The sequence below is a fragment of the Dipodomys spectabilis genome, unplaced genomic scaffold, assembly GCF_019054845.1.
Source record: "Dipodomys spectabilis isolate Male_0828 unplaced genomic scaffold, ASM1905484v1 ptg000136l, whole genome shotgun sequence".
NCBI classification, from domain to species: Eukaryota; Metazoa; Chordata; class Mammalia; order Rodentia; family Heteromyidae; genus Dipodomys; species Dipodomys spectabilis.
The window spans coordinates 6,550,470-6,622,558 of NW_024870813.1; the positions used below are offsets into that span (position 1 = coordinate 6,550,470).

At 43.5% G+C, this 72,089-nt stretch overlaps 2 protein-coding genes across 2 annotated transcripts; both read right to left on the reverse strand.

Moving 5' to 3' along the window:
• Positions 1–23,706: 23,706 nt before the first annotated feature.
• LOC122116507 (golgin subfamily A member 2-like) lies at positions 23,707–26,118 on the reverse strand. Its single transcript, XM_042690176.1, has 2 exons — positions 24,808–26,118; positions 23,707–24,747 (listed from the first exon to the last, which is right to left on the reverse strand). The coding sequence occupies exons 1-2, from the start codon at positions 26,116–26,118 to the stop codon at positions 23,707–23,709; spliced, it is 2,352 nt and encodes a 783-aa protein (XP_042546110.1).
• Positions 26,119–62,483: 36,365 nt separating this feature from the next.
• LOC122116591 (40S ribosomal protein S4-like) lies at positions 62,484–63,265 on the reverse strand. The gene has a single exon (XM_042690350.1). The coding sequence runs from the start codon at positions 63,219–63,221 to the stop codon at positions 62,484–62,486; it is 738 nt and encodes a 245-aa protein (XP_042546284.1). The 5' UTR covers positions 63,222–63,265.
• Between the last annotated feature and the right edge of the window lie 8,824 nt (positions 63,266–72,089).

Sequence of the window (72,089 nt, forward strand, 5' to 3'; positions counted from 1 at the left end):
GAAGAGAAAAGAGCTCATGTCTGATCCAGGGCCTTTCTGAGCTTTGAAGAGAACTCCAATCCCTACCCAGGGATTATATAGGACACCAAATGAATCCCACCTTAGACCCACCTTGGGGAGCTCTGCCCACTGACACACCCATAGCCCAATCCCATCTTCAGTTGATCTGCTGGCTTCACCTAAACAGAACTTTACAAATCCTATCATCCATGGGCTCACACTGACACTAACTTTCTCCAGAATCTTCTCATCCTGTCAGTATCTCTTAGAGTTTAACCTCTTAGAGATTAATTAAGGTTAATCTCTTAGAGGTTAATTGTCAAGGCTGAACTTGAACTCCATGCTTGTTGCTGTCAATACAATATGCCAGCATGGCATATTTCTCTCTGTGAGGACGGAAGCCTTGCCTGGTTTATAGGTGATTCTGAACACTGGAAAACTCATAAATAATCACGCAATTAAGGAATAACTGAGCTCAGAGGTAGCAGGGCCCAGAAGGGCATGTAATAAAAACAATGTAAGGCAATCTTTCATTTACATGATGTCATTTTGTCTAATTCATATTTAACACACTCCTAGCCAGCACAACTGCAGGCCTAGAATTCCAGCTCCCTGGGAGACTGAGGAAGGAGAATTGAGTTCAAAGCCAGCCTAGTCAAAGTAGAGATACCCTGTCAAAAAACAACAAGAAAAACAAGCAATCTTGTAAAATAGGTAAAACCTCCATTGTACAGCTAAGGAAATTGAAGGCCCTGGACTATTCTTCATAACTGGGGAACTTTGTACTTTTCCAACCATACAAGGAAACCTTAACAATTCTTGCAAGTATTTTGTGTGTGTGTATGTGTGTGTGTGTGTGTGTGTGTGTGTGTGTGCCAGTACTAGGGCTTAAATTCATGGCCTAGGAACTGTCTCTTATCTTTTTGCTGAAGGCTGGCAATCTACCACTTGAGCCACATCTCCACTACTGGCTTTTTGTGGTTCATTGAAGGGACTTTCCTGGCTCAGCTGGCTTCAAACCACTATTCTGTTCTCAACCTTCTGAGCTGCTAGGATTAAGGGCATGAGCCACAACTTCTCCCACTTGCCTTTAATGCTGCTGTGTCCACTCCCAACTGTCAGCAGTGGCCAACTGCAAGGTCAGCACCAGGGACTTTAATGAAAAGAAGTTGTTCGAGGGAAAGGGAATGGAAGAGACACCGGTGCCAGTGGGCACCAAGGAAGAAAAGAGAGTAGGCTGACCATGAGGGACATGAAGAAGAAAACCCATCAGGATAGCTACACAAAGAGAAAAAGGAAACTTGCAAAATGAAAAGGATAAAAGGAAGTCTACCACGATCTATGCATCCTCTACTTAAGGACTTAGATCTTCATCAGTCACCCCAGAGTAGAAAAATGGATATAGCCACAGATCACTGAAATCTCAAAAATGTTCCTGACCGCCTTGGTTCTACATGCCTATAATCCCAGCACTTAGGAGGCTTATGCAGTGAAAATTATTCTGAGCTAGTTTGAGGTTTTACTTAGGTAATATGAGACCTTGCCTCAAAAACAGAGAGAGAGAGAGAGACAAACAGACAGACTGCCCGTATACAGAGATAGAGAGACAGAGAGAAACAAAGGAAGGGAGCTAGCTAGGGAGCTAGGGGAGGGAAAGAGGTAGTAAGGAAAGAAGAATTGGAAGAAGTAAGGGAGAAAGAGAGGAAAGAAGAGAAAAAGGAAAGAAGAGAAAGAGATATTACCTGAGCTGTCTATTAACACAGTTTATTTTTGCAAATATTGTTAGAAGTCAGCTGTTTTTAAGTGATCTTGTATAATCACTTTAGTTTTCAGAGTGTTTTCTGTCTTCTGACTTTATTGGTATTGTTCACTATAATCTCAAAGGACAATTTGGGAGAAGCACCCCCCCCCAACACCAGCATTCAGAAGCCTGAAGCAGGAAGATCATGAGTTCAAGGCCAGCCAGGACCACATATCAATTGTAAGGCCTGTATGAGCTACAAAAGGAATCCAGGCTCAAAAACATTTTTTTTCAAAGAATTTCACTAATCCACAGTACTAAACTATTGATTGGTATAAGACAGTTTAAATGGCTAAAGATTAATTCGATATTTATTTCCTTAGGCCTGTTAGATACATGTGCTGAACAGTATAGTCCACCAATTGCATAGAAATTTATGTGGCTGAATTATTCTAACAAAACAACAACAATAACCACAAAAAGAACTACACTGTACCTAGATTGATTTCTCTGGCTTGTATTTCCTGTTGCTTGAGCCACACATCTAGCCTACCCTTTGCTGATAAATTGTCTCTCACCTCTCAGCCTCCTGAGTGGCTTGGATTAAAGGCATGAGCTATAAGATGGGACCTCACTTGAGGAGATAAGTTTATGGCCATTTCCCATTCATAGACTTTATGTTCCCTCCAGGAAAGTTTTACCTGTTGGTTTTCTTTTTCTCCCACAATTTGGCATTTAATTTCCCCTACTGTTACAATGAAAAAAATATGTAGCCAACAATTATTGAATTTTTACATCTGCTATCACTGATCATTTTGTAAGCAAGTCTGAAAACCTCCAGGTATTAATGACTGCCTCTAGGCTAATATCCTCCACAAAACCCAATTCTTGTCATCACTGGTCATAATTTCAATTTGAAGAGTTTTGTTTTTTTAAAGGCTATGCAAACAGAGTCCATCTTCCCACTATCACACCCTAGAGCCCCTTCTGGGTGTTACTGCCTCTCCCTTCATTCCATGCCCTAAGGCAATTTATAATCTTTCAGTCCAAAAATCTCAGGTCATAAAGGCAAGACAAGCATTTGTGGGACATCACAGAATCCTGATTTATGAATAGGACCTCTCTAGGCCTTCACTAAAGATGTGTCCAGTTTGACAGCTAACACACTTTCCTTTTGTTTTGTTTTGTTATTGTTCTGCTGTGTTTTGTTTGTGCCAGGAGAAGAGGCTTGAACTCAGAGGTTTGTGTTTGACTCCACTGGCACTCTTTCCCTTGGGCCACAAGTTCACATCCAGCTTTTGTCTGGTTAATTCCAGATAAAAATTAAAAGTTTTGTCTTCCCAGAGTAACATCAAACCTGGATCATCTGACCTCAGCCTCCTAATTAGCTAGGATGACAGGCATGGACTAAAATTGTAGGCTTGTTGTGTTATTCTGACTTTCTGTCTAGAAGTTTCTGGGAATATTGACATTTTAAAATTACTTCAGGACTCATTTGTATCCCAAGTATCTCAACAAGATGCAAAGGTATTGCGGGTGTGTTGAGTGTATGGATTGCGGGGAGGGGAGAGGAGGGACTAGTATGGTGGATTGAGTTCAGGGCCTGAGAGCTGTCTCTAAGTTTTATTCACTCAAAGCTGGCCCTCTTCTACTTGAGCCACAGCTCTACTTCTGACCTTTTGCTGAGTCTCATGGATTTTCTTGGCTGGACAAGCTTCCAAATTCCTGCTAACTGGGATTACAAGGGTGAACCACAAGACTTCTCTGACTCTGCATTCAGACTTGGAGTCATCTTGTCCTTCTGGAACTCTCGATGTGAAGACAGAAACTGCCCATTCTCTTGACATTACTTTGGCCAGTGGAGCTGCTCTCACACTGGTGGTGATACCTCCCACCTTGCCCAGCTATGTGAACTGCCTCTCTATTGCCCCAACCGTTCTAACTGAACGTATGTTTACAGATTTGCTCCTCTCTCATCAGATTAAAAAGAAAATTGCTTCTTCACAAGTGTGTGTGTGTGTGTGTGTGTGTGTGTGTGTGTGTGTGTGTTAAACTTAGGACCTGGGCATTCTCCTTTAGCTTCAATGTATCAAGGAGATCACACTACCACTTGAACCACAGCTTCACTTCTGCCTTTTGTGGGCTTAATTGAAGATAAGGATCTCACGGACTTTCCTGCCCAGGATGTCTATGATCCTCAGATCTCAGCCTCCTGAGTAGCTATGATTACAGGCCTGAGCCACAGCACCCAGCTCTCTCTGGAATGTTATGGTGGACACTGAACACCCTCCACAGAAAGCTCTTGTCACTCCATGGACAGCCACCACCTGACATCACAGCTTTTGTCACCTGCAGCCCAGGTGTGACCATTTTCTTCACTAGATCAGGAGCTTCCTGGCCGAAGACACTGGCTCTTAGCACTGCCATGACCCACCACTGAGAAGTGCACATTGTATGTGGTTTCTCCCACTAAGACTCAAAGCTCCCCACTCCTAGGGAAGGCAAGAAGCTCACCAGGGAACTCATCTGGCAGCTTGGCCTGCCTAGAAAAGACCGTAGAATTTTCTATCTCTAATTCCAGGTCTATGCTGTCCCATACAGCAACCATAATCATGTGACAAGCAAGCACTCAAAATACAGCCTTTGTGGCCCCAAAATTTGATAGTTATTCAAAAGTAGATTCATTTACATTTATAAATGAATACCCAACAACTTGGGTACTTTCTCCAACCTCCAATTTAAGGAAATGTCCACAGTGGCTCATGTTTGCCAGGTAAAAACCTGGTGTTCAAATTCAGATGAGCTATTTTTATAAAATAACATATTAGTATTGTAATATAGAGAATGAATTTTAAAAACAGCATTAAAAAAATCACATCTCAATTTTCTATCAGTCATCTGTTGAAATACCCCATCAGATATATTATAAGGCAGGAAATTACAAGACATTTCATGTGTTAAAAACTAGTCATATGTCACTTGAACTAATAGGCACAGGAAGGAACTTCCTGAACAGAGTCCCAGGGTCACAACAAATTGGAGAGAGACTCGACAAATGGGACTACCTTAAAATAAAAAGCTTCTGCACAGCTAAATCTATCGCAACCAAGCTAGACAGACAACCAACTAATTGGGAAAAAATATTTACCAGCAATATATCAGACAAGGAGTTAACATCCTGTATATACAGGGAACTCAAGAAACTAATCCCTCCCAAACCTAACAAACCAATTACTAAATGGTCAAGGGAACTAAAGAGGGACTTCTCAGATGCAGAAATAAAAACGGCAATGAAACACATGAGGAAATGTTCATCATCCCTGGTGGTGAAGGAAATGCAAATAAAGACAACCCTGAGATACCACCTTACCCCAGTCAGAATGTCCCACATCCACAAATCAGCTAACGACAAATGCTGAAGGGGATGTGGAGAAAGAGGAACCCTATTACACTGCTGGTGGGAATGTACACTTATACAACCACTTTGGAAAGTAGACTGGAGGGTCCTTAGAAAGCTAAAGATTGACCTCCCTTATGACCCAGTCATACCACTTCTAGGCATCTACCCTGAATAACAGGAACTAATATACAAGAACACATGCACCTCCATGTTTATTGCAGCACTGTTCACAATAGCTAGGATATGGAAACAACCCAGATGCCCCACCACAGATGAATGGATCCAAAAATTGTGGTATCTATACACAATGGAATATTAAGCAGCCATTAGAAATGACAAAATAATGGCATTTGCAGGGAAATGGATGGAGCTAGAAGGAATCATGTTGAGCGAGGTAAGCCAAGAGCAAAGAGACAAACGGTACATGGTCTCCCTGATAAATGGATGTTAAATCCAAAAACTAACAGGACTTAAGAAACAAAGAACTTCCACTCATCTGGTCGAACCACTACTAAATATCCCCATGCTGCTGATCACATGTATGGTGTATAACGTGTGAACACCGTTATATGTTACAGACTGTGATAGACAATTTGCTCCAGGAAAGTTAGAATGAACTTGTGACTTTAAATGAGCATCATTATTCCACAATACTGTGAAATTTGGGAAATTATGTAATCATTAATCACAATTTAAAAAAAGAACCTCGGGGAAGGTAGGGAGGGAAGGGATGGTGGGGGAAAACAATGGAGGGGGTAACAATGCTCAATAGGAAATGTACTCATTACCTTACTCATGAAACTGTAACCCTCTGTATAGTATCTTTACAATAAAAAGAACTTGTCATATGTCAAAAAGAAGTCACGCTAAGAGTCCTTCCTTCATAACTTGGGTTAGGGTTTATGTAATCAAGTCCAGGAGTACTGACTGCTTTCAGGAGTGGGCTGCTGTTGGAGCAGGCTTTCACCTCTGGGCTCCATGGGGAGGGCTGTACAGGATGCACAGATGCTGTCCTAGCAGGCTTAGATGCTTCTCCATATGATGCTCTCCTAGTCCCCAGAAGAGAGCTTTGCAGTATCCAGGGTGGGACACACACACACACACACACACACACACACACACACACACACTCTCTCTCTCTCTCTCTGCTGGGCTGAGCTGGGTCCTGCCTGATCTTGGAGTTCTTTGGGCTCTTGAGAGGCAGAGCCTGTGTCTTTCCGAAACACATGTTGTTTCTCATTGGCCTTTGCCAGTTTTGTGCTCCATATTCAAGCCCTGCTTTCTCAAGGCCAACTATAAAATTAATGGGTTGCCAGGCAGGGATGGCTCACATCTATAATCCCAGCTACTCAGGAGGCTGAGATCAGAACCTCTCAGTTCAAAGCCAGTGGGGGTGGGGGGGAAGAGGGAAGAAGTCTCCCAGACTCTTATCAACAATTAATCACCTAAAAGCTGGCAGTGGAGCTGTGGCTTTAATAGTGGAACAATAGCCTCAAGCTCCAGGACCAGCAAATAGAAAAGACTGAAAATAAAAACTGGTTACATCTCTTCAAATTGAGGGCCACTGAGCTGAGTCTCCTAGAACTCCTGGTAAGTGATATCAAGTGTGCAGGGTGGCTTCACAACCCCCACTGGTAGGATGGCATGAGCCAGTGTGTGCTATCATCCAACAGCAGAGTCCAGCTGCAGAGGTTACCATCTGAACCATTGTATCTGGCTGCCAGGTGTCCCAGCCAGTGAGCCATCTGCAAACCATGGGGTGTCTGCTGTTCTAGGCACAGGTCTCCTCTGAGGGACCCTACTGGCTTAGAGGCCCAGCCAGGGAATGGCTTCAGATCCAACTCAGCATCCTGAGAGTCAGTTCAAGTCAAGAAATGGAAGCTCCTTGTTATTCATTGAATCACCCCTGCCTCTCCTCCATAGACTGGATGTAGATATGGGGCCCATAGCTGGTAGTGTTGTTTCCTGGGTTGCTGGGCAGCAGCTGGCTATAGATGTTCTTCAGGGGACACTGGTGGGGAACTGACTGCCATGTGTAGGGGGACAGGCTGCATCTGAGAACAAAGGGCAAGTTGGTGACCTTGATCCCACTGAACCTGCTGCCCTAAGTCTCAAGGATTCCGGTGCATCAGAAACTGATTCAGAGATGGCTATTGCTGTGGTTCAAATGGAGGCTGGGTCAGGCACTGGCCATATTCCCAACCATTCTGTTGCTGTTCTTGAAATGTTAACAATTATGGGCCTCTGCTACTTCTGCTGCCGTGCTACCTGGCTCCTTGTACACTCTAAAGAAAATGCTCAAGGAAGGGTGGGGTGCACTGGCTTTCTCCCAGCCCAGCACAGCCCCTCTGAAGATACAGCTCTGGTGTGGAAGGATGAACACAAAAGGATGAACTGAAGTTGGACGAAGGGTCACTTCCGGTCTCTCCTTGATGGTCCAAAGTGCATCTTGGGATATTTTTCTGCCCTGGACCACAGAGTCACACTGGTTGGCCTTCGGCTTATCAGAAATGCTTGGTGTCTCCAAAGGTCAGCAGCTCAGTATGCCTAGTAGAAGTGGTGCTGGGCATCCAAGCAGCCCAAATCCTCATGATCTTGTGTAGGTTTCTTACACAGCTTCTGCTTGGCTAATATCCTCAGTCTCTCTCTATGTGGCAGCCTGGCTCTTTTATTTTGGAATCAGTTCTTAAAAGGTAAAAAAAATACATTTTTAATCACTGGTAGTAATATCCCATTAACATTTCCACCTCCACCATGTCAGAAAATATAGTTTAGCATGATCTCTGCAGTATCACTGACTTCCTTCCTGACCTTAAGAAGACATGAAAACTGAAGCTATTCTTCCTTGATTTATAAACATATTGCTATGAATACAGAATACATTGTTATGCAAATGATAAACTCTTCACCATTCCAAACTCTTAACTCAACCCCAGTTCACAGGAGCCATCTGGACATTCCAGGCAGACCTTTCAGAATCTTCTGCAAGTAAACAGAACACACTCCTTCCTAGCTGTTCCCTAGATGTCTTCCCATCATGGTTTTCTTTTACCAGTCAGTTTTCAGCCCCTAAGCCGAATGCATGTGTTTGTTTTTAATATATTACTTTGTTTTGGTGCCAGTCCTAGGACTTTGAACTTCAGGGTCTGGGTGCTGTCCCTGGGCTTTTGTGCATAGGGCTAGCACACTACCACTTGAGCCAGATCTCTGCTTTTGGATCAAACACGTCCCTTCCATGGTGGCTACTTGGAGCTAAGAGTCTCATCTGCCCAAGGTAGCTTTGAATCACAATCCTTAGATCTCAGCCACAGGAGTAGCTAGGATTACAGGTGTGTGTCACCAGTGCCTGGCACATTTTATATATTATAACATCAATCTCTTCGTGGAGTCTCTGTTAAAGTTATTGTATTGACTATGTTTTTAAAAAAAACCCTAAACTGGCATCTACTTACTGAATAAGAAAAATAAGTGTCCTAATATTTGAGCACCTGTTGTATAAAAGTATTACCCTTTTAAATTCTTTATCTCATTTAATCTTCACAATTACTCTGTGTAATAGATCTTACAGCCCCTAATTATAGATTAAGAAACTAAGTCTCAAAGATAGGAAGGATTTGCTTGCAATACCTAGTAACTAACTTGCAAAAGTATGATTTGAACTAAAGTTAATCGGATTCTAAAGCCTAGTGTTCTCCCTACGGCAGTGTACATCAAAAACAATTTGAACACTCTTTGGCTGAGTTGCTCTCAACTAAGCATGTCTTTTCTGAAATAGCTAGCATCTTGTTTCAGCCACCAGGATGCCCAATGGAGGACCACTGACCTTCCATTTGGATGTGTAGCCCAAACAGACTTTTAAAAGATTAGCCACTTTCACAGAAGAATTTATGCTTTTCTCTTTACACTCTGAGATACCACCCATGTTCATTACTTTTATCATCTGTATGACCAAAATAACTAAGGACAGTTTGGAAAGAAAGATGTATTTTCACTCACAGCTTCAGAAGACTCAGCGCAGGGTCACTTGGCTCTGCTGCTCCTGGTCTCATGGTGAGGTGGAACCTCATGGTGGGGGAAGCAGTGTGGAAGGAAGCTGCTCACCTCATGCCCACAGGCTAGCACTCAGGACCCCGCTCGCCAAGGATCCACCCCAGCGACCTCTGCCCTCCAGCCAGGCCTTAGCACTCAATGGTCCTGAACCTCCTGCAGTCACTACAAGCTGGAGACCAAGAATTCATCACATGGACTCTTGGGGAACACTTCATGTTCAAACCATAAAACCATCTTTGACAAACAAATCCCACTTCTCTGTATTTGCCATCCTTGAGCAATACGTCATTTTTACCTTGGTCCCAAAATCATACAATTTCCTAGGAATAAAAGATAAGAATAATTCAGTTGTTGAGGTCTGCAACTATTATCCGATTTAATGAGAAAAACAAAACATAGAAGTCTGGTATTCACCATCAGTGTGGAGCCACAACACCAAGAAGGTCAGAGTAGAGCAAAATCCAAATGCTCATCCCCTTATGCAATTCAGTGGTAAGTGATTGTTCCCGAATATGACACATGCCAAGGGTACTCAAGCCGCTACAAGCACTACAAACAGACATTGTCCCACAGACCCCTATTTCAGAATACACTATCTCAAATCATTGTTGCTCAGTAGTACTAAAAGCTGACATTCTGTGGACACTCAGCAAAGGCTTGAAACATGCTCATCACTTTCCTTCATCTAGCCGCCCTTCATCCTCAAATCCAGCCCTACTGGTTAAGTTTACTCATTAAATCGGTTCTCCATGTAGGATAACCAAGGCATATGTAGGTGCCTTCAGCTTCCTTCACCAATTATTTTGCAACATTCTAGAGAATAGCATTTCTCAAATTCTCTGTGTGGCGGACCCAGTTTTCCCTCAGTTTGTTATGGACAAATTATAAAAATAAAAAGTACTCAAAAAATAAAAGTCAAAAAGAAAAGACATAAAATTTGTCCTTGAGATTCAGTAGAATTATTGTGTCATATTAAGATAAATGCTTAGCCTCAATTTCCCAATGTCTATACATGTCACAAATGTTTGAAGATCTTGCAGGTTTGAGGACCATATTTTGAGTAGTACTGTACCTTAAAAAGTTATTATTATAAACTGGGTATATTCACAGGCAGATGGCTAATGCCAAAGCCTAAGACATCACTCTTTTGATGTACTCTTACATAGAAATATCAACCAGTTCCTTGCAGATTTCTAAGTATCAGCCATCACTAGTATTACCATTATTCTATTTTACGTAGTTCTCAAGTAATGTGTCCATTATTAAGGTCAGCAGTGCAGATCCTTACAACAATTTGTACCATATGAAATTAATACCATGTGTTTTTATGCATGAAACATAAGTCTCCTTTACATGCTAAATCTATTGATCAGAGCATATATTCCTCTTTGGAACTATCTGATCAAGGCTAATAATTATAATAATAATGCTAATAATTGGCATTTACACATTATCACCACATTTGACAAGGATAAGGAATAAAAGCTGTATTTTCACAGGGACAATTTCTCCAGGGTGTTTATAAGATACATCAGAGGTATGTTTGTTGAATAAAGACTGAAACCTCTTAAATTTTCTCCTCATCAGGGACTTGTGGATAATTTGCAAGCAATTTGTATCCCCTTTGCCACAGGACTAAACCTGTGCAGTTGTCCATCACTTTTCTTGTCCCAAAGATCATTCTGCAAGAATCATGTTCTGAGGGTTTTCTCATGTGTTTAAATTCAGGAATTGAAAGCAATGCTGGAGGAATATAGGGTTTCTGTTAGGAGTGGGAGAGAGGATGAAAGGCAGGGAATTAAGTCTGTCTATAATAAGCACTTCTTTCAGTATAAACTAGAATTGGAAGTCCATGTCAGGTAGAGATTAGTTCTAAGACTCTTCATTTTTAAAATTACCCTTTTTGCGATCCCATTTGTTTAGACTTACAGAAGAGCAAGATGGCAGTCAAGATTCATAACTCTCCTTCCCCATGATTGATGGAAAGGTAAAGAAAAGAGTTATCTCCAAGGCAAGTGTAGCAGTTAGAATATTCTTTTAAGAAAATGAAAGTATATTACGTTGTTATCTAATGTATCCTCATTGTAGACTTGTAACTGGCATTATTGTATCTACTTGAAATATGGGGAAACTGAGGTGAAATTCACTTGTGACTTCAGGCAGTTTCTCTATACCTTTTATTTTAGAGGTGAGTCTATATAAGCACGCCTCTTCCTTTTTACTTAAATTCTTTCTAATGCTCACTAATATGCATTTCTTATAGTCAATAATGAAAGCTCAGATACTCTAACTCATCCACAGTCCCTCACTCGAAAGCCCCCTCGGTAATTACATTGACATTCCTGCCATTCAACTTTTTATACAATTTTACTCACATAAGGCCTGGATTATATACCTAACTTGAGTCCGGTTTCCCTTCATTTCTATTACACTATGAGCAAGATATCCTTGTCGATGCCTGCTCATTTTGACCTTGGTTTATAAGAACAGAGTAATAGGTTTCTGAGGTTAGGAAATGGATGCTCACAAGCCAGCCCTTAAACGAGATATTGGCATGCCTTCCAGCAACGCAGGCTCTTCCTGGGCTCCGTTAACCAGCTGCCCTGCAGTGTGGGAAGGAGGTAACCAGCCCTCTGGAACAAGCTGGGGCTTTCCCTGGCTGTGGAACAGCCTGCCTGGGCATCCTGTTCATAGAGCCAGGACTGAAGTTGCATCATGATGCAAGACTCCCACCACAAGGACAGCCTGGCAGTCAGCATGTTGACAGACCAGCCAGCAGACACCTTTTGTTATTGTTGTTTTTTAGCCTGTTGTCTGGTTATACCTAGACTTCCAAGATTCATGACAGCCCTGACATAGGGGGTAAATGTTTAGCGTTGGCCAGAGGAAAGTCACACGGAAGGCCAGTCCTCATGCCAGAGAACTTGGATCTCCATTTCACATCCAGGCACTCTGAAAGGCTTAAGTTGATGGAGGGATGAGAAGGGATTTACTATAAGGGCACAGGGCTGAGAGCAACCGAAACTAGAGCTTCCAGAACACTTAAGCCCCGCACATATTTGCACATAGGCACGGGCACTCACAGATCTAGACTTACAAAAAACACTCAGATTGGTTCCGGACCAAGATGGCAACGGGGCAGTAGGGAAACGCCACAGCTCTCTCCAACCAAAAAGAGAGTTCGAGTTCCAACGCTTAATCTCCCCAAGAGACCGACAACAACAAAAAGACGAACACTCAGAGAAAAACCAGAGGTGGAAAATAACAAAAAAAGAAAGAGAGGAAAAGAAGAAATTCACAACAGAGAAGAGCGAAGACCCCTCCCCCAACCTTTACTGGCCGCGCAGCAGTGCGCCAAGCCGCCGGCCAGCCGGCCCCGCGGGGGCTGCCGGAGCCACAGAGACACAGGGGGCTGCTTGCAGATCACCAGGTACCGGATTGCAGAACAGCGGATCGCCAGGAACAGAGAAACCTACCAGCCGGGAGTCTCCACGAGGATCCCACCCCCACCCCTCACTCTCCACCGGAGCGGAGAGGCTCCATACCGCCAAAGCCGCCCGGCACCAGCAGCGCGACAAAGGGACCTGTCCGCAGAACACCTGCCCAATCGCGATCGCAACGACCCGGCGGGGGCCACCCAACCCAGCCCGCAACCACCCCAACTGAACTCGGATTGCAACAACAACTGACGACCTACAGGGTGAGTACCCCACAGGGGACAGTGAATCCATCAAGGGAGACCAGAGCTGGAGGGAATCCCCAGACCCTGACCTAGACTCCCTACCCCAACACCTGGACCACAGGACCCACTAAAACTGGGAACTGTTCGAGAGCTCCACCAGCCGGTGGAGCACACTCTGCTGGCCAGGCCAGAGCAAGAGCGCCCCTGGAAGGGAGCTTAAATGCCCAAGCCAGGAACAGCGCCCCTGGGTCAAGACTACCAACAGTAGAAGAAATTTGAACTGTGTCCTCCAGGCTACATAACCTAGGTGGTATACACATTAGCACAGGCCTAACGAGCGCGCTCCAGGCTGGGGCCGGAACCAGGCCAGGGGACCGCCGCCTGAACAAAGCAAAAAGGGTCAGAAGTGGGGCTGTGGCTCAAATGGTAGGGTGCCAGCCTTGAGCTGAAGAGCTGAGGGACAGCACCCAAACCTAGAGTTCAAGCCCACAACCAGCCCAAAACAAACAAACAAAAACAAATCAGGAGCCCATAGCAGACTCCAGTATTTGGGAGAGTGCATCCAGAGCATCTGATCTTCCCAAGAGCACCCGCAGGAGCAAACACAAGCAGTCTAGGCTGCTCAACCCTTCCAAAGGCGGGAATTGCCAGCAATCTACAGCAGAGAGCTGAGAATCCTAAGTAAGTCAGAATAGCAGCTGGAAATAGGCTCCCAACAAAATCCAGATCAGGCACAGACTCTCTCTACCAATACAGAACCAGCAACCAAACAAAGACAGACACACCAAAACAAGATTGAAGAGCAGTCTCCTGAACCCCCATGCGAAAATCACAGAGAAAAATCACAAGGTTTACCACTACCCAGGACAGCAAGCTCACCTCAAAAGCCAGCAGCCACGCAGGGGAGAGCCCCAGTGGGAGCAAAGCAGGAATGGAAGACAAAAGCTACATGCAAGGGTTGCTGGAGGCAATGACTCAAGAAATAAAGCGAGAAATGGATCAGAAATTGAAAGAGCACAAGGATGAACTATCAAAAGATATACAGGATATCAAACAAAAGTTGGATGCAAAAATAGAAGCTGCACAAACCTCAGTAAGAAGTGAGATAAACGCCAAATTAGAGGTAATGCATAATGATCTCATCTCATTGAGAGGTGAGATCAGTACTCTGAGAACCAACATTGAATCCATAAAGGGATCCATTTCCACCATGCAAACCACAATAGAAGCCACTGTCAACAGAGTGAATGAAATGGAAGGTAGAGTGTCAGATACAGAAGACAGAATACACCAACTGGACCAAAAAGTGACAGATATGGAAAAATCACTCAAATTAAACTAAAGGGAAATTCAAGAGCAAGCAGATAATGCTAAAAAATTTAACCTTCGCATAATCGGAGTGGACGAAGGTGAGGAATTCCAGAGCAAGGGAATGCAACACCTATTTAACAAGATAGTCAATGAAAATTTTCCCCACCTCAAAAACGACCATCTTAACTACATCACAAAAGCTTATCGAACACCCAACAAGCAAGATCCCAGGAGAAACACTTCTAGACACATTATAGTAAAAATGATGGATCTGAATAATAAGGAAACAATCCTGCATGCAGCAAAAATGAAGAAGGAGCTATACTACAATGGGAAAAAAATTAGAATCACTGCAGATCTCTCCACACAAACAATGAATGCAAGAAAAGCCTGGGAAAGCACCATACGAGCCCTGAAAGCCAATAACTGCCAACCCAGACTGATATACCCGGCAAAGCTAGCATTCACATTCGATGGAGAACTGAAAACTTTTAATAGCAAAGAAAAACTAAATGAATACATAAACATTAAGCCGGCATTACAAAGAATTCTAAGAGGGGGGACACAACCTGAAGAAAGCAACCAGGAACTGGGACCTGCCCCAAACAGGCATTACTCAAAGTCTAACTGAGCAAGCACAGGAGGAAAGGAAAGAAGAAAAACTTAGGAAAACGGAATGGCAGGGACAACAATGCATCTCTCTATACTTTCTCTTAATATAAATGGGCTGAATTCGCCAATTAAAAGAAAACGAACTGAGGACTGGATCAGAAAACAAGACCCATCCATCTGTTGCCTTCAGGAGACCCACCTCTCAGCCAAACATACAAACAAACTCAGAGTGAAGGGGTGGAAAAGGATCTACCAATCAAATTCCCCCAATAAGAAAGCAGGTGTAGCTATCCTGATATCTGACAAAATAAACTTTTCATTAAAATCAGTACAGAAAGACAAGGACGGACACTACATATTAATAAAGGGAACAATCCAAGAGGAGGATATAACCATCATCAACTTATATGCCCCAAATATTGGTGCACCCAGATATGTCAAACAAATGCTCTCAAACTTACAGAATAAAATAGATCCCAATACGATAATACTAGGAGACTTTAACACGCCACTCTCACCAAAGGACAGGTCTACCAACCAGAGGACTGGCAAAGAAGCTACCGAATTAAGTGAGGCCATACTTCAAGCGGAATTAACTGACATCTACCGAGTATTTCACCCTAAAACAACACAGTACACATTCTTCTCAGCAGCTCATGGAACTTTCTCCAAAATAGACCATATCATAGTTCATGCAAGGAACTTAAGCAAATACAAAGGGATCGACATAATCCCCTGTATCCTATCTGACCACAGTGAAATCAAGCTAGCTTTCAATAACAAAGCATACCGCAGAAATTTCTCTAATACATGGAAATTGAACAGCACACTCCTTAACAAGGCCTGGGTAACAGAAGAGATCAGAGAAGAAATAAAGCATTTCCTACAACTCAATGAAAATGAAAACACCTCACAAAGAAACTTGTGGGACACAGCAAAAGCAGTCCTGAGGGGCAAATTTATTGCCCTCAGTGCCCACATCAAGAGAATGGAGACAGACCAAGTAAATAATCTCATGTTGCAACTAAAACAGCTAGAAAAACAACAAAAAATGGGACCTAAAGCTACTAGACGAAGCCAGATAACCAAATTGAGAGCAGAGATTAACCAATTAGAAAATCAGAAAACCATAACCAAAATAAACCAAACAAAAAGCTGGTTCTTTGAAAAAATAAACAAAATTGATGGCCCGTTGGCAAGATTAATTAAAAAAAGAAGAGAGGAAACCCATATTAATAGGATTAGGGATGCCACCGGAAACATCACAACATGTACCCAAGATATCCAAACAATTCTAACAGACTACTTTCAAAAGCTATACTCTCTAAAGGAAGAAAATCTGGCAGAAATGGATGCATTTTTAGAGAAATACAAGTTACCCACACTGAGCAAAGAAGAAGTTAACCAATTAAATAAGCCAATATCCTATAATGAGATACAGGAAGCTATCAAAAGTCTTCCAACAAAAAAAAGCCCAGGACCAGATGGATTCACAGCAGAATTCTATAAGACCTTTAAAGAAGAACTAATACCCATACTCCTCAAGCTCTTCAGAGAAACAGAGAAGGAGGGAGCTATCCCAAACTCATTCTACGAAGCCAATATCACACTCATCCCCAAACCAGGCAAAGACCCAACCAAAAAGGAGAATTACAGGCCAATTTCCTTGATGAACACAGATGCAAAGATCCTTAACAAGATTCTAGCTAACAGAATCCAGAAACACATAAAAAAAATAATACACTATGATCAGGTAGGCTTCATCCCAGAGACACAGGGATGGTTTAACATACGTAAGTCAATAAATATAATCCAGCATATCAACAGAGCCAAGGTCAAGAATCACATGATTATCGCCACAGATGCAGAAAAGGCCTTTGATAAAATTCAACATTCATTCATGCTAAAAGCTCTGGAGAAAATAGGAATAGAAGGAACATTTCTAAAAACAATAAAAGCCATTTATGACAGAACAATAGCCAATATTATACTTAATGGGGAAAAGCTACAACCAATCCTCCTAAAAACAGGAACAAGGCAAGGATGCCCACTGTCTCCACTCCTCTTCAACATAGTCCTAGAACCCTTAGCCAGGGCAATAAGGCAAGAAAAAGACATTAAAGGGATCCGCATAGGGAAAGAAGAAGTTAAACTATCCCTTTTTGCAGATGACATGATACTATACCTCCACGATCCCAAAAACTCCATCCCCAAACTTTTAGAAATCATAAGTCACTTCGGAAAAATAGCAGGATACAAAATAAACCCACAAAAATCAGTTGCCTTCCTATACACTGATAACGTACAGGAAGAGAGGGAAATAAAGGGAGCAACCCCATTCACAATAACCTCCCAAAAAATAAAATATTTAGGAATTAACCTAACCAAAGATGTAAAAGAACTATTTAATGAGAACTATAAAAAGTTAAAGAAAGAAATTGCAGAAGACAATAGGAAATGGAAAGACCTCCCATGCTCCTGGATAGGCCGACTTAATATAGTAAAGATGGTGATACTTCCAAAACTAATATACAAATTCAATGCAATTCCTATTAAAATCCCAATGACGTACATCACTGAAATACAGAAAACAGTCCAAAAATTTATATGGAACAACAAAAGACCTAGAATAGCCAAAACAATTCTAGGGGATAAAGACAATATGGGAGGGCTATCCATGCCGAACTTCAAACTCTACTACAGAGCTATAATCACAAAGACAGCATGGTACTGGCACAAAAACAGACCCGAAGACCAATGGAACAGAATAGAAGATCCAGATATAAATCCACAGGCCTACAGCCAGCTGATATTCAACAAAGGAGCCAAAGACATACAATGGAAGAAACACAGCCTCTTCAACCGCTGGTGCTGGGAAAACTGGGCAGCCACATGCAGAAAACTAAAAGTGGACCCCAGCCTATCACCATGCACCAACATCAACTCAAAATGGATTAAAGACCTTAACATTAAACCTGAATCTCTGAAACTACTACAGGACAGAGTAGGAGAGACACTTGAACTAATAGGCACAGGAAGGAACTTCCTGAACAGAGTCCCAGGGTCACAACAAGTTGGAGAGAGACTCGACAAATGGGACTACCTTAAAATAAAAAGCTTCTGCACAGCTAAATCTATCGCAACTAAGCTAGAAAGACAACCAACTAATTGGGAAAAAATATTTACTAGCAATATACCAGACAAGGGGTTAACATCCTGTATATACAGGGAACTCAAGAAACTAATCCCTCCCAAACCTAACAAACCTATTACTAAATGGGCAAGGGAACTAAAGAGGGACTTCTCAAATGAAGAAATAAAAATGGCAAAGAAACACATGAGGAAATGTTCATCATCCCTGGTGGTGAAGGAAATGCAAATAAAGACAACCCTGAGATACCACCTTACCCCAGTCAGAATGTCCCACATCCACAAATCAGCCAACGACAAATGCTGGAGGGGATGTGGAGAAAGAGGAACCCTATTACACTGCTGGTGGGAATGTACACTTATACAACCACTTTGGAAAGCAGTCTGGAGGGTCCTTAGAAAGCTAAAGATTGACCTCCCTTACGACCCAGTCATACCACTTCTAGGCATCTACCCTGAACAACAGTAACCAATATACAAGGACACGTGTACCTCCATGTTTATTGCAGCACTGTTCGCAATAGCTAGGATATGGAAACAACCTAGATGCCCCACCACAGATGAATGGATCCAAAAATTGTGGTATCTATACACAATGGAATATTATGCAGCCATTAGAAATGACAAAATAATGGCATTTGCAGGGAAATGGATGGAGCTAGAAGGAATCATGTTGAGCGAGGTAAGCCAAGAACGAAGAGACAAACGGTACATGGTCTCCCTGATAAGTGGATGCTAAATCCAAAAGGTTAGGTGATACGACAAAACTAACAGGACTTAAGAAACAAAGAACTCCCGCTCATCTGGTTGAACCACTACTAAATATCCCCATGCTGCTGATCACGAACATGGTATATAACATGTGAACACTGTTATATATTACAGACTGTGGCAGACAATTTGCTCCAGGGAAGTTAGAATGAACTTGTGACTTTGAAATTATGTAATCATTTAATCACAATCAAAAAAAAAAGAACCTCGGGGAAGGGAGGGAGGGAGGGGATGGTAGGGGGAAAACAATGGAGGGGGTAACAATGTTCAAGAGGAAGTGTACTCATTACCTCACTCATGTAACTGTAACCCCCTGTATAGTAGCTTTACAATAAAATAAAATTAAAAAAAAAACACTCAGATTATAGACAGGAATACTTAAAATGCCCAAGACCAACGTCACTCACGCCTAGTGTGAACACCCACCCTCAGTCACTCTCTCACCACTTGGGGAGGGGGGGGGTGGCAGTGAAAGAGGTAGTGCTCTGGGCAGCACTCAGGACCAGCCAAGCCCTTGCCCTCGAAGTTCAGGTTCTTCAATACATCAGGTGCATTGTTTACAACGGCTACTTCTTGTTGTAGTTTAAAACAGGTTAGAGATATGCCAACAAGATGCATTGTTTGGCCTCTCCTGAGTCCTATTCTTCAGAAGGGAACGACAGGGCATTATTGGGCAAACTGACTAAACAGGAATTCAGAATGACAGATTTGCTTATTTCATTGTTTCACATGTACATTAGGTAACATCATCTTCCTACCACTAGGAAATACACACTGAAGGATGGTGATAGATATGCAGATTACCCTATTGGAAGAAAAAAGTTTAAGAAACAAGGACAAAAAGTGTGGCATATCAACAAAGGTTGATCTAGATATAGAACGTGTATTTTTGTACTCTTTTAACACCGTACTATTTTTATTTTGTAACATTTGAAATTATTTCCAAATAAAAAGTTTAAAATAAATCCATTTTACTTTGCAAAATGAGCAAAAACATAATGTCCTCAAATCATTTCATAAACTTCCCTAAGTCATATCTGATTTAGGAACGTTTGATTGACCTGCTAATTCAAGAGTGCAAGATGTACCAGAGATGGTACACTGAGGTAAACCTTCCAGAACGTCTCCCTCCCCTGACATGAGCCAGATACACTTATGTCTCCTCTGTATCTACAGGAGATATATTGAAGTATAATTATACCATTCGCTATACAATTTTAATTCACTTTCTCTAACGAGTACCCTGAGATCCCAGCTAGGTGATAGAAATGGAAAATGCCAGAAAATTATCCCATTAAATACAACTCTCTTTTTCCTGTGTGTGTGTGTGTGTGTGTGTGTGTGTGTGTGTGTGTGTGTGTGTGTATGTGTGTGTGTGTGTGTGTGTGTGTGTGTGTGTGTGTGTGTACTGGTATTAAGACCTGAAATCAGGGCCTTGGTGCTGTTCCTTAGCTCTTTTGCTCAAGGCTGGTGCTCAACCACTTGAGTCACAGCTCCATCTCCATCCCTCTCTTAATGCTTCACTAGAGTCTGGTTCCTGCCTACAGACTTGCTGGCCTCCTTTCCTATCTGCTTTTGTGACTTCCTTTCTGCCTGCTTTGCTGATTCTTCCCTTCCCTCCTGACTTCCTTTTACCAAGGTCAGATAGTTTTTCCCCCTCTCCTCACTGTTTACACCTCCCCCGTCTAGTTTCCCAATAAATCTCTGGCATGTCAAATCTTGTCTTGGTATCTGTTTTCAGAGGATCTAGACTAACAGCCTCCTATTTTTAAAGTCATCCGTAGAGAACTAAGGTATTACACTTAGTCACCTTTCCTAGCCTTCATCAGTAGTACATTAAAAGGCTTCTCCAATGCAGACAAGACTTTGAAGAAGATTGGAGTGGAAGAGGTAGTTGGATCATCTTCACAGGTGATGGAATCAAGTCTCCACCACAGTGCTAGCTCTACTGCATAGTATAGAAACAGGCCTTGTCCCGGACTTGCACGGATCCCACACAAACATGCTTTACTTCTGAACACAGACAGCAACGCAATAGAATGCAACTTCCTTGATAGCATTAACTCCCTATTTGCTTCCCGAACCGTTTGTAAATGTGGACCTAGAGGACCTGAATTCATGTTAGCTATTCTTCCTCTCAGGCTTACATTGCCCACTGCCCACTTGGATTTCCACAAATCACGAGCTCACTTCTGTTTTCTCTTGAACTGTAACTCATTAATTCCTGCTCTTGTCCTTACTAAGGTCCCAGGCCATGAGTCCTCTGCTGAACCACACACATCCATCTCAAAGACAGCTCCTTTGAAAGCTCCTTTCAGTCTGCTTACTTTCTTAGAAAATGGTATCCCCCCACCCCCTGGTTCTTGCCTTGCCAGCCAGCAGCTGTTTCTTCTCTGTCCCTGCAAGAATCCTACTGCTGCTGACTGGGTCTTTCCTTCTTTATCCCATCAGTCACCTAATGATATCCCTGCCGCTCAGTCTCTAAAGTCCTCCACACTAAAGCCAAGGTGATTTTTCTAACAACACGGGCGTAAGTTCTGTGATGTCCTTGCATAATTTTCAAGCTTTTTTTTTTCCTGTATGTTCTGATAAAGCCTACAGACATTCAACTACCACAACACCCCCCCCCCCCGCCATGATGAATCTCATTCATTTTAAATAAAATTAATTATAGAAAAATAAGGCACCATTCAGTTCTGTAACACTGACATGGGAGAGGCCATTATTTTTTTATTATTTTGAGATCATATGTTAGAAATGGAGAGGTAATACACATCATATAAAGGAACAGGTTTTGCCTGACTCCAGTGGCTCACGCCTGTAATCCTAGCTACTCAGGAGGCTGAGATCTGAAGATCATGGTTTACACTAAGTCAGTTCATGCAGGGAATGTCCTGAGACTTTTTATTTCTAATTAATCACAGAAAAATCTGGAAGTAGCATTTTGGCTCAAGTGGTAGAGACTAGCCTTGAGCAAAAGAAATCTCAGTGACAGCTCTAAGGCCCTGAGTTCAAGCCCCAGAACTGGCAAAAAAAAAGTTTAGATTTTAAATAAGTACTGTGGCAAGTTTTGACAAATACATAATATACCCTAACACATTACAGAACTCTTTCATCATTCCCCCCAAATTCTACTTTAATTAGGAAATGACTTAAAAATAAATGACATGAGAGAATGATTTAAAAATACAAAATCATCCAGCACCATTGTTTTAACCCTTTACAATTAGTTCAGTGAATTTACCTTATTTTTTGTTGTTATTCCTAGGGACACACATTTTCATCTGTTGAGACATCCTTCCTCCTGATAAAAGTGATACTTAGGAACAGAGTAGATTTTAACAGGATTCCATTTCCTTACCCCTCTTACATGCCAAAGCCTACCATCTATTAATTTCATAGTGATTGTCATTTCATCTTTTGTTTATTCGTCTAGTGTGTATGCACAAATCTCATTTGCAGATCTTCCTTAGCATGTAGTCTCTGGCCAGGTCCAGAGAGTTCCAGAGATATTTGTTGAATGACTACACAATGTTAAAGGCCTAGGTTAGACTTGTAGTCATATGTGAAGTTCAGACTTTATGTCAAGGCAAGATGTCCATTAGGTTATGTGTGTGTGTGCGTGTGTGTGTGTGTGTGTGTGTGTGTGTGTGTGTGTGTGTGTGTGTTTCCACAAATGCCATGATTAAATCTGTGCTTTAGAAAGGCAACTCAAAGCAGTGTAAAGACTATAAATGAGTGAGAAAAATAGTTACAAGGATTGAGTTGGGCACACAAGATGTGTGTGTGTGTGTGTGTGTGTGTGTGTGTGTGTCTGTGTGTCTGTGTGTGTGTGTGTCTGTTTGTGCATGTGTGTATATACTGGTCGGTCCTGGGGCTTAGACTTGGGGCCTGAGTGTTGTCCTTCAGATTTTATACTCAGGGCTCGTGTTCTACTGCTTGAGACACAATTCCACTTGTGACGGGTGGTTAATTGAAGAGTCTCACAGTCTTTTTTGCTTGGGCTGGCTTTGAATCACTTTCCTCAGATATCAGCCTCCTCAGTAGCTAGGATTATAGGAATGAGCCACCAATGCCCAGCTTTAAGAGGTGGGTTTTGTTGTTGTTGTTGTTTTTGTCAGTCATGGGGCCTGAACTCTGGGCCTGGGTGCTGTTCTCAGCTCCTCAGCTCAAGGCTAGCGCTCTAACACTGAGCCACCTTCCCAGCCCATTTATGGGTATTTTTTTAAGGAATGGAGTTGGAACGAGTGAAAAATTCAAAATAAACTTTTTTGAATTTAAATATTTTATTGGTTTCAATGAATATACACTTGAACAATTTACAAGTGTAAAATGGAGACACTTGCTATTCTCATTATAGATATTCTATAATCGTGTAGTATGTTATTCTGAATTACATTTCTGTACTTATTTGCTGTATGTTTTCCACTACAAGACACCACTATTTGTTCTATTAGTATTACTTTTCCAAATGGGATGAATGACCTTTTCTTCTTTTTCACAGTTTGTACCGTTTCTCACCCCTCAGTATCCTACCATCACAGTAGATTAAAATACAAATTAGAAAATTCAGCGTTGCTGGTACATAGCATGATTTAAAAAAAAAAAAAAACTTGCATGAACGCACCAACATATCATGTACAATAATGGAATGACTCATTTGAGGAAATATAAACCTTTCCTGAAAAAAGTCTAAAGAATTATGGAGCCTGCTCCATAATTCAGCATCAAATATATCAAAAATAATGTGAGGATGCTAATACAGGATTCATAAAAATAGCATCTCTAATACAATGTGCTAACAGAAAACCCTGTCATCGCTTCCCATCCTCCTTCACACGGCCCCTTCTCTGCTGACCAGTGGACTAGGAGATGTCTCCCGCTTTTGGCCCTTCTCTCATCCTAACAAGCCCTGAGAGAGCGGCGCCCAGCGGACATGTCCCCAAGTGTGTGAAGGAGGGCGTTGGCCCCCAGGTCTCTGGATGGCAACTATCTCAAACCGATCATTTGTGTCAGTCTATAGATGAAAGGGAAGGAGCCCTGGTTGTCCGGGCCTGCAGGCTCTGGGTGCTGCTGGATGCCAGGCTGCAGCAACACCACCTGCTCTGCGGTGAGGGTGTCAGGGGGACAAGACGCCCCGGCTTCTCCTGGGGCAGGCTCCGTGTTGTCTTCAGGTTGCACCTTCTCAGACCAGTGCTCCCGCTCCTCCTCTGCAACTTCCCTCTGCAAGGGCCCTACCAGGTCTGCGTGGGCCTCGGCGGCAGGGGTGAGGCCAGCGGCCGGCATCGAGTCCTGGCCCTCTGTGCCCTGCCCTGTCAGGCGCAGCAGCAGCTCCTGCAGCTCCTTCTTCTTCTCCCTCTTCTCCTGCATCAGCCGGCAGAAGCACTCTTCCTTCTCGCGCTGCAGCTCATCCAGGACGCCCATCTGCTCTTCACAGGACGCCATCTCCTCCTCCATGGCACTGATGCATTCTGACAGCAGGCTGCAGCGACGGGGGAGGTCGTCCGCTGGACTCTGCTGGTCCACCTGGCCGGGCAGGTCGTAGGTGAAGCAAATCTTCAGCTGCTTCCTGGGCCCCTGGCTGTCCTGCTCTCCCTCCCCAGGTGTGCCGTGGTGCCAGCTCTTGGGGTAGAGGGCCTGGCGCTCCAGCTCTGTCTGGCACTGGGCTACCAGGTGGGCCAGGCCCTCACAGTGGGCCTGCTGCTCCTGCAACTCACAGCTGAGCTGAGCCTTCTTAGATTCAGCGATGGATAGTGCTACGCAGTAAAAATCCCACATGGTATGTGGGTTGTCTATGTCCTCTGGGACGGTCACAGCAGGGGGAGCCGCCTCTTCCCCCTTGTCTTCCTCTCTGCTCACTCCTTCGCCTTCTCTAGGGAGAGCCAGGAGGCTCAGCTGGGCCCGCAGCTGTGCATTCTCCTGCCTTGTGGATTCCAGGCACGTCAGTGTGTCCTGGAACTTTAGAGGTACCTTCCAGTCCTCCATTGTGCTCTGCACCTGCTTCTGCTGCAGCTGCTCCAGCAGCTGGGTCTGCCTCCACAGGTGCTGCTGCAGGGCCTCCATCTCCGCACTCAGGTGCTGATGGGCAGCCTCGAGCTGCTCACAAGTGGCTCTGAGCTCCTGCAGCTGGGCCAGGGACTGGTCCTGCAGCTCTTGGGCCTCTTGGTGCTCGAACTCAGCCATCTCCTTCCATTCTTTGAGCGACTCCTCCCGCTGCTCCAGCTTCTCCTGAAGATGTTTCTTCTCCTGCTGCTCAGCGTGCAGGAGGCCAGCGAGCGACTCCTTCTCAGCGCTCAGCCTCTGCCAGGCGTCCTGCAGCTGGGCCAGCTGCTCTCTCAGCTCCACCAGTTCGCCCTCCAGCTCCAACACCTGCCTGGCCCCTTGCTCTTTCTCCTCTCTCAGCCTGCCCACCTCCTCTAAGAGCTGCCGGGCCTTCTCCTTCCCTGTACAGCTCTCCACCCTCAGGTCCTCCTCCAGAGAGTCTCTCTCCAGCTTGAAGGTGGTGGCCAGCTCTCTCATGCTCTTGAGTTGTCTTTCCAACTCTGCGTGCTCCACCAGCGCCTCCTGGAACTTGTGAATTTGGAGCTCCATGTTGGCCTTCTGTGTCTGGAGCACGTCCAGCCTGTCCCGCAGCTCGATGTTCTCCTCCTCCAGGTCTTCACAGCTTCTGCTCTTCTGCTGGAGCTGCAGCGTCAGGCATTTCAAGGCTTTCATGAGCTCGAGGTTGTGGAGCTCGGTGTCAGTCTCTGTGGTGGAGATGTCGGACAGCTTCATCTCCAGCTCCCTCACGCGCTGCTCTGCAGCCTGCAGGCGGCTGGTGAGATGGTCCCGCTCCTGGGCTCTTCCTTCGGCCACCTGCCGCATGTCGGCCAGGGCAGATTGTAAACTGGATTTTTCTGAAGCCACCATCTGCACTGATAGCTTGTACTGCTCCAGCTCTGCTCCCAGGGCCTCGGGCACACAGGCGGTCTCCTGCTGCTGCTGCTGCAGCTCTTTATTTTCCTGCTTCAGTTGTTCGATCTCTCTGCAGAGCTGCTCATTTTGTATTCTGTTGGCATCGAGGGCAAGCACCAGGTGTTGGTAGCACCCTTCGAGGTCCTCGGTGGCGGAGGGACCCGGGTCACTCTTGACCCCAGCAGCTCTGACTGTGCCCAGAAGCGGGGGAGGCTCAAGGCCTGCCGGGTCTTTGGCCACACCCTCAGCTGAATGACTGTCCCTGGCGGCCTTTGTCTTGGGGTTACCTCCTTTTTTAGTCTTCTTCTTTCTCTTGGGTTCTGCAGATCCGGCAGGACCATTCCTCCGCTGGTATTCTTCCAGGAGTCTCTTTCCTGCGGCTAACTTTTTCAGTCTTGTTTGTTCAGACATCCTAGCGCTGGGACGGGGAAGATGTGGGGGCCACATTCCCAGGCCGTTCTCCAGTCACCACCAACTCTATCTACCTCGATGCACCAACTATGTCACCTCGATTCACCTCGATTTGCTCGCTCACCACTCCGTACCTCTACCTCCCTCCACGGCTGGTAGTGGTGTGAGTCACTTGAGGGAATACCAGTGCTACTAGGCAGCATGGAAGGTGGGCGTGGCCTCTATTCTTGGATCCCATTGGTCAGAAAAACAGGGGGAAAATAAGGGGTGTGGCCAGAATCTTGTGACCCAGGCACAATGGGGTAGTCCAAATGAGAGCTGCTCCTGTGGCCCATCCCCACACATCCTGTCCAGTTTGGTTGGCAGCAGAGTGGGAACTCCCCTGGGAAGTCACCCTTCCTGGTTCCCAGCACACAACTGTGGTCACCAGGGTTTCCACCAGACTTCCCACTGCCCTTCAGGTCTGCCCGTGTCAGACGTCTTAAGGTCTCCATGCCGTGCAGTTAGTGTTGTTCAGATCATATTTGCTGACTCTCGCATTCTGATCAGGGAGGCACTGGAGTTTGCAGTGGCTTTGGTACACCCTGCTCCTGCAGGCTCTCTGGGACTGGGCAGCACAGGGACCTCCTAGGCCCAGGGCTCCTCTCCATGAGTACTGGCCATGCTGCCTTCAGCACAGCGAGCCCATGCATAGCAAGTATTTCCTAGCCTAAAGGGAGCTTGAGGCTGTGGAAATCATCTTCTTCCTACATTTCAATGAAATCTCACCACAGCACACGTTCCGCACACCGTGGCTGTGATCGCAGAGCGTTCAGAAACACAATCACGTGAGGACTACTACTCCAGAGTGAAGTCAGTCGGTTAGCCATGCAGCCATCTGACTAGTCCCACCCAAATGCTGTCCAGTCTGGCAAGAATGCAGCTTCTGGGGTCACCCTCAACCACTCCGGAGCCCTGGGCCGTCGACTGCAGCGCTGGCGAGGTGGGGTGGGGGCTGAAGGGATTGATGAGTTCATTTTGTGCGGCTGGCTTTTCCTTCCCATGAAAAGCTGTGCTGGCTGTGGTGGTCCACACCTGTAATCCCAGCAGGAGAATCAATCATAGGTTCAAAACAAGCCGGAGCTACATAGCCAGTTCAAGACTGGCCTGGGCTACTGGCCCTCAGGCTGGGGCTGTGATGGCAAGGCCCAGGCATCTATGCTGCATTGTCATTTTCTGGCTAGCCTCACCCCCACCCCCCTGACCCCTCCCCCAGCACAGCACATGTGACTCATTTTACACACACACACACACACACACACACACACACACACACACACACACGACAGTACAAAATAAACTTTGAAGGAGAAAGACTAGAAGATTCTGTGGGTTGGGATTGAGAGGAGATTCAGAGTTGTGTTGCTGAGGAAAATTCTATCAGAGAAACATAGATCAGGCAAATTAATTTTAGGACATGAAAGTGTCCAATAGGTAAATAAGCAATGAAGTGAGCATACAGATGTTGCTTCTGTGCAAATGTTTCTCCATTTGCCCATGTCTATATACTTCTCACCTTTCTTGGGGGCCCTCGGACCCTTACCATTTAGGCAGCAATGTATAGAAATACACATTGCTTTTTCTCCACAATACTGTTTACCTCTTTGGGCAAAAATTTTATTCTAGGTAAAATTAGACCTAGTTAAAAACCTAATGGCACTAATTGAAATGAACTCCAAGATATGGGAAAAAAGTGTGTTTTTTAAAAAATATATCAAGTGTGAAGGTATTTTTTATTCCCCGTTTGGCTTATTCCCTCTTATCATTGTCTTTGATCTTGGTGTCCTGTGTCTTGTGCATTTGTTTATCTGATTTGAGGAAGGGAAGGGGAAATCACAAAATGGTGAGACAAAGGACAAAGAGTGAACCAATGCAACAGCAATGCTCACAGGACACTATGTTGGAAATGAACTTTACAACTTGGGGTAGGGGAGGAGTCTGGAGGAAGGGAGAATAGGAGAAAACAAGGGAGGGGGTAACAATGTTAGACAAGAAATGTACTCATTACCTTACTTATATAACTATAACCCTTCTGTACATCACCTTTACAACTCAATTAAATTTTTAAAAATGCTAATGACATTTTTAAGGGAAACCACTACAGAATAGTGGCCACTTTTCTCAGAACTCTTATTTTTCTCTTTCTGAAGAATGTTAGCATACTTTTATTAGGTTGACATGATTAAGGGGTTAGATGTTTGGAGAAATATTTCTCAGACTTCAATTTAGAATATACACAGCTACCTGAGTTTCTGAACATCCTAGTAACAAACCTGCTTTTTTCCCATTTATGAATAAAAAATCTCCTATTGATTTAATGTATGTGAATTAATTTTTCAACTCAGGAAGACAGTAGATTTACAAAATTTAAACAGCAATTAGTTTGCTATGGCTTAATAGAAAGAAGGAAGAAAACGTGATGTTCTCATTTCTCTATATCTCTAATGTGACTTCCCTTTAAAAGAAATTTGTCCTCTCATAAGTCATGATTTACGTTGTAAATAAGTTCATCACTTTGCATCAATTGCTTGCTATGAAGTAGCTATAGTATCTTTATGTTGAAATTCTACTTGGCAAAAGAAAAATGCTGTAGAGAAAAATTGCATATTTAACATTTATGAACCATTTCCCAGCCTTCTGGCTAATAGCCTTGTCCAGAGAATGGCAAAAACATACATAATAATGTTGATTCTTGGTCATGATGCATTCAATCCTGATTATTGCTTCCTATTTACTGACTTTACCCTTCTAAAACTTTGCTACTCTGACATGAGAACAGAATTTAAGAATAGAATGTCTCACACTGTCAGAATTAGTAAAGGTGTTTTTATCAAAATATAGTCGGTGTCAAGAAGAAGAAGGGTTATATCTCAAATATTTAAATGGATTGTTTTTCCTGATACTAGATAGAAATTTCTAAATGTACTGATTGTGTATTTCTTAAATGAGTCATTGTATTTAGTTGTGACTACAAAGGCTGACTAGTACAGTGAAGAGCAGATAAACTGGTTGTCCATAAAAAGCCAGCATTCCAAGTGCTTAGCAATTTCCATGGTGCAAATATTTACTGTCTCCATCATGGCCAATTTCAGACTGCCAGCATTCGGTAATTGAACTTAAAGTTGGGAAGGAAGATCTGCACACAATCAGCTTGTAGGGCAGGAAGATCCATCTTCAGCATTGAATAGTGGAGCACCCATGCTTGTGTTTAATGTTTGTTTATGCTACATGGTAGCCACAATCATCACCTAATCTTCCCATGCTCAAATTTTGTCAGATACAAAACTGGCATAGCGGTTGGCTGTGGTGGACGGAGATGGAGCAGAGGATTGTGAGTTCAAGGTTAGCTTGAGCCACATAGTGATTTCTATGTGGTAAGATCAAGGAAAGGGAGGCTTAATTTTGCTACAAATCAACATCTTTATTCTGTTGTTGATTCCACACCAACATTGCATAATCCAAGGTGATAAAAACTTAAATATAGACACCTCTACTTATTTGCATGAGGACGTACAATTGTCTGGCTGTCATTTATTGAAAAATACTAAACCTTTTCCCCCTTGAATAGTGTTAAAAGTTTTTTCTTCTGCTTCCAAAATCCAATTTACTATTTGGAAAAACAAACGCAAATTCTAATTTCCAGGCTGAAGGGCAGTACCATCTTATTCCTTCCATTGAGAGATGATTTCTAGATTGCAATCTATCTGTTCAGGAGAGAGCGAGAGTTTACTGGTGCAACAACGATGAATTGGGCACTGCTCATTTATACTGCAAGCGTAATCCCCCAGTTCACTCGGTGAGCGGGACTCGAGGGTGTGATTTTCCTTCTTAAGATACTCAGTGAGGGCCAAGCGTGGGGGCACATTCCTGTAATCCAGCTACTCAAGAGGCACAGATAGGAGGATCACCAGTTGAGGCTAACCCAGGCTGCTGTTCCTAAGGCTTAGTGTCAGCTACCAACCAGGTGTGTGGCCCAAGCTGCCATTCCATCTACCTGGGAGAAGGCTAGGATGCCTGCCTGGCTCACAGGTCTTTACCCAGGGTTTTGCTAACAGCCACTGAAGCCCTCAAGAAGAGCTAAAGTCTGAGGAGTTCCAACCACAGGCTCAGGATTGCAGAGCTTTCGAGCAGCAGAGCCAGGACCTAGGTGCAGACTCTCCGACAGCTCCTCACCACGACCTCCCCAACCTGGCATGGGTCACGGGGCGGTCCGAGGCCGCCCATCTATAAAACCTCATCCATTTCCTCTTTCCTTGTGGCTTCCATACTTTTCTATTAGTCGTAACAGTTCCTTGTATCATTTCCCTGAATCAATAATAAATTCCAAGAGAAGAGGGACCTCCTCCCTGTCATGGAGACCGGTGAGGGATGCTTTTGGCTTTCCACAATAGAGACATTTAATTATCTCACAAAACAACATGTCTGGAAATGCATGGCAACTTAACAGCTTCTTAAAAGGCCGAAGATCTTTCCATTTTTTTCTTCACCCTACTTAGAAATTAGATTTTTATTTTCTCACCTGTCAATTCCATTTCAAGATGACTGTCACAGGTCTAAGCATCTGGTTATTACTCAAGACAAGACAAGAGCAGAAGGGCAGCGTGGAGAAGCCATCTACTTGCGACAAGAAAACCTCCCCAAGAGCTCCTTTATTAGCTCCCCTTACATCTCATTCCAGTACTGGGTTCTGGCATGTGATTTGTCAATTATACAAATGCCACCATAGCCTCAAACTTCCCCCAATACAGTGAGTTACAACCGCAGAATGTATAGGCCCATTCGAGCCTTACTGGCAGTTACAGTCTGTCCAGGCAACGAAAATAGAGGCCGGGAAGAGGAGGCCATACCTGGAGGCTGTAAAGCTGGAGAGTAACTTTGTCAAAGAGAACACCTTGGCTGGTAGCTGACTTTCAGACCCAAGCATGGGTTTAGGCCTAGCTCCCAGTGTCGTCAACCGAAAGTGGAATTAACCTTAAAGCTGTTTTGGGTGCACAGTATTTCACCCTGTGCCCAGTATAAAGTGAGCCAATTATTTATGAATGGGGCCCAATTTGTTTAAACCTCATTGACCTTTAATACAGTTATGACATGTGTCTTGGCTGGATTCTCCCTCTATTGATTTGGTCTAGGAAAAAAAGACACCAAGAGGTGAAATATGCCCTCAGGGTGAGGTGAAATTGGAGGTTACAGACATGTTAAATTGCTTCAGTCTACTTTGTGTCCTTTAGAGTCAGAAACTGAAGCAATAAAGTAGGTTGATGTAAGTAATTCTTGTTTTTAAAGCTGCCTACAAGTGCTCTTAACAGTATCATGGATTTGAAAAGTCCTGCCTCTGACTTCTTCATTTAAAATGAACAGAAAGATGGTAAAGCCCAAGGAATGTTGAAACACCAGTGCTGTGCTAACAGCTTGAGCAATGGATTCGTGAGGGAGGCCTGCTAGGCATTCTTCTCCATTGTCTGCCATACCTGGGGGATGACAGCGGAGCCCTGGCCAGGAATTCCCTAGGGGGCAGACCCAGGTGCAGGGGTCCTCACGCTCGTGCTCATTACTTATATGCTGTCAAGTTCAGACAAGGTTTAAACTCAGACGATTTTTCAAGTTTTAAATGTCAACATCTGTAGTAGAAGAAGCTATTAAAGCAGAATCTAATAACTGAGAGTGATCCTCGTCTCTACCCCCTCTCCACTGTCTGTGGTTGTTGTGGTGTTGTGGGCCAAGTAAAAATGAAAAAAAAAAAAAGAACAAATCTGAGAATAGAACAAGCAAAAGAGAAAGAGCACAAGTTACTGAAGGGGGAAAAAAAGAGTCCAGTTTTGGGAGGTGATAGTGGAAAGGTTGGTAGACAGTGTGCCAACATGAACTGGTTGGAACACAGCTCTCAAATCCTTTGTTGTTATTGTTGTTGTTGTCGGTTGTGGGTATTGAACTCTGGGCTAGGTGCTACCCCTCAGCTCTTTAGCTCGAGGCCAGTGCTCTACCACTTGAGCCACAGCACTACTTCCAGTTTTCTGGTGGTTTATTGGAGATAAGAGTCTCATGGCCTTTCTTGCCTGGGCTGGCTTTGAACCATGCATGATCCTCAGACCTCAGTCCACAGAGTAGCTAGGATGACAGTCATGAGCCATTGGCGCCCAGCTTGGAATTCTTATTTGTAAAGACGGTTTTAGGGGGGTCCGGGATTGAGCTCTGGGAGAGAGTTTGCCTACCAAGTGCAAGCCCCTGAGATGAGTCCTCCACACCAAAAAGCTGAATAACAATTCAGCTTGATGAGTGCTCTAAGGTAATTAGGTATTTATTTAAATTGGTAATAACTTATTTTGAGGGTGTCTGTATGTTACTGTTACTACCTTTAGTGGATTTCAGGTTGGTTTTAGGATATGAGTGAGCTTGTTTGGTTATGTACCATTTCTTCCTATCATCCTTAAGACTATAATCTCTTGCTTTTTTTTAAAGCCTGTTCTTTCTCAGACACCAGTGACAAGAATTCTGCTGATTGATCACCCAGCAGGGAGAGAATATGAAATATTCAAAGAAATGCAGACCTGGAGCTTAGTGTGCTGTAGGGTTAGAGAGTGAATAAGCAAACATGGACCATGCTTGTGTGTATTTGATAGAGCTCAGGTGTGCCCTTAATTACCAGAAGGCTAGTTTAAGCTCTGTATAGCCCCACACAAATAATACATGAACTCAGAGATTCTGTGCTGTAGCCTAAGCCTCTGCATACGCATGCCTGAGCAAAAGGCTGTGCCGCGAAGCGCCTGGTGTGTGAAGAGACAGGTGCTGCAGAAGACCAGGCATGAGGAGGCGAGTCTGAAGGCAGAAACCCTGCAGTTCTTCGCTCAAAACTTTGTTACTCTATTGCTGTCATGGACGATAACGAAATGCAGGGGAAGAAGTCCTGTTTCTGCTGGTTATATGGAGTCTATTGGGATTTTCTCCAACTGTGATTTCTCAGATCTCAGCTTCCTATCTAGTGAAGATTACAGGCATGAGTCACTGGTACCTAGTAATATTGATAGTACACTTTGGAACTACCATCACCAATTGAAGGATTGCTTTATCTTAGTAGCTTACAAAGGCCAGGTGCTGATGACTCATGCCTGTAATTCTAGCTATAATATTTTATTGTAAATTAACAATTATTCACACAAAAAAATTTTATCAGAAAGTTCCTTAACGACTAGATGCATAGCTCAAATGGTAGAGTGCTTGCCTAGAGAGGTGATTACTTTGGGTTCAGACCTCAGTACATAATATATAAAATACACAACAATATACAAATGCACACAAACACCAATATTTAATTAATTTATTTTTTTTTGGGTCCGGTCGTGGGGCCTGAACTCTGGGCCTAGGCGCTACCCCTCAGCTCTTTAGCTAAAGGCCAGTGCTCTACCACTTGAGCCACAGCACCACTTCCAGTTTTCTGAGTGGTTTATTGGAGGTAAGAGTCTCACAGACTTTCCTGCCCAGGCTGGCTTTGAACTGCAATCCTCAGATCTCAGCCTCCTGAGTAGCTAGATAACAGACGTGAGCCACTGGTGCCCAGCTAAGAATTCCTATATTTAAAGGGGATCTTCATTAAGCCTGTCTGTCTGGTGACAATCAAAAATAGTTCATAATGCCCATACCTGTCTAATTTGTAACTGGGTAAGAACTTGCCTCCTTGCCTATCAACCACTTGATATACTAGGTAATTAAATGCTAGAGTTGACAAATGGGGGAGTTTAAAATTAACAAAAATCTCAGTCACCTGTGTTTGCTGAAGCACCTAATTAGCAGTAAATTTTGATCTAGCACCAGCCACACGAATTTATCTGTGCAGGAAAGAGGGTAAGGCTGGAGTGTTTGTAAATCAAAACACTCTTCTGGACATGTAAAGAGGTCTTAATAAATATTTGTGCAGATTCTAAATATGCTTTCTTACATGCCCATGCAAACATTTTCATACAGGAGGTTTGTTGGTTAATAATAACTTCACAATAGGACACAGACTTGAGATGGTATCCCTATTGTGAGCTGTCTGGAAGTCTTCACAAGTAACTGTTGTGCATTGGGAGGGTAACCAAAGATCAAGTTCCCTTGTCAGTCAGGAAAATGCTTGTAAAAACTGGAGTACTAAACAGGAGGCATTGGCCTGCTGTATAAAAATGGCTTTTATATAACTTCACATCAACTTGTACCTAGATGGAAGGGACTCTGTAGTTCTTCTCAGTTCCCCTTGGTAAGATCTGATTTCAGCTATCTGGCTAGGCAGGGCCACAGACAGCCCCTACCCATCTTGAAGCAGTTACAGAAGATGGATCCTTGCCCATCGATTGCCCTGAAGATCAAGGTACCAAAGACATTTTTTTTTTGAAAAATGAGGTATGATAGATTAAAAAAAACAAAAGTAACAATGGTAAATAGTATAGAATACAGAATCTCTTGTGTGTGGAGACCTCACTCATAAGAGTTGGTTACAGGCCCAAGCCTTCTATGTCTGCTCAGGAAATCATAGATTTATTGGAAGAATCTGGTTACCAAAAGTTGGTGCCCTGATACATTGTCCCAGGAATCAAAAAGGGGAGTCAGTGGTAGTAAAAAGAAATCACACAGCTGTTGCCACTGCCTAAAAAGCTGCCTTAAAACAAGTGGGTGGAAGTTCTCAAAAGACTCCACATAGACCTCCACGATCACATACGAGGCTATACTAAAGCTACCAGCACAACTATGTTTATCGCAGCATTATTCACCATAGCTAAGATATGGAACCAACCCAGATGCCCCTCAACATGAATGGATCAAGAAAATGTGATATATATATATATATATATATATATATATGAAATCTATGCCTCCATCAGAAAGAATGACACTGCCCAATTTTTTAGGAGATGGAAAGACTTGGAAATAATTATATTAAGTGAAGTAAGCCAGGCCCAAAGAAACATAGGTCCCATGGTTTCCCTTATTTGCAATAACTAGTATATGTCTAGGACAAACAGAAAAGGTTAAAAGCTATGTACATATGACCATATAAGATGATGCTAAGAGAAATGAACCCCAAAATAGGGATACAAGTGGTTTTTTCTTGTTGTTTTTAATGTGTTTATAATGTACTATGTGATTTTTTTTGTTTCTTTTGTATGTTCTTCCCCCACAGTATAACCCCTGTTTTCACTGTATTTGATTCCAGTGCCCTGCATCTTGTATATACATTTTTCTAATTTGGAAGGGAAAGGGAAATAACAAAATGCTGAAATAAGAGTACAGGCTGAACGATTGTAACAATGAGATGTACAAGACACTATGTTGAAAATGAACTTGGGGGTGGGGGAGGGAAGGGATGGTAGGGGAAAAACAAAGGAGGGGGTAACAATGCTTGATAGGAAACGCACTCATGACCTTACTCATGTAACTGTAACCCCTCTGTACAGTAGTTTTACAATAAAATATATTTTTAAAAAACACGTGGGGCTCCTAAATTCTTTATTGACTGCCATCCAAGCCAGCATACTCAGAAGAAGCACTCAAAGAGAACATTGGGAGATAGATTTCACTGAAGTCAGGCTTCCGCCTTAGCTTAACTGGAATTCTCTGGGCCAAGAGAGATACTCCGCAATCTCTTGGCATTACTTTGGCCAGCAGACCTGCTCTCACACTGGTAGTGACACCTCATACCTTGCCCAGCTATGTGAACTGCCTCTCTATTGCCCCAATTGTTTGAAGTCTACAGATTCCTCTCTCATCAGAAAAAGAAAATTGCGTCTTCACAACTGTGTGTGTGCCAGTACCAGGGTTTGAGCTCAGGCCTGGGCATTGTCCCTTAGCTATTTTTACCCAACGATAGTGCTCTACCACACGATCTTCAGCTCCACTTCTTGGCTTTTTGGTGGTCCATTGGAGATAAGAGTCTCACATTCTTCTGCACTTGCTGGCTTCAATCCCTAGATCTCAGCCTCCTGAGTAGAGGAGTTTAGGCATAAGCCACTGGCACCTAGTTCTCTCTAGCATATTATAGTGTACACCAAACACCCCTCCAAGGTAAGTTCTTCACTATCACTCCATCGACAGACCCCACCTGACCTCTCAGCTCTTGTCACCTGCAGCATTTCCTTCGCTAGATCAGGAGCTTCCTGGATGAAGACACTGGCTCTCAGCTCGGCCATGATCCACCACTGAGAACCGCACATGGTGTCTGATTTCTCCCACTTCAAATCAAAGCTCACTCCTCCTGGGGAGTGCAACCAATTTATTAGGAAACTAATCTGCCAGCTTGGCTAGACTAAGGAAGAATCTAGAATTTTTTTATCTCTAATGTATACAAACATACTGGCCCACAGAGCAACTATGATTATGTAACAAATAAACACTCGCAATATAGCATTGGTTGCCCAGGAATTTGAATGTTTATTAAAATTGTGACTCATTTCCATATGTAGATAGACTCTCCAACAACTTGGGCATATGAATTTAGGTTTCCAACCACATATTTAATGAAATTGCCACAACAGTTCAAGTATGTCTGATGAGAACCTGCCTTAAAACCAGTGAGGCCCCTAAATACTATAGATGAGCCATTACAAAACAATGTGTTAATATTGTAATAAAGATAATGGATTTCAAAGACTGTTTTTTTTTTGGCGGGGGGGGGGGGGGGTCCGGTCTTGGTGCCTGAACTGTGGGCCTGGGCACTGTCCCTCAGCTCTTCAGGTCAAGGCTAGCGCTCTGCCACTTGAACCACAGCGCCACTTCCGTCTTTTTTCTTTTTGCTTATGTGGTACTGAGGATTTGAATCCAGGGCCTCAAGCATGCAAGGCAAGCGCTCTACCACTGAGCCACCTTCCCAGCCCCTCAAAGACAGTGTTTTTTAAAGTCACATTCAATTTTCTATCAGTCATCCGTTGAAATACCCCATCAGATATATTATAAGTCAGGAAATTACAAGACATTTCATGTGTTAAAAACTAGTCAGATGTCAAAAAGAAGTCATGCTAAGTGTCCTTCCTTCATAACTTGGGTTAGGGTTTATGTAATCAAGTCCAGGAGTGCCGACTGCTTTCAGAAGTGGGCTGCTGTTGGAGCAGGCTTTCACCTCTGGGCTCCATGGGGAGGGCTGTACAGGATGCACAGATGCTGTCCTAGCAGGCTTAGATGCTTCTCCAGATGATGCTCTCCTAGTCCCCAGAAGAGAGCTTTGCAGTATCCAGGGTGGGACACACACACACACACACACACACACACACACACACACACACACACACACACACACACACACACACACACACTGCTGGGCTGAGCTGGGTCCTGCCTGATCTTAGAGTTCTTTGGGCTCTTGAGAGGCAGAGCCTGTGTCTTTCCGAAGCACATGTTGTTTCTCATTGGCCTTTGCCAGTTTTGTGCTCCATATTCAAGCCCTGCTTTCTCAACTATAAAATTAATGGGTTGCCAGGCAGGGATGGCTCACATCTATAATCCCAGCTACTCAGGAGGCTGAGATCAGAACCTCTCAGTTCAAAGCCAGCTGGGGGTGGGGGGGAAGAGGGAAGAAGTCTCCCAGACTCTTATCAACAATTAATCACCTAAAAACTGGCAGTGGAGCTGTGGCTTTAATAGTGGAGCAATAGCCTCAAGCTCCAGGACCAGCAAATAGAAAAGACTGAAAATAAAAACTAGTTACATCTCTTCAAATTGAGGGCCACTGAGCTGAGTCTCCTAGAACTCCTGGTAAGTGATATCAAGTGTGCAGGGTGGCTTCACAACCCCCACTGGTAGGATGGCATGAGCCAGTGTGTGCTATCATCCAACAGCAGAGTCCAGCTGCAGAGGTTACCATCTGAACCATTGTACCTGGCTGCCAGGTGTCCCAGCCAGTGAGCCATCTGCAAACCATGGGGTGTCTGCTGTTCTAGGCACAGGTCTCCTCTGAGGGAACCTACTGGCTTAGAGGGCCTAGGCAGGGAATGGCTTCAGATTCACCTCAGCATCCTGAGAGTCAGTTCAAGTCAAGAAATGGAAGCTCCTTGTTATTCATTGACTTATCCCACTCCAATGCTCCCTCACATTTCTAGATGCAGATGTGGGACCTACAGCTAGTGTTACTGTTTCCCAGGTTCCTCTGTAGAAGCTGCCTGTTTGTTTTCTGTGGGAGACACTGGTGGAGAACTGACTGCCATGTGTAGGGGGGAAAGCTGCATCTGAGAGCAAAGGGCAAACTGGTCGCCTTGATCCCGCTGAAGCCGCTGCCCCAAGTCCTGAGGATTCTTGTGCATCAGAAATTGATTCTGGCATGGCTGTTGCTGTGGGTAATTCTGAAGCTGTGGCAGGTGCTGGAGATATTCCCAACCATTCTGTTCCTGTCCTTGCAACGATGAATAATAATCATTGGTCTGTGGCTGCCCCTGTTGTTGCTGCCGCTGCCGCCTGGATCTCTGCGCTCTTTGATTAAAATGCCTAACGGAGGGTGGGGTAAGCTGGCTTTCCCCAAACCCAGTCCTGCACTTCTGAAAATACAGCTCTGATGTGGAAAGATGGATACAGAAGGATGAACTGAAGCCGGAGGAAGGGCTAGTTTGGGTTTCTCCATGATGCTCCAACGTGTATCTTGCCCACATTTTCCTGCCCTGGACCACAGGGTCACACTGGCTCACATTCTCCTTTCCAGAAATCCTCTGCTTCTCCAGAGAATAACAGCTCAGACTGTCCAGTAGAATTGTTTCCTGGGCATCAGTGCAGCCTAAATTCAGATTGTCTTGGATAAGTTTCTTATGCAGTTTCCGATTGGCTAATAGCCTCTGTCTCTCTTCACGTGGTAGCCTGGCTCTTTTATTTTGGAACCAAGTCTAAAAAGATAAAATTTTTAATCAAATTGTTATTCAAGTAATATCACATAGGACAACTTCAACTATCAGTAAATGTTTGTTGTTTAGTATGATCTCGGCACTATCACTGACTTGGTTTCTGGCCTTAACAAGGCATGAAAACTGAAGATACTTCCTTCTGGATTCATAAACTTAGTGTTATGAATACATAATGAATACATTGTGATGGAGGTTATAAACTGTTCATCATTCCAAATCTCAAGTCCACAAGAGCCATCTGGACATTACGGCCAACATCTTAGACTCCATTGCAAGGAAATAGAAAAGACTTCTTCCGCTGTTCCACACACGTTTCAACCATGTTTTTATTTTACTCAAGCTGCACCAACACACTTCATGAGTCAATGTACACTAAATTATATGCAGGTAATGCTGAGGTTTGAATTCAGGACTTCTGGACTTTCTCACCTGGCACTCTACCACTTGAGCCACACCTAAAGCCCTGTTTTTTGGTTATATGGAGTCTTTTCTCAAAGTGTGATCCCTCAGATCTCAGCTTCCAATGTAGTGAATATTACAAGCATTAGCAACTGGTACTTGGAAACACCGATAGTTGTACACTCCTGGAACTCCAATCTCCAATTGAAGAATGGCTTTATGTTAGTAGCTTACAAAGGCCAGGTGCTGGTAACTCAAGCCTATAATCCTAGCCGCAATAAGTAGTATAGCTTAAGTGTTAGAGTGCTTGGTTAGAGAGCTGGAGACTTTGGGTTCAGACACCCAGAATACACAAACACATGTGCACACACACATACAAACACACACATCAGTAAAGACAGTTTAATAATCATAAGGAATTGCCCAAACAAAACAAAGTATGGAAGCCAGTGGTTGTAACTACCACCTGTGGATACTTGACACAGTCAAGACAAATCCTTTCTCCTAAACTTTCCACTTGTACCTCTGACCTTATACAGTCTCTGTCCACTTAGAGCTAATTGGCACACCAGACTTAATGTGTCCCAGGTAAACACCTAACTCTCTGCCACAAACCCCAACCCCAAGCAAACCTCTGCGAGTTGAGGACAACTCCAGTCTTCTACTTTCCCAAGCAAGAGTTTTAGAGTTTCTCTCCTTTTCTCCCAATATCCAACATCCTATCTCCACCTTCAAATTATTCAGCCTTGGCATAAAGTAGAATTCCACAACAAACATGCCAATCAAAGCCATTATACTCTCAACAGCCTCTTTACACTTCTCTGCATCCTGACTCAACCCCCCCCCCCCCGTAACTGACTTTCCATTCAAAGCATGAGCAATATATGCATGCCCCAAAATAACATGAAAACCAGTGACCAAATATTAATTCCACCCATGTGAGGAAGAAGGACGGAATTCTTTACATTTCCTATATTCCCTACCAGATAGAGAGAGGTATTCCCACAAAGCTTGACAGAATTCACTTACATCAAGTACAATGAGGTAACATCCTAATTGCTTGGCCAGCTGCTCTCTGGTTGTAAAATCAGGGTAAGGGTTCTGTTCAAATGATTGCTTAAGGATCTCCAAATCTTTCTTGGAAAATTCATGTCGTTGTTTTCTACTACTTCTTCTCATGGGGTTAAGATCTTTTTCATCTGAAGATCCTGACAGAATACAAAAACAAAGCATTAAAAGTGAGTGTGTCATGCAGAGAAAGAAACCACTCATAAACATGATTTTTTTTTCAAGGATCAAACTCCAGACTGTCCTAGTCATAAAGGTGAACTACTGTTTCCAAAATACTGAAAGTGGAAAGGGTTGGAAGTGTGGCTCAAGGGGTAGAGCACAAGACCCTGAATTCCCACCCAAGTACTGCCAAAATTAAATAAAAGCTGGAGCTCTGTTTCACACCTATTTATGACAACAGAATTACGCTGGGGTAAAGGCCTAGCTTGAAATTGATGAAGACGAAATGAGATTAATTTTTACGATCTCCAGTATAATAAAAAGCATTTTTGTGTCTACCAATAATTTACACACGCTAAAAGAAGATACTAGCTGGCACCGGTGACTCACACCTATAATTGTAGCTACTCAGGAGGCTGAGAACTAAGGACTTCAATTCATAACCAACCCAGGGATAAAAGACCCAGGAATGGCATTTACTATTAGCCAACACAAAAGCCAGAAGTAGAGTTGTGGCTCAATTGTTAGGACAGTAGTGTTGAGTCAAGAAAACTAAGAGTTGAGGCCCAGGCCCTAAGTAGGTTTGGTATCGTTTCAACTTCTCTCTTTCTTCTTCTTTTTTGTTTTTTGGTCTCTGATAAGCTTTATGCTGATTGGCTAACACTCTACCACCTGAGCCTTGCCTCCAACACCATCAAATTTCAACTTCTTTCCTCAGTCCCTCTCCAGAGTGGTGGCTGTTTAAAACCCTGGTGCTGAAGTACAATAGCCCATCTACCCAGTGCATAACCATTTCCTTGATTCTAGAAGGATCAATACAGTTCTTATTCATAAATGACTGTATCTATCTACTCTGATGAAAGAATCGACGCAATACAATATGCTTTTAACTCCAAATGAAGGAGGGGAAAGAGCTTGAAAATATTATGAACCCAAGAAATAACCTATGGCACTAAGGGGACAATGATATAAGGCAAACAATAGATTACATACAACAAGACCATTTTGCTGAAAAGTTAGGCCATTTCAAACACCCATAATGAGCTAGGGGTGTGGCTCAAGCAGTAGAGTACTGGACTTGCTTTGGGGTCAACCTCTCAGTACCCCCCAAAAACACCTTTAACCCAGAACCTTTTACCCAAAGGTAAGACATAATTGGTTCTATAAGAAATGAGTCAAAGACCAGTAGCTCATGCCTATAATCCTAGCTGCTCAAGAGGCTGAGATCTGAGAGTCACATTTTGAGGCTAGTCTGGGCATGAAAACCCATGAGACTCTCATCTCCACTCAACTAGCAAAAAAAGCTGGAAGTGGAATTGTGGCTCAATTAGTAGACTGCTAGCCTTGGGAAAGAAGAAAGCTTAGGGACAGCACCCAGGCCCTGAATTAACACACCAGAACTGGCAAAAAAAAAATTAACAAGAGAGAGAAGGAAAGAAAAAAGAAAAGAAATAAGAAGAGAAAACTGAACCTACATACAACCACCAAGAATGTATAGGTATTTCCTAGCCCTCCTGAGACCTAGGTCCTAGAAGACCACCAGTAAAGAAAACCTGGGCTCACAGTAGGTGTCAAGTTCAGTGCTTTCAAATTAACCTCTACCTTTGCTTACCCAGTGGAGATTTGGAGGTGGTGAGTTAGCTCTGCTTTGTGGTGGAGCTGAACCCAAAGCATTCCCCCTGCCTCAACTCGGGCTCATGCAGACAGAAATCAGAGGCAGAAGCTGCACACCGCCTTCCCAGGGAGGACATGTCAAAGGCCCTTCCATCTCCCAGATTCCCAGTTAGAGAAATCTGCCATTTACCTAGTAGAGCTTTTCACTGAGAGTTTTACTTTATGCCCTGTTCAGTTTGTTTCTGTGTTTTGTTCAGTACCAGGGATCAAACCGTGAGCCTTGTGTGCCAGACAAGGGCTCTGCCACCAAGCCACATCCCCATTCCATCCTACTAAACTTCTAACACACAGGAAAGCATAGAGTACAAGGTCTGATGAATCTACTAGCCAACCTCAATGCACAGCAACGCAAAGAACACTATGGATTCTACTTCCTCACACACCCCCTTCCCCCATGCTAATTCTCTCCATACTCTCCCTAATAACTTGGAAGGATTCTCAGGTGTGTTGTTTTACATGCAAATACTGCCATATATCCTTTGAAAATAGAATACACCTCTTTCAATGGACCCAGAGACCTACTTTTAAATGCCCAAGCCTATGAGAAAAATACTCCTGTACCCCAATTCTGTCCAACAGGCATACACAATGACATTGATGGCCTGAGCTTCTACTCCATCTCTCCATCCTATAGGATTAGGGTTTTAAGTGAATAAAAACTCCAGTTCTCCAACAATGCTAAAATAGTAGAGTGACCAGTCAGTTCCCAAAGCAAACATACTTTAATTCAGCATGAGAGGAACTCACTTTGGGGCATCATGTTGAATCTCTCCTCTAAGATCTGAGTTGGAAAGTAATGTCCATGCCTTCCTGAACTTGGGAGAGAAGAAAGCTCACAGCGGACCCAGGGTCTTTCTGAACTGGAACCGAGCTCAAATCCCTACCCAGTGATTATATAGGACGCTGAATGAAAACCACCTTGGCTAGCTCCGCCCACTGAAACACCCAGAGCTCAGCTTTGGGTAATCTGCTGGCTTCACCTAAACAGAACTTCACAAATTGTATCTTCCATGGGGCACACACTGACACTGTCTTTACTCTCCAGAATCTTCTCGTCCTGTCAGTATTGCTGCTAACCCAGAAATTGTGATCACGGAACTTGAACTCCATGTTTGTTGCTGTCAATATAATATGCCAGCATAGCATATTCCTCTCTGTGAGGATGGAAGCCTCGCTTGGTTCATAGGTGATTCCGAACACTTGAAAAACAAATAATCACACACTTAAGGAATAACTGAGATCAGAGGTACAAGGGCCCAGAAGGACATGTAATAAAGACAATGTAAGGCAATCTATTATTCATATGACATCATTTTGTCTAATTCACTTTTAACACACTGCTAGTTAGTGCATGTCCAGGCCTATAATTACAGCTTCCTGGGAGACTGAGAAAAGAGGATTAAGAATTCAAGGCCAGCCTAGTCAAAGCAGAGATACCCTGTCTCAACAAACAAGCTAAGCAAGCAGTCTTGTACGCCCTGGAGTTTTGTTTTGTTTTTAAATAACTGTGGCACTCTGTACTTTCCTAACATGGAATGAGACCTTGATAATGCTTGCAAGTTATTTTTTAGGTATGTGTTTATGTACCCGGGCACGTATGTACCACTACTAGGGCTTGAACTCCTGGCTGAGGCACTGTCCTTTAGCAGTTTTGTGCAAGGATGGCAATTTACAAGTGGAGCCTCAGGTCCCTACTGGCCTTTTTTGGTTAATTGGTAATAAGAGTCTCCTGGATTTTCCTGGCTCAGCTGGCTTCAATCCACTATCCTCAGTTCTCAGCCTACTGAGTAGCTACGATTGAGGGCATGAGCCACTAGCCACAGCAACCCCCACATTCTTTTTATGCTGCTTCCTTCAATCCTACCTATCAGCAGTGGCCATCAGCCAACTGCAAAGTTACCACCAGGGACCTTACTGGGAAAGAAGTGGTACAGGGAGAATTAATGGAAAGGATGCTCCTTCCCAGCTAGGGCTAATGAGAAAACAGGGGAGCAGGCTGGCCAGGAGAGAAATGAGGAGGAAAATCCATCAGGATGGCTGCAAGGTCAAGGAGAAAAAGGAAACTTAACAAAATAAAAGGAATAAAACAAAGTCTACCTAGAGCTATGTACCCTGCACTTCAGCTCTGAGATCCTCACCACAATCACAGGGGAGCAGAAAGGTTTAGCCACAGGCCACTGAAACCGCAGGAATGATCCTGACTGCCTTGGCTCTAGGTTCCTATAATCCCAGCACTGAGGAGACTTGGGTAGGAGGATTAAGCATTGAAAATCAGCCTGAGCTGGTTTGAAATTTACCTAGACAATAAGATACTTTGCCTCCTGGGCACAGGTAGTGGAGGGAAGAAGAGGGGAAGGGAGGGAAAGAGACGGAAAGAGGAAGATAAAAAGGTAGGGATGAAGGGAAGGAAGGTCTCAAAGAAGGGAGGGAGAAAGAGGGGAGAAGAGAGAGAGGGGGGAAGAAAAAATATTACTTGAGCTATCGTTAACATAGTTCATTTTTGCATATATTGTTAGGAGTCAGCCATTTTAAATGATCTTATAAAATCACTTCAGTTTTGAGTGTTTTCTGTCTTATGACTTTATTGGTGCTGTAATCCAGTTCACTATAATCTCAAAGCACAATATGGGGGGAAAGCAAGGCAGCAAAAGCCCTATGGGATGGTGTACCCCTGTAACCCCAGCATTCAGAAGCCTAAAACAGGAGAAGCAGGAGTTCAAGCTCAGACAGTGACACATATCAATTCTAAGTCCAGTATGAGCTACAAGCCTTTAATTTTAGTTTATGACTGAAATCTTAGGTGCTTAGGAGGCGGAGGTCAGATGATCCAAATTTGATGTTACTCTGGGAAGACAAAACTTTGACTTGTCTATAGAATTAACCAGACAAAGGCTGGAGTGGACTTGTGGCCCAAAGGAATGAATTCCAGTGGAGTCAAAGCACAAAGCTCTGTTTTTAAGCTCCTCATCCTGGCACAAACAAACAAAACAATAAACACAGACAGACAGACAGACAGACAGACACACACACACACACACACACACACACACACACACACACACAGAACGTTTTTAGCTATCAGACTGGGTACTGAACCTAGTGAGGTCCTATTGATAAACAAGTTTTGGGGATGGCCCACAAATGCTTGTCTTGCCTTTATGATTTGAGGTTATGGATTGAAGGATTACAAAGTGCCTCAAAAACAAAATAAACAGAACTGGCTAGAGCAGGAAAAAGGAAATATAAACCATAGGAATCAGTGTTGGTATACCATAATTCTTTTTGTGGTTATTGTTGTTGTGTTAGACTAATTTAGCCACATAAATTTCTTTTTTTTTTAATTTTAATTTTTATTTTTTGTGAACATACTGTACAGAGGGGTTACAATTACATGGGCAAGATAATAAGTACATTTCTTATCATCCTACTTTGTTTACCCTTCACATCCCTTCCCAGCCTTCCCCCCCTTCTTCCCCCCACCTAATCTTCCCCCCCCAGCCACATAAATTTCTATTTAATTTTTGGACTACATAGTTTAGCACATGTATCTAACAGGCCTAAGGAAATAAACATCTGATTAATCCTTAGCCTTTGAAAGTATCTTATACCAATCAATAATTCAGCAGTGTAGATTAGAAAACACACACACACATACACACACACACACACACACACACACATACACACACACACACACACGCACACACACACACACATGAAAGGTCCTGGAATTCTTTGAAAAAGGCCTTTTGAACTTGGACACTTTTTTTTTTTTTGGCAGTCGTGGGGCTGGAACTCTGGGCCTTCAGCTCAAGGATAGTGGTCTACCACTTGAGCTACAGTACCACTTCTGGCTTTTTCTGCTTATGTGGTGCTGAGGAATTGAACCCAGAGCCTCATGCATGCAAGGCAAGCACTCTACCACTGAGCTACCTTCCCAGCCCTGTTAACGAATTTCTGTTCAAAGATTTCCAGAAATATTCACATCTTAAATCAGGACCTACTTGTACACCAAATATCTCAATGGGTTTCAAAAATATTATGTGTGTGTGTGTGTGTGTGTGTGTGTGTGTGTGTGTGTGTGTGCTACTACTTGGAGTGAGTTTAGGGTCTTGTTTCTGTTACTCAGTTTTTGTCACTCAAAGCTGGCCCTTTTCTATGTGGGCCACAACTCCACATTTGATTTTGCTGGTTAATTAACTTGACTCTCGGTTTTTTCTGGCTGGACATGCTTCTAATTGTAATCTTCCTGCCTCCAGTTCTGGGTAGTAGGATTACAGGAATGAAACAATGGTGGTTGTCTTACTGCCCCCACTTTTCTGATTATGCATACAGGCTTGGGGTCATCTTACCCTTCTAGAATTCTCTGTGCAAAGACAGAAGAGCCTCATTTATTTAGCATTCGCTGGGCAGGGGCGAACTGCTCTCCCACTGCTGGTGGCACCTCACACCGTGCCCAGCTTGTGTGCTGCCCTCTCTATGGCCCCAACTGTCTTAATTAAACGTAGATCTACAGATTCTCTCCTGACCAGGGAAATGTCCCTTCGGTTCCATGGATCAAGTTGATCACTCCACCATTGGTACCACAGTTTCACTTCTGCCTTTTGGGGAGTTAGAGATAAGGGTCTCTTGGACTTTCCTGACCAAGTGCTTATGTCCATCTATCTCAGCCTCCTGAGTATCTAGGGTGACAGGCCTGAGCCACCAGTACCCAGTTTTCTCTGGATTCTTATACTTTGCCCCAAACACCGCTCCACAATAAGCTCTTCACTGTCACTCCATGGACAGCCACTGTCTGACATCACAGCCCTTGTCACCTGCAGCACAGCTGTGACCATTTCCTTCCCTAGATCAGGAGCTTCCTGCAGAAGACACTGGCTCTCGGCATGTTGTGACAACCATTAAGAACCACACATGGTGTCTGGTTTCTACCAGTAAGACTCAGAGCACCCCTTCCTGGGGAGGGTAGGCAGCGGACTGGTAAACTCATCTGACTAATTGGCCTGTCTAAAACAGAATCTAGAATTTTCTATCTCTAATGTCTAGGTCTGTGCTGTACCATACAGCAACCATGATCATGTCACAAGCAAACACTCAAAAGACAGCATTTGTAGTCCAGGAATTTGATCATTTATTCAAATATTGATTTACTCATATACATACATGAACACTCCAACTTGGGTGTGTGAATTTAGGTTTCCAACCACATATTTAATGAAATTGCCACAGCAGTTCAAGGTCTGTGCAAATGGTGCAACTGGGAATTCACATGGGTAAAGTTAATTACATTTTCTAGGAATTCAAATTACTTGGCCTCTGGTCACCTGATGAAAACTTGGTGTTCAACTGCAGATGAGCCATTTTTATACAATAATGTATTAGTATTATAGCATGAATCATGGATTTCAAAGACTTCATATGAAAAGCTAACATCTCTATTTCATATCAGTCATCTGGTGAAACAAAACACCAGAGATATTCTTTTTTTTTTTTTTCCCGGTCATGGGGCCTGAACTCTGGGCCTGGGCGCTGTCCCTCAGCTCTTCAGCTCAAGGCTAACGCACTGCCACTTGAGCCACAACGCCACTTCCGGCTTTTTTTTCTTATGTGGTGCTGAGGAATCAAACCCAGGGCCTCATGCATGCAAGGCAAGCACTCTGCCACTGAACCACCTTCCCAGCCCCAACACCAGACACATTCTAACACATGAAATTACATATCATTTTGTATGTTAAAAAGAAGTCAAATGTAAAAAAGAAGTCATGCTAAGAGTCCTTCCTTTATAACTTCCGTTAGGCCTTATGCAGGCTTGCATGCTTCTCCCGGTGATGCTGTCCTAGTCCCCAGAGAAGAGCTCTGCAGTATCCAGGGAAGGACCCATACTGCTGGGCTGAGCTGGGTCCTGCCACTGTCTCTCTGAAGCACATGTTGTTTCTCATTGGCCATTGCTGGTTCTGTGCTTGTTGGCTTGGGCTCCATATTCAAGCCCAGCTTTCTCAAGCTCAACTATAAAATCCATGGTTTCCAGGCAGGGATGACTCACATCTATAATCCCAGCTACTCAGGAGGCTGAGATCAAAGCATCACAGTTCAAAGCCAGCTCAGGGGTGGGGGAATGTCTCAAACATTCTTAGCAACACTTAATCACCAAAAATCTATCAGTGGAGCAGTAGCTCAAGTGGTAGAGCAAGAGCCTCAAACTCTAAGACCAGCAAACACGAAAAAATAAAGATAAAAACCAATCACATCGCAACAAAGTGAGGCCCATTATACTGGGTCCCTGGGAAGGCCTGATAAGTGATGGTGATTTAGAAAGCTGTTTCACAGCTGCCTCTGCCAGAATGGATGAATGGTGTGGGGCCTACAGCTGGCAGTTTCCCAGGTTCCACTGCATGAGCTGCCTGTTTATGTTCTGTAGGAGGTAGGGGTGGAGAACTGACTGTCCTGAGTAGGGGGCAGACTCCATCTGAGAACAAAGGGCAAGTTGGTGACCTTGACCCCACTGAACCTGCTGCCCTAAGTCCCAAGGATTCTGCTGCATCAGAAACTGATTCTGACATGGCTGTTGCTGTGGGTCATTCAGAGGCTGTGGCAGGTGCTGGAAATATTCCCAACCACTCTGCTGCTGTCCTTGCAATGGTGAGTAATAATCTGCTGCTGCTGCCTGGCGCCCTGTGCACTCTGAACAAAATGACAGAGGTAGGGTGGGCTGGGCTGGCTTTCTCCCAGCCCAGCACTGCCCCTCTGCTGAAAGAGCTCTGACGTGGAAGGCTGATCCCCAAAGGAGGAACCACAGCTGGAGGAAGGGCCACTTCCGGTTTCTCCTTGATGTTTCAAAGTGCATCTTGGGCTCATTTTCCGATTCTCTACCACAGGGTCGCACTGGCCAGCATTCTCCTTTCCAGACAGCCTTGGCTTCTCCCTAGGACAATAGCTCTGTCTGCCCAGTGGAGATGAGGCCTGGGCATCATTGCTGTGTAAATCCAGATTTTCTTGGGAAGGTTGCTTATACAGCATTCGCTTGGTTAATCTCTTCGGTCTCTCTGCCTGTGGTAGTCTGGCTCTTTTATTTTGGAACCACTTCTAAAAAGATTTAAAAAATATATACATTGTTAATCATTGGTATTCAAGTAACATCCCGTAGTACAGCTGCATTGTGCCAGAAATTTCTTATACTTTAGCAGGATCTCAGCTCTATACTGACTTGGTTTATGGCCTGGAGAACCCATGAAAATTAAGGCAACCCTTGGTGAATTCATTAATTTACTGCAATGAATGCACAAGACGTTGGTATGGAGATTTATACTGTTCACCATTCCATACCCTCCACTCATCTCTGACTCACAAGAGCCACCTAGATATTCCAGGGAACCTGTTAGAATCCTCTGCAGGCAAACAGAACAGACTCCTTCCTAGCTGTTCCCCACACCTGATCCCACCTTCTTAAAATGTTACTCAAGCTCCCCCAACACAGTGCATTCATGGGTCAATGGACTCAAAAGTATAAATTGGTAATGCTGGGGTGTGAACTCAGGATACTTCCCACTTGTTCAACAAGCACTCTACAACTTGAACTACAGAAAGCCCTCATTTTTGCAAGCTATATCAAGTCTGAGGGGTTTTCTCAAACTGATTCCCTCATATCTCTGTTTCCTATGTAGTGAGGAGTACAGGCATGAGCCACTGGCACCAGGAAATACTGATAGTTATACACACCAACTCCAATTGTAGAAGTGTTTATTTTAAGCGTTTTTAAAAGCCAGGTGCTGATGACTCAGGCCTATAGTCTGAGCTACTAATTCATTGCAAATTGATACTTATTCATAAAATCACTCTTATCAAAAGGTATCTCAAGGGCCAGGTTCATAGCTCAATTGGTAACCTACTTGTCTAGAGAGATGGAGGTCTTGGGTTCAGACACCAGGAATACACCAACACACACACATGCACACACATGAGTAAAGACAGTTCAATAATCATGATTATAAAATGTTGCCCAAACAAAACAGGATATGAAAGCCAGTGGTTGCAGCACAACCTGTGTGTACTTGACACAGACAAGCCAAGTCCTTTCTCCTGAACTTTCCATTTGTGCCTCTGACTTGTACAGACTCTGTCCTCGTAGAGCTGATTGGCACACCAGACTTCATGTGTCCCAGGAAAACCCCTAACTCTGCCACAAACCTCAACCACAAGCAAACCTCTGCGAGTTGAGGACAACTTTTTTTCCCTACACTCCCTACCAGATAGAGAGAGGTATTCCCACAAAGTATGAGAGTTCACTTACATCAAGTACAATGAGGAAACATCCCAACTGATTTGCCAGCCTCTCTCTGGATGTAAAATCAGGGTAAGGGTTCTGTTTAAATGATTGCTTAAGGATCTTCAAGTCATTCTTGGAAAATTTGTGTCGTTGTTTTCTACCACTTCTCGTGGGGTTGAGATCTTTTTCATCTGAAGATCCAGATGGAATATAATAACAAACCATTAAAGATGAGTGTCATGCAGAGAGAGAAACTACTCATGAAAGTGATGTTTTTTCTCCCAAGAATCTAACTCCAGACTGCCCTAGATATAAAGGTGAACCACTGTTTTCAAAACACTGAAAGAGGAAAGGTCTGGAATTGTGGCTCAAGTGGCAGAGCAGGTTCCTGGCAAGCACAAGGCTCTGAGTTCCCACCCATATACTGCCCACACAGAATGAAAGCTGGACCTTGGTTTCACAATTCTTCGAGAGAACAAAATTACTGTTGGGGTAAAGACCCAGCTTTAAATTGATGAAGATGAAATAAGGTCTACTTTTGCAATCTCCAGTGTGGAAAAAAGTATTTCCTTTGTCTAATAATAATTTATACACTCTAAAAGAGGATACCAGCTGGGCACCAGTGGCTCACACCTGTAATTCTAGCTACTCAGGAAGCTGAGACCTAAGAATTGCAATACAAGCCTACCAAGGCAAGAAAGATACTGTGAATATTAACTGCTATTAAGGAAGAACAGGACAGAAAGGTGTGGCTCAAATAGAAGAACACTAGCCAGTGTCTGGAAAGCTAAGGGACTATGCCCAGACTCTGAGTCGGTTTTTTGTTTGTTTCTTTTTGTTTTTTGGGTTCAGTCATGGGGCTTGAACTCTGGGCCTGGGCGCTGGCCCTCAGCTCTTCAGCTCAAGGCTAGTGTTCTACCACTTGAGCTACAGCACCACCTCCGGCTTTTTGCTTATGTGGTGCTGGGGAATTGAACCCAGGGCCTCATGCATGCAAGGCAAGCACTCCACCACTGAGCCATCTTCCCAGCCCATGAGTAGGTTTGATATCAAGTTTCCACTTCCTATTCTTCTTTCCTCCTTTCTTCCTTTCTTTCTTCCTTCCTTTCTTCCTCCCTTCCTTTCTTTCTTTCTTTTTTGTCCAAGATCTGGACTGGAACTGGGTACCTATTGCTTTACACTGATTGGCTAGCACTCTACTACCTGAGTCTTGCCTAAGTCCATCAAGTTTTCCCTTCCTTTCCTTGGTCCCGCTTAAAACCCGTGGTATTGCTTTAAACCCTCGTGCTGAAGTGCAATAGTCCATCTACCCACTGTGTAATCATGTCCTTGATTCTGGAAGGACCAAATAACAGATCTTTTTCATGAATTATTACTATGTGTATCTGCTCTGACCTGTAAAAGAACTGACCCAACATAATCTGTTTTAATATTATAAACCCAATAAACAAGGGAGAAAAGATATACAGCAAACAATAGGTCACATTCATCAAAACTCGAGATCATGTGGCCATAAAATTAGACCATTTAAAACACCCATCATGCGTGGGTGGTGTGGTTCAAGAGGTAGATTACTAGACTTGCTTTGGGGTCAACCTCAATGTACCCCCCCCCCCCCCCCCCGCAAAACCACCTCTACAACAGAGTCTAAAAGTAACAGCTAATTGTTGCTACAAAAATTGATCCAAAGGCTTGTGCTTATGCCTGTAATCCAAGCTTCTCAGGAGGCTGAAATCTGAGCATTGCAATTTAAAGCCAGTCCATACAGGCAAGTTCCTGAGACTCTTATCTCCACCAAACTACCCAAAAAGCTGGAAGTAGAGCTGTGACCCACATGGTAGAATGATAACCTTGAGTAAGCAAGAAGCTGAAGAACAGCATCCAGGCTCTGAGTTCAAACCCAAAGAACAGCGAAATAAGTAAATCAAAAAGAATAATGAACCTGGCCACAAAGGGCACTGAAAGCTATTTCCTAGGCCCTCCTGAGACATAGGAGACATAACAGACCACCAGTGAAGAAAACCTGGACAGTCGGTGAGTGTCACGTTCTATACTCTCAAATGCACCTCTAACTTTTCTTACGCAGTGGAGATTTGGAGGTGGTGAATTAGCTCTGCTTTGCCCTGGAGCTGAACACAAAGCCCTCTCTCATGCCTCAACTCAGGCTCATGTAGACAGAGAAATCAGGGGCAGATGTTGCACACTGCCTTCCAAAGGCCATGTCAAAGGCTCTTCCATCTCCTAGGTTCCCACTTAGAGAAATCTGGAGTTCACCTGTAGACCTTTTCATAAAGTTTTACTCTGTGCCCTGTTTGGTTTCTGTGTTTTCTACAGTACTGGGGACCAAATACTGAGCCTTGTGTGCCAAGCAAGGCTCTGGCACCAAGCCACATCTCCATTCCATCCTACTAATCTTCCAACACACAAGAAAGCAGAGAGTACAAGGTCTGATGAATCTTCCAGCCAACCTCAATGCACAGCAAAACCAAGAACGTAATGGTTCTACCTCACTCCCCCCCCACCCCCCTCCACACACATACACTCTAATTCTCTCCACATCCTTCCTCATTATTTTGAAAGATTCTCAGCAGAATTGTTTTAGCTGCAAATTCTGCTCTATATTCTTCTTATTTGATGGAACCACAGATGCATTTTTAAATACCCAAGCCTATGAGAAAATGCTCCTGTACCCCAGTTTTGTCCAACAGCCATTCACAGTGACATTGATGGCCTGAGCTATATCCCCCTCCCTCAATCCAACACATTTGGACTTTAAAAGATTAAAAACTCCAACCCTCCAATAATCCTAAATATGGAAGTGACAAGTCTGGTCGCAAAGCAAACACACATCAGTTCAGCATGAGAGGAACTCACTTTGGGGAGTCATGTTAAATCTGCACTCCAGGAGCTCTCAGAGTTGGATAGAGTAGATGTCCGGGGTCTTTCCAAGCTTGGAAGAGAAGAGAACTCGCAGCGGGTCCCGGCCTTTCCAAGATTTGAAGAGAACTCGATTCCCTACCCAGTGATTATTTAGGACACTGAATGAAACCCACCCTAGACCCACCCTAGAGAGCTTCAAGCCCTAACTCTCTCTGAGCCCAACCCCACCCTTGGTTGATCTGCTGGCTTCACTTAAACAGACCTTAATAATAATTTTAAAAAAACCCGTTTACAAATCCTATCTTCCATGGGGCACACACTGATACTGTCTTTATTCTCCAGAGTCTTCTCATCCTGTCAGTATTGCTGTTAACCCAGAAATTGTGAACACTGCACTTGAACTCCTGCTTGTTGCTGTGAGATTGGAAGCCTTGGCTGTTTCATGGGTGATTCTGAATACTTGAAAAACATAATGACACACTTAAAAACAACTGAGATCCAAGAGAGAAGGTCCAGAAGGGCATGTAATAAAGACAATGCCAGACAATCTATTATTCACGTGACATCATTTTGTCTAATTCACCTTTCATACATTCCTAGTTAGCGCTTGTCCAGGCCTAGGATTCCAGCTCCCTGGGAGACTGAGGAAGGTCAATTAAGAGTTCAAGGCCAGCTTAGTCAAAGAAAGATAGCCTGTCTCAAAAACCAAGAAAAGCAAGCAGTCTTGTAAAATATGTAATGCCTCCATTGTAACTGTAGGCCCTAGAGTTTTTTTTTTCACAATTATGGGACTCTATCCTTTCCCAAACAAGGAGGGAGACTTAGCTAATACTTGCAAGTTATTTTTTAGGCGTGTGTCTGTGTGCCAGGGCATGTGCACACCTATACTAGGGCTGGATCTCGTGCAAGAAGCACTGTTCTTTAGCTGTTTTGCTCAAGTTTGGCAATTTACAAGTGGAACCTCAGGTCCCTTATTGGCCTTTTTTGGTTAATTGGTGATAAGAGTCTCCTGGATTTTCCTGGCTCAGCTGGCTTCAATGCACTATCCTCAGTTCTCAGCCTACTGAGAAGCTAGAATTGAGGGCATGAGCCACTAGCCACAACAACCCCACTTTCCTTTTATGCTACTGCATCCACTCCCACCTGTCAGCAGTGACCCTCAGCCAACTGCAAAGTTACCACCAGGGACCTTCATGGGAAATAAGTGGTATAAAGGAGAATTAATGAACAATGTCCCTTCCCTGGTGGGGTTAATGAGGAAACAGGGGAGCAGGCTGGCCTGGAGAGCATGAGGAGAAAAACCCATCCAAATGGCTGCAAAGTCAAGGATAAAAAGGAAACTTAACAAAACAAAAAGGATACAAGGAAGTCTACAAAGAGCTTTGTACCTTCTACTTCAGCTCTTAGATCATTGCCACAGTCACCCAGGAGCAGAAAGGTGTAGCCGCAGGCAATTGATAGCACAAGAATGTTCCTGACTGCCTTGGCTCTAGGTTCCTATAATCTCAGCACTTCCGAGACCCGAGTGGGAGGATTAAGCTTTGAAGATCAGCCTGAACTGGTTTGAGAATTTCCTAATCAATATGAGACCGCCTCGGGGGGCACAGGCAGGGTGGCAGAAGGGAGGAAGAAAAGAGAGGGTAAGGGATGGAATGGGAGGGGAAAAGGCGTGAAAAAATGTAGAGATGAAGGGAAGTCTGGACAAAAGCAAGAAGAAAGAGTGGAGAGAGGGGAGGAAAAGAAATAGAATATTACTTGAGCTACCTAATAACATAGTTCATTTTTGTATCTAGTGTTAGGAGTCAGCCATTTTCTTTTTTTGGTTTCTTATTTATTTATTTTTTATTTTTTTTTTTTTATTGTAAAGATACTATAAAGAGGGTTACAGTTACATGAGTGAGGTAGTGAGTACACTTCCTCTTGAACATTGTTACCCCCTCCATTGTTTTCCCCCTACATCCCCTCCCTCCCTCCCTTCCCCGAGGTTCTTTTTTTTTTTTTTTTTGATTGTGATTAAGTGATTCCATAATTTCAAAGTCACAAGTTCATTCTAACTTTCCTGGAGCAAATTGTCTATCATAGTCTGTAATATATAACAGTGTTCACATGTTATATACCATATTTGTGATCAGCAGCATGGGGATATTTAGTAGTGGTTGAACCAGATGAGCGGGAGTTCTTTGTTTCTTAAGCCCTGTTAGTTTTGTCATATCACCTAACATTTTGGATTTAGCATCCACTTATCAGGGAGACCATATACCGTTTGTCTCTTCGTTCTTGGCTTACCTCGCTCAACATGATTCCTTCTAGCTCCATCCATTTCCCTGCAAATGCCATTATTTTGTCATTTCTAATGGCTTCATAATATTCCATTGTGTATAGATACCACAATTTTTGGATCCATTCATCTGTGGTGGGGCATCTGGGTTGTTTCCATATCCTAGCTATTGCGAACAGTGCTGCAATAAACATGGAGGTGCACGTGTCCTTGTATATTGGTTACTGTTGTTCAGGGTAGATGCCTAGAAGTGGTATGACTGGGTCATAAGGGAGGTCAATCTTTAGATTTCTAAGGACCCTCCAGACTGCTTTCCAAAGTGGTTGTATAAGTGTATATTCCCACCAGCAGTGTAATAGGTTCCTCTTTCTCCACATCCCCTTCAGCATTTGTCGTTGGCTGATTTGTGGATGTGGGACATTCTGACTGGGGTAAGGAGGTATCTCAGGGTTGTCTTTATTTGCATTTCCTTCACCACCAGGGATGATGAACATTTCCTCATGTGTTTCTTTGCCATTTTTATTTCTTCATTTGAGAAGTCCCTCTTTAGTTCCCTTGCCCATTTAGTAATTGGTTTGTTAGGTTTGGGAGGGATTAGTTTCATGAGTTCCCTGTATATACAGGATGTTAACCCCTTGTCTGGTATATTGCTAGTAAATATTTTTTCCCAATTAGTTGGTTGTCTTTCTAGCTTAGTTGCGATAGATTTAGCTGTGCAGAAGCTTTTTATTTTAAGGTAGTCCCATTTGTCGAGTCTCTCTCCAACTTGTTGTGACCCTGGGACTCTGTTCAGGAAGTTCCTTCCTGTGCCTATTAGTTCAAGTGTCTCTCCTACTCTGTCCTGCAGTAGTTTCAGAGATTCAGGTTTAATGTTAAGGTCTTTAATCCATTTTGAGTTGATGTTGGTGCATGGTGATAGGCTGGGGTCCACTTTTAGTTTTCTGCATGTGGCTGCCCAGTTTTCCCAGCACCAGCGGTTGAAGAGGCTGTGTTTCTTCCATTGTATGTCTTTGGCTCCTTTGTTGAATATCAGCTGGCTGTAGGCCTGTGGATTTATTTCTGGATCTTCTATTCTGTTCCATTGGTCTTCGGGTCTGTTTTTGTGCCAGTACCATGCTGTCTTTGTTACTATAGCTCTGTAGTAGAGTTTGAAGTTCGGCATGGATAGCCCTCCCATATTGTCTTTATCCCCTAGAATTGTTTTGGCTATTCTAGGTCTTCTGTTGTTCCATATAAATTTTTGGAGTGTTTTCTGTATTTCAGTGATGTACGTCATTGGGATTTTAATAGGAATTGCATTGAATTTGTATATTAGTTTTGGAAGTATCACCATCTTTACTATATTAAGTCGGCCTATCCAGGGGCATGGGAGGTCTTTCCATTTCCTAGTGTCTTCTGCAATTTCTTTCTTTAACTTTTTATAGTTCTCATTAAATAGTTCTTTTACATCTTTGGTTAGGTTAATTCCTAAATATTTTATTTTTTGGGAGGTTATTGTGAATGGGGTTGCTCCCTTTATTTCCCTCTCTTCCTGTACGTTATCAGTGTATAGGAAGGCAACTGATTTTTGTGGGTTTATTTTGTATCCTGCTATTTTGCCGAAGTGACTTATGATTTTTAAAAGTTTGGGGATGGAGTTTTTGGGATCGTGGAGGTATAATATCATGTCGTCTGCAAAAAGGGATAGTTTAACTTCTTCTTTCCCTATGTGGATCCCTTTAATGTCTTTTTCTTGCCTTATTGCCCTGGCTAAGGGTTCTAGGACTATGTTGAAGAGGAGTGGAGACAGTGGGAATCCTTGCCTTGTTCCTGATTTTTGGAGGATTGGTTGTAGCTTTTCCCCATTAAGTATAATATTGGCTATTGGTCTGACATAAATGGCTTTTATTGTTTTTAGAAATGTTCCTTCTATTCCTATTTTCTCCAAAGCTTTTAGCATGAATGAATGTTGAATTTTATCAAAGGCCTTTTCTGCATCTGTGGCGATAATCATGTGATTCTTGACCTTGGCTCTGTTGATATGTTGGATTACATTTATTGACTTACGTATGTTAAACCATCCCTGTGTCTCTGGGATGAAGCCTACCTGATCATAGTGTATTATTTTTTTTTATGTGTTTCTGGATTCTGTTAGCTAGAATCTTGTTAAGGATCTTTGCATCTGTGTTCATCAAGGAAATTGGCCTGTAATTCTCCTTTTTGGTTGGGTCTTTGCCTGGTTTGGGGATGAGTGTGATATTGGCTTCATAGAATGAGTTTGGGATAGCTCCCTCCTTCTCTGTTTCTCTGAAGAGCTTGAGGAGTATGGGTATTAGTTCTTCTTTAAAGGTCTTATAGAATTCTGCTGTGAATCCATCTGGTCCTGGGCTTTTTTTTGTTGGAAGACTTTTAATAGCTTCCTGTATCTCATTATAGGATATTGGCTTATTTAATTGGTTAACTTCTTCTTTGCTCAGTTTGGGCAACTTGTATTTCTCTAAAAATGCATCCATTTCTGCCAGATTTTCTTCCTTTAGAGAGTATAGCTTTTGAAAGTAGTCTGTTAGAATTGTTTGGATATCTTGGGTACATGTTGTGATGTTTCCAGTGGCATCCCTAATCCTATTAATATGGGTTTCCTCTCTTCTTTTTTTAATTAATCTTGCCAATGGGCCATCAATTTTGTTTATTTTTTCAAAGAACCAGCTTTTTGTTTGGTTTATTTTGGCTATGCTTTTCTGATTTTCTAATTGGTTAATCTCTGCTCTTAATTTGGTTATCTGGCTTCGTCTAGTAGCTTTAGGTCCCATTTTTTCTTGTTTTTCTAGCTGTTTTAGTTGCAACATGAGATTATTTACTTGGTCTGTCTCCAGTCTCTTGATGTGGGCACTGAGGGCAATAAATTTGCCCCTCAGGACTGCTTTTGCTGTGTCCCACAAGTTTCTTTGTGAGGTGTTTTCATTTTCATTGAGTTGTAGGAAATGCTTTATTTCTCCTCTGATCTCTTCTGTTACCCAGGCATTGTTAAGGAGTGTGCTGTTCAATTTCCATGTATTAGAGAAATTTCTTCGGTATGCTTTGTTATTGAGAGCTAGCTTGATTCCACTGTGGTCAGATAGGATACAGGGGATTATGTCGATCCCTTTGTATTTGCTTAAGTTCCTTGCATGAACTATGATATGGTCTATTTTGGAGAAAGTTCCATGAGCTGCTGAGAAGAATGTGTACTGTGTTGTTTTAGGGTGAAATACTCGGTAGATGTCAGTTAATTCCGCTTGAAGTATGGCCTCACTTAATTCGGTAGCTTCTTTGCCAGTCCTCTGGTTGGTAGACCTGTCTTTTGGTGAGAGTGGCGTGTTAAAGTCTCCTAGTATTATCGTATTGGGATCTATTTTATTCTGTAAGTTTGAGAGCATTTGTTTGACATATCTGGGTGCACCAATATTTGGGGCATATAAGTTGATGATGGTTATATCCTCCTCTTGGATTGTTCCCTTTATTAATACGTAGTGTCCGTCCTTGTCTTTCTGTACTGATTTTAATGAAAAGTTTATTTTGTCAGATATCAGGATAGCTACACCTGCTTTCTTACTGGGGGCATTTGATTGATAGATTCTTTTCCACCCCTTCACTCTGATTTTGCTTGTATGTTTGGCTGAGAGGTGAGTCTCCTGAAGGCAACAGATGGATGGGTCTTGTTTTCTGATCCAGTCCTCAGTTCGTTTTCTTTTAATTGGCGAATTCAGCCCATTTATATTAAGAGAAAGTATAGAGAGATGCATTGTTGTCCCTGCCATTCCGTTTTCCTAAGTTTTTCTTCTTTCCTTTCCTCCTGTGCTTGCTCAGTTAGACTTTGAGTAATGCCTATTTGGGGCAGGTCCCAGTTCCTGGTTGCTTTCTTCAGGTTGTGTCCCTCCTCTTAGAATTCTTTGTAATGCTGGCTTAATGTTTATGTATTCATTTAGTTTTTCTTTGCTATTAAAAGTTTTCAGTTCTCCATCGAATGTGAATGCTAGCTTTGCTGGGTATATCAGTCTGGGTTGGCAGTTATTGGCTCTCAGGGCTCGTATGGTGCTTTCCCAGGCTTTTCTTGCATTCATTGTTTGTGTGGAGAGATCTGCAGTGATTCTAATTTTTTTCCCGTTGTAGTATAGCTCCTTCTTCATTTTTGCTGCATGCAGGATTGTTTCCTTATTATTCAGATCCATCATTTTTACTATAATGTGTCTAGAAGTGTTTCTCCTGGGATCTTGCTTGTTGGGTGTTCGATAAGCTTTTGTGATGTAGTTAAGATGGTCGTTTTTGAGGTGGGGAAAATTTTCATTGACTATCTTGTTAAATAGGTGTTGCATTCCCTTGCTCTGGAATTCCTCACCTTCGTCCACTCCGATTATGCGAAGGTTAAATTTTTTAGCATTGTCTGCTTGCTCTTGAATTTCCCTTTGGTTTAATTTGAGTGATTTTTCCATATCTGTCACTTTTTGGTCCAGTTGGTGTATTCTGTCTTCTGTATCTGACACTCTACCTTCCATTTCATTCACTCTGTTGACCGTGGCTTCTATTGTGGTTTGCATGGAGGAAATGGATCCCTTTATGGATTCAATGTTGGTTCTCAGAGTACTGATCTCACCTATCAATGAGGTGAGATCAGTATGCATTACCTCTAATTTGGTGTTTATCTCACTTCTTACTGAGGTTTGTGCAGCTTCTATTTTTGCATCCAATTTTTGTTTGATATCCTGTATCTCTTTTGATAGTTCATCCTTGTGCTCTTTCAATTTCTGATCCATTTCTCACTTTATTTCTTGAGTCATTGCCTCCAGCAACCCTTGCATGTAGCTTTCGTCTTCCATTCCTGCTTTGCTCCCACTGGGGCTCTCCCCTGCGTGGCTGCTGGCTTTTGAGGTGAGCTTGCTGTCCTGGGTGGTGGTAAACCTTGTGATTTTTCTCTGTGATTTTCGCATGGGGTTCAGGAGACTGCTCTGAAATTTTGTTTTGGCGTGTCTGTCTTTGCTTGGTTGCTGATTCTGTATTGGTAGAGAGAGTCTGTGCCTGATCTGGGTTCTGTTGGGAGCCTATATCCAGCTGCTATTCTGACTTACTTAGGATTCTCAGCTCTCTGCTGTAGATTGCTGGCAATTTCCGCCTTTGGAAGGGTTGAGCAGCCTAGACTGCTTGTGTTTGCTCCTACGGGTGCTCTTGGGAAGATCAGATGCTCTGGATGCACTCTCCCAAATACTGGAGTCTGCTATGGGCTCCTGATGTGTTTTTGTTTGTTTGTTTTGGGCTGGTTGTGGGCTTGAACTCTAGGTTTGGGTGCTGTCCCTCAGCTCTTCAGCTCAAGGCTGGCACCCTACCATTTGAGCCACAGCACCACTTCTGACCCTTTTTGCTTTTGTGATGCTGAGGAATCAGATCCAGGGCCTCATACATCCAAGAGTATCACTCTATTGCTGAGCCGCCTTATCAGCCTGAGCTCCTGCTTACTATCAGGTGCTGGCAGCCTGTGTTGCCCAATTCCCAACCTAGGGTATATGGGTGGAATTTTGGTGGGGTTTGGGATTCTCTTGTCCTGAGCCTCCAGGTCTTTTGTTGTCACAGGCGTGCTTCCCGGGGAGTGTTTTTTCCTGGTTTTCTCCCCTCTGTTGAGGCGTATGCTCAGCTTTTTACTTCACTTGGGAGGAGTTGGTTGTGTTGTTCAGGCACCGGATCCCCGGGCCTGGTTCTGGCCCCAGCCTGGAGCACGCTCGTTAGGCCTGTGCTGATGTGTATACCACCTAGGTTATGCAGCCTGGAGGACACAGTTCAAATTTCTTCTACTGTTGGTAGTCTTGACCCAGGGGCGCTGTTCCTGGCTTGGGCATTTAAGCTCCCTTCCAGGGGCACTCTTGCTCTGGCCTGGCCAGCAGAGTGTGCTCCACTGGCTGGTGGAGCTCTCGAACAGTTCCCAGTTTTAGTGGGTCCTGTGGTCCGGGTGTTGGGGTACGGAGTCTAGGTCAGGGTCTGGGGATTCCCTCCAGCTCTGGTCTCCCTTGAGGGATACACTGTCCCCTGTGGGGTACTCACCCTGGAGCTGTTTGTTTCTGTGTGGTGTAGGTCGTCAGTTGTTGTTGCAATCCGAGTTCAGTTGGGGTGGTTGCGGGCTGGGTTGGGTGGCCCCCGCTGGGTCGTTGCGATCGCGATTGGGCGGGTGGTCTGCCGACAGGTCCCTTTGTCGTGCTGCTGGTGCCAGGCGGCTTTGGCGAGATGGAGCCTCTCGGCTCCTGTGGAGAGTGAGGGGTGGGGGTGGGATCCTCGTGGAGACTCCTGGCTGGTAGGTTTCTCTGTTCCTGGCGATCCGCTGTTCTGGAATCTGGTACCTGGTGATCTGCAAGTAGCCCCCTGTGTCTCTGGGGCTCCGGCAGCCCCCGCCGGGCCTTCTGGCCGGCGGCTTGGTGCACTGCCGCGCAGCCACTAAAGGTTGGGGGAGGGGTCTTCGCTCTTCTCTGTTCTGAAATTCTTCTTTTCCTCTCTATCTTTTTTTGTTATTTTCCACCTCTGGTTTTTCTCTGAGTGTTCGTCTTTTTGTTGTTGTCGGTCTCTTGGGGAGATTAAGCGTTGGAACTCGAACTCTCTTTTTGGTTGGAGAGAGCTGTGGCGTTTCCCTACTGCCCCGTCGCCATCTTGGTCCCCCCCTCTGGAGTCAGCCACTTTTTAAATCACGTCTGATCATTTTTATTTAAAATTCTCTCATCCTTATTTATTCATAGAGACCATTTCATTAAGTGAAAGTCTCTTCTTATTTCCAATGGCATATTGAGATAGTAAGTAAAATTCACCCACTGCTCTGTTTGGCTGTCAGCCTCTTGTCTCTTTCTTCATCAATGGTGTGGCAGATCCCGTTTCCTCGGGGAAGAGAAATCCAAGGTTTATTGCCTTTGCCAATAACAAAGATGTTGGAAAATTGGGTGGCAAAGCTGTTGCCATTGGCATCTTTCACATGAACCACATCGAAAGAACCTGGGAGTCTCTCTCTATTGGCGATCACACCAATTCTTCCCAAGTTAACACCTCTGCTCACTATACACAGGTTACCGGTGTCAAACTTGATGAAATCTGTTCTCCTGCCAGTCTCCAAATCAATTTGAATGGTGTGATTGACTTTGATGAGGGGATCTGAGTAGCGAATGGTTGGAGCATCATGAGTCACCAGATGAGGGATTCCTTTTGTGCCCACAGAGATCTTTCTCACTTTGCACAATTTGTACTTGGCCTCCTCTGGTGTTATGCATTGAACAACAAAGCGACCCTTGGTGTCATAGATCAGACGGAAATTCTCCCCTGTCTTATCGATGCTGATGACATCCTTAAAATCAGCAGGGTAGGTGATATCAGTTCTGACTTTGCCATCAATCTTAATGAAATGCTGCATGCAGATTTTCTTCACTCCATCTCCTGTCAAGGCATACTTTAGCCTGTTCCTTAGGAAAATAATGAGAGACAGACATTCTCTCAGCTTGTGGGGACTGGTGGATGGACAAGGAGCAAACACACCAGTCAGCTTATCCAACATCCAATGCTTAGGTGCCACTACCCACTTCAGATGCTTCTTGGGACCACTAGCCTGAAGGGAAGTTTTATATTGCAATATTGTGACATGGTTTCAGCTTACTAGGAATTTAGTGTAAATTCTCAAGGTTTCTCTTCAATAAAACATGTTAGAGACGTTCATGCCTGCGCTAGGAATGGAAAGAGAGGAGTCAGCCATTTTTAATGATCTTATACAATCATTTCCATTTTCAGAGTGTTTTCTGACTTCGACTTTATTGGTATTGTGATCTGGTCCACTATAATCTCAAAAAACAATATGGAGGAAAAGCAAAACAACAAAAGCCCTGTCTGCATTCAGAAGCCTGAAGCAGGAGAAGCAGGAGTTCAAGCTCAGACAGTGACATATATCAATTCTAAGTCCAGTATGAACTACAAAAGGGTCCTGGCTCAAAAAAACCTTTTTCAAAGAATTCCAGGAGCTTTTTGTTTTCCTAATCCATGCTACTAAATTATTGGTTGGTATAAGATACTTTCAAAGGCCAAGGATTGATCAGATGTTTATTTCCTTGGGCCTGTTAAATACATGTACCAAACTATGTAGTCCAACAATTAGAAAATCATGTGGATGAATTAGTGTAAAAACAACAATAACCACAAAAAGATTTATGGTGGGGCTGGGAAGGTGCCTCAGTGGTAGAGCGCTTGCCTTGCATGCTTGAGGCCCTGGGTTCGATTCCTCAGCATCCCACAAGCAAAAAGAAAAAAAGCCGGAATTGGTGCTGTGGCTCAAGTGGTAGAGTGCTAGCCTTGAACTGAAGAGCTGAAAAACTGAAGAGCTGAAGAGCTGACAGCACCCAGGCCCAGAGTTCAGGCCCCACAACCGGACCCAAAAAAAAAAGAAAAGAAAAGATTTATGGTACACCTAGACTGATTCCTCTGCTTTGTATTTCCATTTTCCTGCTCTAATTCAAGATTCTAGTGATTTAAAACAATAACAATAAAGACAGACCTCTTGTGTCCATATTATGAGGTTCATTTCACTTAGCATTATCTTATTTGGTCATTTGTAATAATATTGGTCATCTGATGATATTGCCCTAGATGTATACTTATTATTGCAAATAAGGGAAACCATGGGACCTAAAGTTTTTTAGGACTGGGTAGCTGCACGTAATATGATCTTTTCCAAGTCTTTCCATTTCTTAACAAATGAGACAGTGTCATTCTTTCTGAGGGAATCATAGAATTCCATTGTACAAATATACCACATTTTCTACTCAGTTCTGTTTTTTTGTTTTTTTTTTTTTTGAAACTCTTACATTCACATAAGGGATGACATTCCTTGTCAAACCTCCAGCTAGCTAACAAGACCACGCAGCAGAGCCACATACTCTCTGGCTACACGTTCTTTCCTTCACCCCATTGGCATCTCCTTTATACTCATTCCTCTTGTAGACATTACTGGCAAGGGTCAACTCAGCTCCCAACTGGCCAGATCTTATAATCAACTTTCTTCAGTCAGCAAACACTGGAGCCAATCTCTTCATTCTTGTTTTACTTTGCAAAAGTTGCTTTCACATACACCTTAGTAGGCTCTGCAGGGCAGTTGTGCCCACACACAAGGCAGTCTCTGAAAGCAAGCAAATTTGGTAACTAAGTCCTTTCCCATTATCCTGGACAAGGAAAGGTCAGGATGTATTCAAATGCTGCACAGAGTTTCTTCCATGCCATGCTTAGAACTGCCACTCAGCTGTGCCCCATCTTCTGTGAGAAATTGTCTGCCCCAGGCTAGGCAGTTTTCCCAGGCTCAGATGCTCCCTGCACCTCTGGTCCCATATACACCTGCTTAGATGCCACCCCCAAGACTTCCAGCATGAAAAGCCTTTTCCCAAAGACAAATTTGAGGGTGGTAATTTAAATGAGCATGTGGTTAGAAAGAAAATGGTCCATATTGCCACAGTTGACTTAAAGACTGGAATCTTGGGCTTCGTTCTGTTACCTAATGCTTCTATTTTTTTCCCTGAAGAATTTAGGGACATTTTCTCCATGCTGGTGATCCAGTAAAATGTTGAAGTTCCTATTCCCAATAGTTGGTTGATATTAAATGTTTCACTCAATTCAAAGTATGTTTTGACTTTTTCTAATTGCAAAATCATAGCATTTTGCTTTTCCATGACCCAAAGGAAACATGTTCCCTAAAGCTATTGAACATTCATTCCTATCACAATAAAAACCATATATTTGGGAAAAATGACAAACTAACGATTCAATAAAGCGGTTTTGACACCGTTTGGGGGAAAGACGAATTCAGGGCCTCAGGCTCTCACTTGGCTTTTTGGCTCACAGCTGCTGCTCTACTACTTAAGCCACACATCTCACCTACCTCTTTGTTGGTTCATTGTCTCCTCTCAGCCTCCTGAGTAGCTAGGATTAGAGGCAAGAGCTACCAGTATAGGAGCCCACTTGAGGAGATGAGTTAATGGCTTTTCCCATTCATAGTCTTTATGTTGGCTCCAGATAAATTTTACCTTTGCTTTTCTTTTCTCTCACAATATAGCATTTAATTTCCTCTACCCTAACAATGAAAAACAGCATAGCCAACATTTATTGAAGTTTTTACATCTGCCATTGCTAATCACTTTTCAAGCAAGCCTAAAAACCTCCAGTCATTTGTGATGACTACTAGGCCTGAATCTTGCACTAAACCTAATTCTTGCCTTCACTGGTCATCATTATTTCAATTTGAAGTTTTATTATTTTAAGGTTATGCAAACAGATTCCGTCTTCCCAGTGCCAAACCCCAGAGTCCCTCCTGGGTCATGCTGCTCTCTTCCTGCACTTAGTGCCCTGAAGCATATTACAATCCTTCAGTCCATAATCTCAAGTCTTAAAGACAAGATCAGCATTTGTGGGTCATCCCCAAAACTTGTTTTATGAATAGGTCCTCTGTAGGTCTAGGATCTAGTCTGACAGCTAACAAACTTTCTCCCTGTGTGTACGTGTGTTTGTGTTGTGTTGTTTTGATTTGTTTATGCCAGGAAGAGGAGCTTGAAACAGAGGTTTGTGCTTTGACTCCACTGGCACTCTTTCCTTTGGGCCACAAGTCCACTTTTATCTTGTTGGTTAATTCTAGCTATCAGTTAAAGTTTTGTCTGCCCAGAGAAGATCAAACTTAGATCATACAATCTCAGCCTCCTAAGCAGTTTATAGTCATAAACTAAAATTGTAGGCTTGTAGCACTGTTATGACTTTCTGTCTAAATATTTCCAGAAATATTGACATCTTAAATCAGGACCTACATGTACACCAAGAATCTCAATGAGTTGCAAAGATATTACAAGTGTGTGTGTGTGTGTGTGTGTGTGTGTGTGTGTGCATTACTACTGTGGATTATGTTCAGGGCATATCTGCTATCCCTTAGTTTTTGTTTTTTTGTTTTTGTTTTTGGGTCCAGTCGTGGTGCCTGAACTCTGGGCCTGGGCGCTGTCCCTCAGCTCTTCAGCTCAAGGCTAGCACTCTACCACTTGAGCCACAGTGCCACTTCCAGCTTTTTCTTTTTGCTTATGTGGTGCTGAGGAATCGAACCCAGGGCCTCAGGCATGCAAGGCAAGCGCTCTACCACTGAGCCACCTTCCCAGGCCCTATGCCTTAGTTTTTGTCACCCAAAGCTGGCTCTCTTCTATGTGGGCCACAACTCCACATTTGACTTTATGCTGGTGAATTAACAAGAATCTCATGGATTTTTCTGGCTAGAGAAGCTTCCAATTTTAATCTTCAGATCCCAGGTTCTTAGTAGGTAGGATTACAGGGATAGAGCAATGGTGATTATCTTACTGTGTGACTTCTCTGACTCTGCACACAGAATAGGGGTCATCTTGCCCTTCTAGAAATTTCTGTGCTAAGACAGAAGATCCCCATTCTCTCGGCATTTGTTAGCTGGGCAGGTGAGGCCTACTCTTCCACTGCCTGTGACACCTGACACCATGCCCAGCTTGTTTCCTACACTCTCCATTGTCCCAACTGTCTTAACTAAATGTGTATCTATAGATTCTCACCTCTAACACCAAAAAAAGACAATAGCTTTTTCACAATTCTGTATGTGTGTGTGTGGGGGGGGTGGGGGGGGTGGTGCAGGCCAGCACTGAGACTTAAACTCCTGGCCAGGGCAATGCCCCTTAGCTTCATTAGATCAAGATGATCACTCTACCCTTGCACGACAGCTTCACTTCTGCCTTTTGGGGGGTTAATTAGAGATAAGGGTCTCCTGGGCTTTCCAGCCTAGAAGGCTGATGATCATCATATCTCAGACTCCGGAGTATCTAGGATTACATGCCTGAGTCTCCAGTACTCATTTTTCTCAGAAATCTTATAGTATGCACCAAACACCCCTCCAAGACAAGCTCTTCACTGTCACTCCATAGACAGACACTGTCTGACATCACAGCTCTTGTCAACTGCAGCACAGCTGTGAACATTTTCTTCCCTAGATCAGGAGCTTCCTGCAGAAGACACTGCTCTCGGCATGTTGTGACCACCACTGAGAACTACACATGGTGTCTGGCTTATACCAGTAAGACTCAGAGCACCCCCTTCCTGGGGAAGGTAGGCAGCTGACCAGGAAACTCATCTGGCAGCTTGGCAGCCTAAAACAGAATCAAGAACTTTCTATTGTCTACATCTGTGTTGTCCCATACAGTACCCATGATCATGTCACAAGTAAACACTCAAAACAGCATTTGTGGTCCTGGAATTTGATCCTTTATTCAAATGTTGATACATTCATATACATACATGAACACTCCACTTGGGTATGTGAATTTGGATTTCCAGTCACATATATAATGAAATTACCACAACAGTTCAAAGACTGTGCAAATGGTACCACTGAGAATTCACATGGGCCAAATGAAATATATTTTCCAGGAATTCAAATCATTTGGCCTCTGGTCATCTGATGAAAACTTGGTGTTCAAATGCCGATGAGCCATTTTTTTGGGGGGGAGGGGTCCGGTTGTGGGGCCTGAACTCTTTGCCTGGGCACTATCCCTCAGCTCTTCAGCTCAAGGCTAGCACTCTACCACTTGAGCCACAGTGCCACTTCTGGCTTTTTTCTTTTTGCTTATGTGGTGCTGAGGAATCGAACCCAGGGCCTCGAGCATGCAAGGCAAGTGCTCTACCACTGAGCAACCTTCCCAGGCCAAGATGAGCCATTTTTATAAAGTAATATATTAGTATTGTAGTATGCATCATGGATTTCAAAGATTTTGTATGAAAAACTAACATCTCTATTTCATATAAGTCATCTGTTGAAAAAAATCAGACACATTCGAAGACATGAAATCACACATCATTTCGTATGTTAAAAAGAAGTCAAATGTCCAAAAGAAGTCATGCTAAAAGTCCTTCCTATGTAACTTCAGTCAAGGTTTATGAAGGCTTGAATGCTTCTTCAGGTGATGCTCTGCTAGTACCCACAGGAGAGCTTTGAAGTATCCAGGGAGGGATGGACACACACGGACACACGTCTGGGCTGAGCTTGTTCCTGTCTGATGTTAGAGTTGTTTGAGTTCTTGAGAGGCAGAGCCACTGTCTATCTGAAGCACATGTTGTTTCTCATTGGCCATTGCTACCTCTGTGCTTGTTGGTTTGGACTCCATATTCAAGCCCGGCTTTCTCAAAGTCAAATATAAAATTCATGGTTACCAGGCAGTGGTGACTCACATCTATAATCCCAGCTACTCAGGAGGCAGAGATCAGAGCAACACAGTTCTAAGCAAGCTCCGGAGTAGGGGGTAGGGGGTCTTCTAGAATCTTATCAACAATCACCAAAAACCCATCAGTAGCTCTAGTTGTAGAGCAAGAGCCTCAAACTCTACATCCATCAGCTGTAGCTCTAGTTGTAGAGCAAGAGCCTCAAACTCTACATCCAGAAAACACCAAAAAAAAAAAATAATAACAGGTCACATATCATCAAAGTGAAGCCCACTGTGCTGGGTCCCGGGAAGGCCTGTTTCCCAACACCCTGGCAGGCTGGATGAATGATGTGCGGCCTACAGCTGGCAGTTTCCCAGGTTCTTCTGCATGAGCTGCCTGTTTATATTCTGTAGGAGGCAGGGGTGGAGAACTGACTGTCCTGTGTATGCTGCAGGCGCCATCTGATAACAAAGGGCAAGTTGATGACCTTGACCCCACTGAACCTGCTGCCCTAAGTCCCAAGGATTCTGCTGCATCAAAATCTGATTCTGACATGGCTGTTGCTGTGGGTCATTCAGAGGCTGTGGCAGGTGCTGGAAATATTCCCAACCACTCTGCTGCTGTCCTTGCAATGGTGAGTAATAATCATCGGATGGCTGCTGCTGCTGCTGCCTGGCACCCTGTGCACTCTGAACAAAATGACAAAGGGAGGGTGGGCTGGGCTGGCTTTCTCCCAGCCCAGCACTGCCCCTCTGCTGATAGAGCTTTGACATGGAAGGCTGATCCCCAAAGGAGGATCCCCAGCTGGAGCAAGGGCCACTTCCGGTTTCGCCTTGATGTTTCAAAGTGCATCTTGGGCTCATTTTCCGATTCTCTACCACAGGGTCGCACTGGCCAGCATTCTCCTTTCCAGACAGCCTTGGCTTCTCCCTAGGACAATAGCTCTGTCTGCCCAGTGGAGATGAGGCCTGGGCATCATTGCTGTGTAAATCCAGATTTTCTTGGGAAGGTTGCTTATACAGCATTCGCTTGGTTAATCTCTTCGGTCTCTCTGCCTGTGGTAGTCTGGCTCTTTTATTTTGGAACCACTTCTAAAAAGATAAAAAAATATATATACATTGTTAATCATTGGTATTCAAGTAACATCCCGTAGTACAGCTGCATTGTGCCAGGAAATTCTTATAGTTTAGCATGATCTCAGCTCTATACTGACTTGGTTTATGGCCTGGAGAAGACATGAAAATTAAGGCAATCCTTGGTGAATTCATTAATTTACTGCAATGAATGCACAAGACGTTGGTATGGAGATTTATACTGTTCACCATTCCATACCCTCCACTCATCTCTAACTCACAAGAGCCACCTAGATATTCCAGGGAACCTGTTAGAATCCTCTGCAGGCAAACAGAACAGACTCCTTCCTAGCTGTTCCCCACACCTGATCCCACCTTCTTAAAATGTTACTCAAGCTCCCCCAACACAGTGCATTCATGGGTCAATAGACTCAAAAGTATAAATTGGTAATGCTGGGGTGTGAACTCAGGATACTTCCCCCTTGTTCAACTAGCACTCTACAACTTGAACTACAGAAAGCCCTCATTTTTGCAAGCTATATCAAGTCTGAGGGGTTTTCTCAAACTGATTCCCTCATATCTCTGTTTCCTATGTAGTGAGGAGTACAGGCATGAGCCACTGGCACCAGGAAATACTGATAGTTATACACACCAACTCCAATTGTAGAAGTGCTTTATTTTAAGCGTTTTTAAAAGCCAGGTGCTGAGGACTCAGGCCTATAGTCTGAGCTACTAATTCATTGCAAATTGATACTTATTCATAAAAACATTCTTATCAAAAGGTATCTCAAGGGCCAGGTTCATAGCTCAATTGGTAACCTACTTGTCTAGAGAGATGGAGGTCTTGGGTTCAGACACCAGGAATACACAAACACACACACATGCACACACATGAGTAAAGACAGTTCAATAATCATGATTATAAAATGTTGCCCAAACAAAACAGGATATGAAAGCCAGTGGTTGCAGCACAACCTGTGTGTACTTGACACAGACAAGCCAAGTCCTTTCTCCTGAACTTTCCATTTGTGCCTCTGACTTGTACAGACTCTGTCCTCGTAGAGCTGATTGGCACACCAGACTTCATGTGTCCCAGGTAAACCCCTAACTCTGCCACAAACCTCAACCACAAGCAAACCTCTGCGAGTTGAGGACAACTTTTTTTCCCTACACTCCCTACCAGATAGAGAGAGGTATTCCCACAAAGTATGAGAGTTCACTTACATCAAGTACAATGAGGAAACATCCCAACTGATTTGCCAGCCTCTCTCTGGATGTAAAATCAGGGTAAGGGTTCTGTTTAAATGATTGCTTAAGGATCTTCAAGTCATTCTTGGAAAATTTGTGTCGTTGTTTTCTACCACTTCTCGTGGGGTTGAGATCTTTTTCATCTGAAGATCCTGATGGAATACAAAAACAAATCATTAAAGATGAGTGTCATCTAGAGAGAGAAACTACTCATGAAAGTGATGTTTTTTCTCCCAAGAATCTAACTCCAGACTGCCCTAGATATAAAGGTGAACCACTGTTTTCAAAACACTGAAAGAGGAAAGGTCTGGAATTGTGGCTCAAGTGGCAGAGCAGGTTCCTGGCAAGCACAAGGCTCTGAGTTCCCAACCATATACTTCCCACACAGAATGAAAGCTGGACCTTTGTTTCACAATTCTTTGAGAGAACAAAATTACTGTTGGGGTAAAGACCCAGCTTTAAATTGATGAAGATGAAATAAGGTCTACTTTTGCAATCTCCAGTGTGGAAAAAAGTATTTCCTTTGTCTAATAATAATTTATACACTCTAAAAGAGGATACCAGCTGGGCACCAGTGGCTCACACTTGTAATTCTAGCTACTCAGGAAGCTGAGACCTAAGAATTGCAATACAAGCCTACCAAGGCAAGAAAGATACTGTGAATATTAACTGCCATTAAGGAACAAAAGGACAGAAAGGTGTGGCTCAAATAGAAGAACACTAGCCAGTGTCTGGAAAGCTAAGGGACCATGCCCAGACTCTGAGTCGGTTTTTTGTTTGTTCCTTTTTGTTTTTTGGGTTCAGATATGGGGCCTGAACTCTGGGCCTGGGCGCTGGCCCTCAGCTCTTCAGCTCAAGGCTAGTGCTCTACCACT

Excerpts from the sequence above, each read along its gene's own strand:
- LOC122116507 (XM_042690176.1), bottom strand. The coding sequence starts at position 26,118 with ATGTGGCCCCCACATCTTCCCCGTCCCAGCGCTAGGATGTCTGAACAA. Across the intron at positions 24,748-24,807 it reads CCACTTGTGAGCAGCTCGAG|ACCCAGCTGCTGGAGCAGCT; the intron begins GCTGCCCATCAG and ends CTGTGGAGGCAG.
- LOC122116591 (XM_042690350.1), bottom strand. The coding sequence starts at position 63,221 with ATGTTGGATAAGCTGACTGGTGTGTTTGCTCCTTGTCCATCCACCAGT.